We start from the raw sequence: 72,089 nt of genomic DNA on the forward strand, positions 1-72,089 counted from the left end.
TACTAAATTACTCACGATAAACGTTCACAAAAAGCATAACAATTATTTTAAGAATTATAGATACATTACTCCTCTATGCACTCGATGTCCGATTTTAAAATAGCTTTTCGGATTAAGCACATTTTGCAATATTCTAAGTACATAGCCCAGCCATCAAGGGCTAGCTATTTAGACACCCAGCACGTTTAGCCTTCACCAATATCAGATTTACTATTATAAAAGTTTGATTACCTTTTGTTGTCTTCGTCAGAATGCACTCCCAGGACTTCTACTTCAATAACAAATGTAGGTTTGGTCCCAAATAATCCATCTTTATATCCAAATAGCGTCGTTTTGTTCGTGCGTTCTAGACACTATCAGAATGGTAATCCACGGTCGCCCGCATGGCGCAGAACGTGACAAAAATTCTAAATATTCCACTACCGTACTTCGAAGCATGTCAACCGCTGTTTAAAATACATTTTTATGCAATTTATCTCGTAGAAAAGCGATAATATTCCGACCGGGAATCTGCAATAAGCTAAACAGCCTAATGAATATACTCCACGGGGGCTAATCGCGCACGCGCCTCATTCAATGGTCCTCTGATCGGCCACTTGGATAAAGTGATAATCTGTTTCAGCCTGAGGCTGCCTCGTCATCCTTCAGGATTTTCCCGGCTTCTGAGAGCCTATTGGAGCCCTGGGAATTGTCACGTTACAGCCAAGATCCTTACTCTTCAATAAACAGATGCAAGACGCACGACTCCTTGTCAGACAGGCCACTTCCTGCATGAAACCTTGTCAGGTTTTTGACTGCCATATGAGTTCTGTTATACTCAGACACCATTCAAACAGTTTTAGAAACTTTAGGGTGTTTTCTATCCACAAGTATTAATTATATGCATTTCCTAGCTTCTGAGTTTGAGTAGGAGGCCGTTAAAATGGGCACGATTTTTTTTCAAAAATCGCTGTAGCGGTTCTATCCTAGGCGACCGTCAAGAGGTTAACACAATACGTCAGCTACACCTCAACTAAATATTGTAATGTGGAAATTGAGCAAGTTGAGGAGACTAAACTGGTTGTAGAAACCCTGGATTGTAACTGTCATGGTGAAAACACTGATACAACAGGAGCTAGGATGGGGAGAAGTCTGTCAATAATAAAGAGCTGATTTTGCATTCCTAACAGTGCTATCAACAAAGCAAGTCATACAGGCCTTAGTTTTGTCGCACCTGGACTACTGTTCAGTCTTGTGGTCAGGACTTAGGAAAATTGCATGTGGCTCATAACAGGGCAGCACGGCTGGCCGTTGGATGTCTACAGAGAGCTAACATTAATAAAATGTATGTCAATCTCTCCTGGCTCAAAGTGGAGGAGAGTGACTTCATCACTACTTGTATTTGTGAGAGGTACTGACATGTTGAATGCATAACCCACAAGACAAGCTACAAGATGTCTCTTCACATTCCTGAAGTTCAGAACAGACTATGGGAGGCACACAGTACTATAGAGCTACGACTACATGGAATTCTATTCCACATCAAGAAATTCACAATTCTTTGACATTTAATCATAGTAAAACATCCCTCTCTTAGGTCAGTTAGGATCAACACTTTATTTTAAGAATGTGAAATGTCAGAATAATAGTAGAGAGAATGATTTATTTCAGCTTTTATTTCTTTTATAACATTCCCAGTGGGTCAGTTTACATGCACTCAATTAGTATTTGGTAGCATTGCCTTTAAATTGTTTAACTTGGGTCAAATGTTTTGGGTAGCCTTCCACAAGCTTCCCAGAATAAGTTGGGTGAATTTTGGCCCATTCCTCCTGACAGAGCTTGTCTATCTGAGTCAGCTTTGTAGGCCTCCTTGCTCGCACACGCTTCTTCAGTTCTGCCCACAAATCTTCTATGGGATTGAGGTCAGGGCTTTGTGATGGCCACTCCAATACCTTGACTTTGTCCTTAACCTCTCTGGGGTATGTGGGACGTTAGCGTGGGACACACTATTCAACAGCCAGTGAAATAGCAGGGCGGCAAATTCAAAACAGCAAAAATCTCATTAAATTTCTCAAACACACAACTATTATATCCCATTTTTAAAGATCCACTACTCGTTAATCCAACCACATTGTCCGATTTCATAAAGTTAGATTATGTTAGGACAGCGCTGAGACAAGGAAAACCACACAGCCGTTTTCCAAGCAAGGAGAGGCGTCACAAAAAAACAGAAATACAGCTAAAATGAATCACTACCCTTTGATCTTCATCAGATGGCACTCATAGGACTTCATGTTACACATGTATGTTTTGCTCGGTAAAGTTCATATTTATATCCAAAAACCCTATTTTACATTGGCGTGTAATGTTAAATGTTTTGCATCCAGAAACTTCTGGTGAATGAGCACATCAATTTACAAAAATACTCAAACGTTGCTAAAATATTCAACAGTTATTCAAAGAATAATAGATACACTTCTCCTTAATGCAACCGCTGTGTCAGATTTCAAAAAAAGCTTTATGGCGATAGCAGATTTTGCAATCTGAGTACAGCGCTCCGATATGAAAACAAGCCATACCCGCCATTTTGGAGTCAAAAGAAATTACTTAAATATTCACTTACCTTTGATCTTCATCAGAATGCACTCGCAGGATTCCCAGTACCACAAATGTTTGTTGTTCGATAACGTCCATCACTTATGTCCAAATGCCTCCTTTTTGTTCGTGTGCTTAGTACACTACTCAAAATGTCACGACAAAGTCAAAGTTAAATTTACGTTCGTGGAAACATGTCAAACGATGTATAGCATCAGTCTATAGGGTATTTTTATCAGAAATCTTCAGTAATATTCCAACCGGACAATTCCAATGTCTTCAAAAATGAAATGGAACAGCGCTAACTCTCACGTGAGTGTGTGCCACTGAACTCATGTCATTCTGTCATCTGACTCCAGGACCTCTTGTTCTCTCAATATTCACAGTAGAAGCATGAAACAACATTTTAAAGACTGTTGACATCTAGTGGAAGCCATAGGAAGTGCAAAATGAAACCTAAGTCACTGGATAGGGAATCACTTGAAAAAGATTTCCACACTTCCTGGTTGTATTTTTCTCAGGTTTTTGCCTGCAATATGAGTTCTGTTGTACTCACAAACATCATTCAAACAGTCTTAGAAACTTTGGAATGTCTTCTATCCAAATCTACTAATAGTATGCATATCCTACCTTCTGAGCCTGAGTAGCAGGCAGTTTACTACGGGCACGCCTTTCATCCGGACGTCAAAATACTGCCCCCTACCCTAGAGAAGTTAAACGTGGTACCTTCAGCCATTTGGAAATTGCTCCCAAGGATGAACCAGACTTGTGGAGGTCTTGGCTGATTTCTTTTGATTTTCCCATAATGTCAAACAAAGAGACAATGAGTTTGAAGGTAGGCCTTGAAATACATCCACAGGTACACCTCCAATTGACTCAAATGATGTCAATTAGCCCATCAGAAGCTTCTAAAGCCATGACATAATTTTCTGGAATTTTTCAAGCTGTTTAAAGGCACAGTCAAGGCACACTAAATACTTAGTGTATTTAACCTCTATGGGCTAGGTGGGACGCTTGCGTCCCACCTAAGTAACAGCCACTGGCAGCCTGTGGCGCGATTTTCAAAACCTTAAAAATCCTATTACTTCAATTTCTTAAATGGCTGTAAAATAGTCATATGTTTAAAGACAAGACTCTCGTTAATCTAACCACACTGTCCGATTTCAAAAAGGCTTTACAGCGAAAGCAAAACAATAGATTATGTCAGCAGAGTACCAACTAAGAAATAATCAGACACCCATTTTTCAAGCTAGCATATAATGTCACCAAAACCCAGAAGACAGCTAAATGCAGCACTCACCTTTGATGATCTTCATCAGATGACAACCCTAGGACATTATGTTATACAATACATGCATGTTTTGTTCAATCAAGTTCATATTTATATCAAAAACCAGCTTTTTACATTAGCATGAGACGTTCAGAACTAGCATACCCCCCGCAAACTTCCGGGGAATTCGCTAACATTTTACTAAATTACTCACGATAAACGTTCACAAAAAGCATAACAATTATTTTAAGAATTGTAGATACAGACCTCCTCTATGCACTCGATATGTCCGATTTTAAAATAGCTTTTTGGTGAAAGCACATTTTGCAAAATGTGCTAAGTACATAGCCCAGGCATCACGGGCTCGCTATTTAGACACCCGGCAAGTTTAGCACTCACCATAATCATATTTACTATTATAAAAGTTTGATTACCTTTTGTTGTCTTCGTCAGAATGCACACCCAGGACTGCTACTTCAATAACAAATGTTGGTTTGGTCCAAAATAATCCATCGTTATATCCGAATAGCGGCGTTTTGTTCGTGCGTTCCAGACACTATCCGAAATAGTAAAGAAGTGTCGCGCGCATGGCGCAATTCGTGACAATAAAATTCTAAATATTACAAATTCGAATTACAAATTCCTATCATTGGATATTGGAGCAGGTGTTCCGCTAGCGGAACGTCTACAGGTGCTCCTCACTTTTGATTCTCATCAACATTTTCAGCACTACCACTTTGAGGTCAATGAGGAGCTGAAAAAGGATCAATGAAAATTGTACAACCTGTCTACTCAGCAGGCTAGGCTAGGGTATCCATAGAAAATCGACTGAGAATGGAATGTATTCGCTGTGTTTTTACCAAAGAACCAAACTTTTTTATTTTTCATTTTTGTTTTCTGTTTCACAAATCCTTGCACAACTTTGAGGAGTTTAATGGGCAGTGAACACAGACACATCTGCATCTCATCCTCACAATGCAACAACTGGGTGACGCAAAGGCCATACTGGGGGCATTTGCAAATTACGTCAAACCAGCCAGGAATGTCATTTACAAGCGGTTCATTTTTGAAAGCTGTAAACTAGATGAGGTTGAGTCGGTGCACAATTTTGTAACCGGATTGAGAGAAAGATCCACAACTTGTGAATGAGGGGATTGAAAAGTGAACTATTTGTGACAAAATAGTACTGGGAATTGCAAATGAGGACATGCACCAGATTGGCTTAACATGAACTACAATTGAAATGTGCCACACTGCCGAAGTCACTGACATGAGCATTGGAAACCCCAGGCCCTGACACTGTTGCCCAGCAACCATTCAAAACAAGCAAACTAGGCAGAGTAATTCACCATGAATAGTGTCTTCTGATCCCTCCTGTCTCATCCTCCAGTATTTATGCTGCAGTAGTTTGTGTCGGGGGGCTAGGGTCAGTCTGTTACATCTGGAGTATTTTTCTTGTCTTATCCGGTGTCCTGTGTGAATTTAAATATGCTCTCTCTAATTCTCTCTTTCTCTTTCTTTCTCTCGGAGGACCTGAGCCCTAGGACCATGCCTCAGGACTACCTGGTATGATGACTCCTTGCTGTCCCCAGTCCACCTGGCCGTGCTGCTGCTCCAGTTTCAACTGTTCTGCCTGCGGCTATGGAACCCTGACCTGTTCACCGGACGTGCTTGTTGCACCCTCGACAACTACTATGATTATTATTATTTGACCATGCTGGTCATTTATGAACATTTTAACATCTTGACCATGTTCTGTTATAATATCCACCCTGCACAGCCAGAAGAGGACTGGCCACCCCTCATAGCCTGGTTCCTCTCTAGGTTTCTTCCTAGGTTTTTGGCCTTTCTAGGGAGTTTTTCCTAGGGAGTTTTTCCTAGCCACCGTGCTTCTTTCACATGCTTTGCTTGCTGTTTTGGGTTTTAGGCTGGGTTTCTGTACAGCACTTTGAGATATCAGCTGATGTACGAAGGGCTATATAAAAATAAATTTGATTGAAATTTGATTGATTGTTACAGTCAACAATGGTATAGGCCCTCATGTGAACCATTTTAACGTTGAGCCTGTTTCTTATACTGAGGTCTATAAAGCACTAAAAGGCTATAGACACTAAACAGGCTGCAGGTCCAGACAACCTGGACCCCCTACTTCTTAAAGATAGCACCCAGTCAAAAGCATAGACACTAAAAAGGCTGCAGGTCCAGACAACCTGGACCCCCTACCTCTTAAAGATAGCACCCAGTCAAAAGAATAGACACTATAAAGGCTGCAGGTCTAGACAACCTGGACCCTCTACCTCTTAAAGATAGCAGCTGATATTATTACTGAACCTGTGGTTCACATTTTCAACTTGTGTCTCTTGACCAATTCCATAACCAGCATTTTGGAAATCAGCTTATGTCCTCCCACTGCTAAAGGGTTGAGATCCCTCAGATGCTAATAACTATCCTCCTATCTCCAAACTCCCTATCCTGGCCAAAGTCTATGAACCCCTAGTGAACTCCCTATCTTGGACAAAGTCTATGAATCCCTAGTGAACTCCCTATCCTGGCCAAAGTCTATGAACCCCTAGTGAACTCCCTATCCTAGCCAAAGTCTATGAACCCCTAGTTAACTCCCTATCCTGGCCAAAGTCTATGAATCCCTAGTAAACTCCCTATCCTGGCCAAAGTCTATGAACCCCTAGTAAACTCCCTATCCTGGCCAAAGTCTATGAATCCCTGGTGAACTCCCTATCCTGGCCAAAGTCTATGAACCCCTCGTGAAAACATAGTTAAATATGTTAATTGAAAATAACATACTGAGCGGGGTTCAGTCTGGCTTTAGATTGGGGCACAGCACCACAACTAGAGCCATGGCAGTGGCAAACAACATCATCAATGCACTTGTTAAAAAGCAACATTGTGCTGCTCTGTTTGTTGATTTATCAAAGACATTTGATTCAGTTGACCATGAATTGTTTCTAGCTAGACTCAGTAACATTTGGTCTCAGTGAAGGGGGCAGTAAATTGGTTTAGGAACTATCTTTCTGACAGAACACAGTGTGTACATACTGACAGTCACAAGTCTAGCTTTCTAGAGATTAATAGAGGTGTCCCCCAGGGTTCCATTTTATCTCCAGTGTTGTTCTCCATTTTTGTTAATGATTTGGGAAAGGGGATGCAACCAGCAAAGCTACATCGAAACTCAGCAAAAAAAAGAAATAACTTCACAGATCTTCATTGTAAAGGGTTTAACCTGTTAGGGCTAGGGGGCAGTATTTACACGGCCGGATAAAAAAACGTACCCGATTTAATCTGGTTACTACTCCTACCCAGTAACTAGAATATGCATATAATTATTGGCTTTGGATAGAAAACACCCTAAAGTTTCTAAAACTGTTTGAATGGTGTCTGTGAGTATAACAGAACTCATATGGCAGGCAAAAACCTGAGAAGATTCCATACAGGAAGTGACCTGTCTGACAATTTCTTGTTGTTCTTGTTTATTGAAGACTGAGGATCTTTGCTGTAACGTGACACTTCCTACGGCTCCCATAGGCTCTCAGAGCCCGGGAAAAAGCTGAATGATGTCATTCCAGCCCCAGGCTGAAACACATTTGCGCTTTTGGCAAGTGGCCGATAAGAGGATAATGGGCTTAGGCGCGTGCACGAGTCGATCCCGTGTTTTATTTTCTGTCGTCTATTTACCTAAACGCAGATTCCCGGTCGGAATATTATCGCTTTTTTACGAGAAAAATGGCATAAAAATTGATTTTAAACAGCGGTTGACATGCTTCGAAGTACGGTAATGGAATATTTAGAATTTTTTTGTCACGAAATGCGCCGTGCTCGTAACCCTTATTTACCATTCGGATAGTGTCTTGAACGCACAAACAAAACGCCGCTGTTTGAACATAACTATGGATTATTTGGGACCAAACCAACATTTGCTATTGAAGTAGAAGTCCTGGGAGTGCATTCTGACGAAGAACACCAAAGGTAATCAAACTTTTCTAATAGTAAATCGGAGTTTGGTGAAGGCTAAACTTGCTGGGTGTCTAAATAGCTAGCCGTGATGGCCGGGCTATCTACTTAGAATATTGCAAAATGTGCTTTCACCAAAAAGCTATTTTAAAATCGGACATATCGAGTGCATAGAGGAGTTCTGTATCTATAATTCTTAAAATAATTGTTATGGTTTTTGTGAACGTTTATCGTGAGTAATTTAGTAAATTGTTAGTAAATTCGCCGGAAGTTTGCGGGGGGTATGCTAGTTCTGAACGTCACATGCTAATGTAAAAAGCTGGTTTTTGATATAAATATGAACTTGATTGAACAAAACATGCATGTATTGTATAACATAATGTCCTAGGTGTGTCATCTGATGAAGATCATCAAAGGTTAGTGCTGCATTTAGCTGTCTTCTGGGTTTTTGTGACATTATATGCTAGCTTGAAGAATGGGTGTCTGATTATTTCTGGTTGGGTACTCTGCTGACATAATCTAATGTTTTGCTTTCGTTGTAAAGCCTTTTTGAAATCGGACAGTGTGGTTAGATTAACGAGAGTCTTGTCTTTAAAATGCTGTAAAATAGTCATATGTTTGAGAAATTGAAGTAATAGCATTTCTAAGGTATTTGAATAACGCGCCATAGGATTACGCTGCAAAGAGGCAGATGTGGCCAGGGCAATAAATTGCCATGTCCGTACTGTGAGACACCTAAGACAGGGCTACAGGGAGACAGGACGGACAGCTGATCGTCCTCACAGTGTCAGACCACGTGTAACAACACCTGCACAGGATTGGTACATCTGAACATCACACCTGCGGGACAGGTACAGGATGGCAACAACAACTGCCCGAGTTACACCAAGAACGCACAATCCCTCCATCAGTGCTCAGACTGTCCGCAATAGGCTGAGAGAGGCTGGACTGAGGGCTTGTAGGCCTGTTGTAAGGCAGGTCCTCACCAGACATAACCGGCAACAACGTCGCCTATGGGCACAAACCCACCATCGCTGGACCAGACAGGACTGGCAAAAAGTGCTCTTCACTGACGAGTCGCAGTTTTGTCTCACCAGGGGTGATGGTCGGATTCGCTTTTATTGTCGAAGGAATGAGCGTTTCACCGAGGCCTGTACTCTGGAGCAGGATTGATTTGGAGGTGGAGGGTTACAGGGAAGACATCTTCCTCCCACATGTGGTACCCTTCCTGCAGGCTTATCCTGACATGACCCTCCAGAAGGACAATGCCACCAGCCATACTCCCCGTTCTGTGCGTGATTTTCTGCAAAACAGGAATGTCAGTGTTCTGCCATGGCCAGCGAAGAGCCCGTATCTCAATCCCATTGAGCACGTCTGGGACCTGTTGGACCGGAGGGTGAGGGCTAGAGCCATTCCCCCCTGAAATGTCCGGGAACTTGCAGGTGCCTTGGTGGAAGAGTGGGGTAACATCTCCCAGCAAGAACTGGCAAATCTGGTGCAGTCCATGAGGAGGAGATGCACTGCAGTACTTAATGCAGCTGGTGGCCACACCAAATACTGACTGTTACTTTTGACCCCCCCCTTTGTTCAGGTACACATTATTCAATTTCTGTTAGTCACATGTCTGTGGAACTTGTTCAGTTTATGTCTTAGTTGTTGAATCTTGTTATGTTCATACCAATATTTACACATGTTTAGTTTGCTGAAAATAAACGCAGTTGACAGTGAGAGGACGTTTATTTTTTTGCTGAGTTTATATGCAGACGATACAGTCATATATTCATATGCTCCTTCTCTGGTTCAGGCTGCTGAAGAAGCTTTTCAGTCACTGCAGACCTCCCTTTATGGTCTCAAACTGGTCTTGAATGTACAAAAAACAAAATGAATGACCTTTACCAGAGCTCAAACTCTGCCAGAAAAGGTTAGCATTGTCATATCTGGTGGCTTATCCATTGAAAAGTGTCATCCTACAATTAGTGTACCTAGGTATATGTTTGGATGACAAGTTGTCCTTTAAAGTTCATGTGGATAATCTTGTGAGGAAGCTTACATTTTAAATTTGGTTTTTATTTTCGTAATATGGCTTGCTTATGCTTATGGCTAGAAAGAAGCTTGTTCAGGCAAATTTTCTCTCTGTAATTGATTACGGTGACTTGTTGAATATTCATGCAGCCTCCTCCATCTTACAGAGACTGGACTCTGTTTATCATGCATCCTTGGGCTTTATTACAAATGCCAAGTCACGCACCCACCATTGCACATTGTACCAAATGGTAGATTGGACCTCACTTTATATGTGTTCTTCTACATAGCCCTTTTGGGTAAACTCCCTCTTTACCGCTGTAGTCTGGTCTCCTTCACCACCAGCAGTTCCCATAACCGGTCTGCTAGGTGGTTGCTACTTAAAGTCCCCAGGACATACACAGTATTAGGCAAGACTGCCTTCTCTTCTTGTGCACCAGAGGCATGGAATAGTCTATAACCCATGCTTCATCTAGATATGTTAGTGCCACTGAATGAATTTAAAATATTGATGGGAGACTCTGTTACAGAGGAGTGTAAATGCTTTTTTAAATCTGGATCATGTTGTATTGTATTGTTGTATGTATTAAATCTGTAATGTATTGATTGTTGCTACCTTCTTGGCCAGGTCTCCCTTGAAAAAGAGGCTCTGGGTCTCAATGGTTAAATAAAGGATAAATAAATAAACATTCCATAACATCAACATGATAGGGTTTAACATGTTTAGAGACGATACAGTGTTTGTTTACATGTTTTGTTTTATACGTTGGTTTCCGTGGGGTATGACAGTTGAACTAGCCTACTCTTCAAGAACCAATGGGTTTATATCATTCATTTATAAATCCAAAAATGTATGTAGTAACTGCAGATTTCCCCTTTAATGAGAACACTTGTTCAGGAGCACCAGAAACACGTGTACTTGTGCTTGTATTTCTAAGGTTGAGATACAGCCTACATTTATGAATCCAGCTACATTTACAGCTCATAAAGAAGCTCTCTATATTCCTTTCTCTCTTTCTTTCTCTGTCTATTTCTTTCTCTCTCTTTCTTTCTTTCTCTCTTTCTCTCTTTCTCTCTTTCTTTCTTTCCCTCTTTCTTTCTCTCTTTCTCTCTTGCTGTCACGTCCTGACCAGTAAAGAGGTTATTTGTTATTGTAGTTTGGTCAGGACGTGGCAGGGGGTGTTTGTTTAATGTGTTTCGGGGTTTGTTGGGCAATGTTCTATGTTAGTCTATATATATGTCTGTGTCTAGTTTATCTATTTCTATGCTTAGTTTATTGGTTTGACCTTCAATTGGAGGCAGCTGTTTCTCGTTGCCTGTAATTGAAGGTCCTATTTAGTAGGGGTGTTTTTTTCATGGGTTTTTGTGGGTAGTTGTTCCTTGTGTAGTTGTGTTCCTTACAGGACTGTTTCTCGTCGTCGTTTTGATTAAGTGTTTTGTTTCGTTTTCGTCTCATTAAATAAAGAAGATGAGCAGACACATTCCCGCTGCGCCTTGGTCTCATCTTTACGACGAGCATGACACTTTCTTTCTCTCCTTCTTTCTCGTTTTATTTCTCTCTTTCTTTCTTTCTTTCCTTCTCTCTCTCTCTGTCTTTCTTTCTCTCTGTGCCACCACATGCATACTGCTGAGGCTGCGGGACAGCAAAGAAATCATTACAACCACTATTACCTGGGGGATTACTTTTCTAGGGGCGCTGGTGCTCCTAAATTAGAAGTCCAGGCAGCACAGCAAAATATTTTAGGAGAATATTCCCCCCGAAAACGGTAGCATTGTAGAGACATGTCGGTCTGTGTGTGTATGTGAACAGTTCTCTGTTGAAACACATATCGCCTGCTGAGAAGTTCTCATCAGGATCATCGAAGAACCTCGACTGTTCAACTTCCCATGTCACACACACACACCACACACACACACACACACACACACACACACACACACACACACACACACACACACACACACACACACACACACACACACACACACACACACACACACACACACACACACCAGTGGCGGTCGGTGCAGTTTCAGATGAGGAATGAGGATTGGCCTTATTTCTATTACAGCATAATGGATGACTGTCATTCATATTCCATTCACCCAGTTCAATGTAACAGTGATGGGTTTAGGATACTGTCATTCATATTCACCCAGTTCAATGTAACAGTGATGGGTTTATGATACTGTCATTTATATTCACCCAGTTCAATGTAACAGTGATGGGTTTAGGATACTGTCCTTCATATTCACCCAGTTCAATGTAACAGTGATGGGTTTAGGATACTGTCATTCATATTCACCCAGTTCAATGTAACAGTGATGGGTTCAGGTTACTGTCATTCATATTCACCCAGTTCAATGTAACAGTGATGGGTTTAGGATACTGTCATTCATATTCACCCAGTTCAATGTAACAGTGATGGGTTTAGGATACTGTCCTTCATATTCACCCAGTTCAATGTAACAGTGATGGGTTTAGGTTACTACATGATACTAGAATGTTCCCTGTACCCATCGTGAGGTTGCTACAGCCTGGCCTATGAATGAAAGGTTACAACGTAGGTGTTAGTAATCAAGCGTTGTGTGGTACAGAGGGGAGACGGCTCCCCCTTCTGGATAGAACATGCAACTACAGCAAGGTGAGACCAGTTGTTCTCCAGTTGATCAAAACCTGACTGTCTTCGATGTTTGACTGGTTTTTTAATCCTCTTTGGTACATTTTCACAACTCATAACTGGTCACGCTTGTAGAACAGCCAGTCTTTCATTCAAAACCTGTCATTCTGCATCATTTGGATTGTAAACATCTCTCACCACATAACCATTGATTCAATATATAAGTTTATTGTGAAATGTAATGAGAACATTGATTTAATCACCAAAACACAGCATAATAATATATTTTTTCTTTTGTCGTTTTAACTACCAGTTTAATCAAATAGCAAACAATACAAGATACGTGTTTCAAATCGTGTACTGTCTGTAATGAAATGTAAGAAAGTAAATGAAACAAACGAAATGAATGAAATGACAGAAACATAATGTTTAGTAGGCATTCATTAGCATCAAGCCTGTCTTGAGCATTTAGCTGTAAATTCTCATCCACATCACAGTGAATGTCCTCATTGTTCATGAATCCAAGCTTGACATTAGTCTGCATTGATGTTGTCGCATGCCTCATCCATGGCCAGAAGGTGGTCGACACGCCGATCGTACACCTTCCACCTCCATGCTGAAAAACAAATCCTCAATAGTGTGGAGGGGAAGGAGAGTATGGGGGCAGGTGTAGAGTCACGAATCAGGGCTGGTCCCGAAAACTATGCCTGAACCACCTCTGCAGGGTGGAAAATGACATTGTCCCACACAATGACATATGTGACCCCTTGACCTTGACAGGCCTGCTCAATTTCACTGAGAAACACAATGAGGTGTGTGACCCCTTGACCTTGACAGGCCTGCTCAAATTCACTGAGAAACACAATGAGGTGTGTGACCCCTTGACCTTGACAGGCCTGCTCAATTTCACTGAGAAACACAATGAGGTGTGTGACCCCTTTCACCTTGACAGGCCTGCTCAATTTCACTGAGAAACACAATGAGGTGTGTGACCCCTTTCACCTTGACAGGCCTGCTCAATTTCACTGAGAAACACAATGATGTGTGCAGCGTTGTAGGATCCAAGTAATGGTCTACGTCCTACCACACCATCTTCATCTTCAGAGATAGCAGCGCACATGGAGATGTTTCCTCTCCGTTGTCCAGGCACCTGGACGGACGCCCGTTGGCCGATGAGGTTCTGACCCACGGCGCTGAGTTTTGGCCAGATTGAAGAACCACTTCATCAACAAAGATATAGTTGTGATGGTTCACAGCAGCATCAAGCACCATCACTCTATAACAATATATTGTGGCTAGTTATTTTTACAGTATAGTTCCAGTATGATATTGTGAAGTATCATGTGCATTAATAGTAACAGTAAAACAGTATATAGTATCGTACAGTAAAACAGTATATAGTACTGTACAGTTAAACAGTATATAGTACTGTACAGTAAAACAGTATATTAGTGCTGTACAGTAAAACAGTATATAGTACTGTACAGTAAAACAGTATATTAGTGCTGTACAGTAAAACAGTATATAGTACTGTACAGTTAAACAGTATATAGTACTGTACAGTAAAACAGTATATAGTACTGTACAGTAAAACAGTATATAGTACTGTACAGTAAAACAGTATATTAGTACTGTACAGTAAAACAGTATATAGTACTGTACAGTAAAACAGTATATAGTACTGTACAGTAAAACAGTATATAGTGCTGTACAGTAAAACATTATATAGTACTGTACAGTAAAACAGTATATTAGTACTGTACAGTAAAACAGTATATAGTACTGTACAGTAAAACAGTATATAGTACTGTACAGTAAAACAGTATATAGTACTGTACAGTAAAACAGTATATTAGTACTGTACAGTAAAACAGTATATAGTGCTGTACAGTAAAACAGTATATTAGTACTGTACAGTAAAACAGTATATTAGTGCTGTACAGTAAAACAGTATATTAGTGAAGTACAGTAAAACAGTATATAGTACTGTACAGTTAAACAGTATATAGTACTGTACAGTAAAACAGTATATTAGTACTGTACAGTAAAACAGTATATAGTACTGTACAGTAAAACAGTATATAGTACTGTACAGTAAAACAGTATATTAGTACTGTACAGTAAAACAGTATATAGTACTGTACAGTAAAACAGTATATAGTACTGTACAGTAAAACAGTATATAGTACTGTACAGTAAAACAGTATATAGTACTGTACAGTAAAACAGTATATTAGTGCTGTACAGTAAAACAGTATATTAGTACTGTACAGTAAAACAGTATATAGTGCTGTACAGTAAAACAGTATATTAGTACTGTACAGTAAAACAGTATATAGTACTGTACAGTAAAACAGTATATAGTGCTGTACAGTAAAACAGTATATAGTACTGTACAGTAAAACAGTATATAGTACTGTACAGTAAAACAGTATATAGTACTGTACAGTAAAACAGTATATTAGTACTGTACAGTAAAACAGTATATAGTGCTGTACAGTAAAACAGTATATTAGTACTGTACAGTAAAACAGTATATAGTACTGTACAGTAAAACAGTATATTAGTACTGTACAGTAAAACAGTATATAGTGCTGTACAGTAAAACAGTATATAGTACTGTACAGTAAAACAGTATATAGTACTGTACAGTAAAACAGTATATAGTGCTGTACAGTAAAACAGTATATAGTACTGTACAGTAAAACAGTATATAGTACTGTACAGTAAAACAGTATATAGTTCTGTACCTGAACAAAACTCAGCCTGTAGTTGTTTCACCTGGTCGTTGTTTCTCTCAAAAGGCACCAGGTAAATGTGTTTCATAAACACCTGGTGACTCTTCTAAAAGCAGGGTGATTGATGGTAGGCTGATGGATATCACATTGGCAAAGGCGTCATCGTTCTCCTCAATGGCCTGCTTTATTTCAGACAGCCGTATGTCATTCCCTGGCCCTCACCATTTCCTCCACGGCCCACTCCTACTGGTCGGTCAGCACACGACCACGCCCACCACCATGGGGTCTTCTGTCTATTCTGAGGGTAGAACAGAGTCCACTGTCAATAGATCAAACTGTAAGAATACTGTAACGTTTTGTGAATTTACATGCATTACAATATGTAATTTACTGTAAATGTAATGGTAAGGCATAGTGCATATCCTGCAGACTTGCCGCTTTTCTTGCCAAAATATTCTAATGATGGAATTTTTCAGATTGGACTGAACTAATGTGTCAGCCTCTGCCATGCTAAGGCAGTTTACAGTAGTGATGTTCTGGTGCCGCTCAGGCAGTTTACAGTAGTGATGTTCTGGTGCCGCTCAGGCAGTTTACAGCAGTGATGTTCTGGTGCCGCTCAGGCAGTTTACAGTAGTGATGTTCTGGTGCCGCTCAGGCAGTTTACAGTAGTGATGTTCTGGTGCTGCTCAGACAGTTTACAGTAGTGATGTTCTGGTGCCGCTCAGGTAGTTTACAGTAGTGATGTTCTGGTGCTGCTCAGGCAGTTTACAGTAGTGATGTTCTGGTGCCGCTCAGGCAGTTTACAGTAGTGATGTTCTGGTACCCCTCAGGCAGTTTACAGTAGTGATGTTCTGGTACCGCTCAGGCAGTTTACAGTAGTGATTTTCTGGTGCCGCTCAGGCAGTTTACAGTAGTGATGTTCTGGTGCCGCTCAGGCAGTTTACAGTAGTGATGTTCTGGTACCCCTCAGGCAGTTTACAGTAGTGATGTTCTGGTGCCGCTCAGGCAGTTTACAGTATTGATGTTCTGGTACCGCTCAGGCAGTTTACAGTAGTGATTTTCTGGTGCCGCTCAGGCAGTTTACAGTAGTGCAGTTCTGGTACCGCTCAGGCAGTTTACAGTTTACAGTCTCCTGACCCCTCCTGTCTCAGCCTCCAGTATTTATGCTGCAGTAGTTTATGTGTCGGGGGGCTAGGGTCAGTCTGTTACATCTGGAGTATTTCTCTTGTCTTATCCGGTGTCCTGTGTGAATTTAAATATGCTCTCTCTAATTCTCTCTTTCTCTCTTTCTTTCTTTCTTTCTCTCGGAGGACCTGAGAGAAAGAAAGTACAACAGTAGTGATGTTCTGGTCTCTGCACCACGTGCTCTCACCACTGCTGTCCCCCAGGGCTCTATTCTAGGCCCTCTCCTATTCTCGCTATACACCAAGTCACTTGGCTCTGTCATATCCTCACATGGTCTCTCATATCATTGCTACGCAGATGACACACAATTAATCTTCTCCTTTCCCCCTTCTGACAACCAGGTGGCGAATCGCATCTCTGCATGTCTGGCAGACATATCAGTTTGGATGACGGATCACCACCTCAAGCTGAACCTCGGCAAGACGGAGCTGCTCTTCCTCCCGGGGAAGGACTGCCCGTTCCATGATCTCGCCATCACGGTTGACAACTCCCTTGTGTCCTCCTCCCAGAGTGCTAAGAGCCTCGGCGTGACCCTGGACAACACCCTGTCGTTCTCCGCTAACATCAAGGCGGTGACCCGATCCTGTAGGTTCATGCTCTACAACATTCGCAGAGTACGACCCTGCCTCACACAGGAAGCGGCGCAGGTCCTAATCCAGGCACTTGTCATCTCCCGTCTGGATTACTGCAACTCGTTGTTGGCTGGGCTCCCTGCCTGTGCCATTAAACCCCTACAACTCATCCAGAACGCCGCAGCCCGTCTGGTGTTCAACCTTCCCAAGTTCTCTCACGTCACCCCGCTCCTCCGCTCTCTCCACTGGCTTCCAGTCGAAGCTCGCATCCGCTACAAGACCATGGTGCTTGCCTATGGAGCTGTGAGGGGAACGGCACCTCCGTACCTTCAGGCTCTGATCAGCCCCTACACCCAAACAAGGGCACTGCGTTCATCCACCTCTGGCCTGCTCGCCTCCCTACCTCTGAGGAAGCACAGTTCCCGCTCAGCCCAGTCAAAACTGTTCGCTGCTCTGGCACCCCAATGGTGGAACAAGCTCCCTCACGACGCCAGGACAGCGGAGTCAATCACCACCTTCCGGAGACACCTGAAACCCCACCTCTTTAAGGAATACCTGGGATAGGATAAAGTAATCCTTCTAACCCCCCCTTAAAAGATTTAGATGCACTATTGTAAAGTGGTTGTTCCACTGGATATTATAAGGTGAATGCACCAATTTGTAAGTCGCTCTGGATAAGAGCGTCTGCTAAATGACTTAAATGTAAAATGTAAATGTCTAGGACCATGCCTCAGGACTACCTGGCATGATGACTCCTTGCTGTCCCCAGTCCACCTGGCCGTGCTGCTGCTCCAGTTTCAACTGTTCTGCCTGCGGCTATGGAACCCTGACCTGTTCACCGGACGTGCTTGTTGCACCCTCGACAACTACTATGATTATTATTATTTGACCACGCTGGTCATTTATGAACATTTTAACATCTTGACCATGTTCTGTTATAATATCCACCCGGCACAGCCAGAAGAGGACTGGCCACCCCTCATAGCCTGGTTCCTCTCTAGGTTTCTTCCTAGGTTTTTGGCCTTTCTAGGGAGTTTTTCCTAGCCACCGTGCTTCTTTCACATGAATTGCTTGCTGTTTGGGGTTTTAGGCTGGGTTTCTGTACAGCACTTTGAGATATCAGCTGATGTACGAAGGGCTATATAAATACATTTGATTTGAACAAACAGCCCCCATAGCATGCAAATACTGTGGAAATGCACGAGCAAAGGGCACTGCCCTGATTACGGCAAAGCTTGTGGAACTACACTGAACAAAAAAATGTGAATGCAACATGTAAAGTGTTGGTCCCATGTTTCCATGAGCTGAAGTAAAATATCCCAGAAATGTTCCATACGCACAATAAGCCTTTGTTATTTTGTGCACAAATTAGTTTACATCCCTTTTAGTAAGCCTTTCTCCATTGCCAAGATGATATGCCACACCTGTCAGGTGGATGGATTAAGAAGCTGATTAAACATTATGATCATTACACAGGTGCACCTTGTGCTGCAGACAATAAAAGGTCACTCTAAAATGTGCAGTTTTGCCACGCAACACAGTACACACAGAGGCCTAAAGTTTTGAGGGAGCATTTAATTAGCATGCTGAATGCAGGACTGTCCACCCGAGCTGTTGCCAGAGAATTTAATGTTAAGTTCTCTACCATAAACTGCCGCCAATTTTGTTTTAGAGAATTCGAGCTGAGCAAATTTCAGGTCTGCTGAGCGCAAACTTGAATGCTGTGAAAATGATGTGCAACTTCCAGAGCGCGTTTACTGTGAACACAGGCTGTACCCGCTTTAAGTTAGTTTTAACGGTGGCAAGTAGGCTACAGTGGCTATTTGATCATAATGTAGGCCTATCAGTGGGCTACCATCAAAAACAATGGAGAAAATGCATCCCATAACATTTTAACATGGAAATAGCTTTTTTATCATTCAACCTACAGTAGAAGCCAATGTGTGGTGTTCAATGTAGGCCTACATTCCATCAGACTTTGGGGGAAAAAAACATGCAGGTCTTGACATTAACCTGTTGATCCACTTGTTCTTGAGACAAGGTGGTGACTGAAAATGTTGTTTGATGCAAGAAACCAATTTACAAAATAAAATGCATTATTATTCCAATACTATTATTACAGAGAATCAGACAAATTATACTACCCTCTGCCTACCTAGCTTATTCAAGCCTGCCTCAAAATACAACACTGCCCCTTTAAAGACAAAAGCTCTTTACCTGACTCGCTTTTCAAAGATGTCTAGAAATATACACGTTTTGTGCTCTTAACTCCAGGTGGTGTTGCTCCAGAGCTCTGTCCCTCCGCTAGCCAACTCCCAGCGGTGTTGCTCCAGAGCTCTGTCCCTTCGCTAGTCGACTCCAGGTGGTGTTGCTCCAGTGCTCTGCCCCTCCGCTAGTCGACTCCCGGTGGTGTTGCTCCAGCGCTCTGTCCCTCCGCTAGTCGGCTCCCGGCGGTGTTGCTCCCTGTGGAGTATACCACCATCTTTTTCTATTCCTCTACTTCTCATCTATGCTTCGTCGCTGGTTCTGTTAGATTAGCAACTAGCTGGCCATGGCTGTTGTGGTATCGAATGGTTTCGGTGTGGCTGTGCCAGAGCGTGGAGCTGGAGCGCTGGGCTAGGTTTCCCAAAAGCATCGTAGCACTGATCATCTTTAGTCCATTTAGTTTCAATGGAATTAAAATTATCTCAGTGCTCCGATGCTTTTGGGAAACCCAGCCCTGGTAGTGAATGTGGGAAGAGAGAGAAAGGTGCATCTATCCCTCATTATGAGGAGAGAGAAAGGTGCATCCATCCCTCATTATGAGGAGAGAGAGAGAGAAAGGTGCATTAATCCCTCATTATAAGGAGGAGAGAGAGAGAAAGGTGCATTCATCCTTCATTATGAGGAGGAGAGAAAGGTGCATTAATCCCTCATTATAAGGAGAGCCAAGCACGTGCGCCCCTTCAGGTAATTGGAGTCAACCTAACATGATTTTTGCTCACACACATAAAGGGGTGGGTTAATAACATGATTGACACATCGTATACATTTTAGTCATTTAGCAGACACCTTTATCCAGAGCGACTTACAGGAGCAATTAGGGTTAAGTGCCTTGCTCAAGGGCACATCAACAGATTCTTCACCAAGTCGGCTCTGGGATTCGAACAAGCAACCTTTTGTTAACCTCTCTGGGACAGTGGGACGCTTGCGTCCCACCTACTCAACAGCCAGTGTAATCCCGTGGCGCGATTTTCAAATACCTTAGAAATGCTATTACTTCAATTTCTCAAACATATGACTATTTTACACCATTTTAAAGCTAGCATATAATGTCACAAAAACCCAGAAGACAGCTAAATGCAGCACTCACCTTTGATGATCTTCATCAGATGACAATCCTAGGATATTATGTTATACAATACATGCATGTTTTGTTCAATCAAGTTCATATTTATATCAAAAACCAGCTTTTTACATTAGCATGTGACTAGCATTCCCACCGAACACTTCCGGTGAATTTACTAAATTACTCACGATAAACGTTCACAAAAAACATAATTATTTTAAGAATTATAGATACAGAACTCCTTTATGCACTCTCTATGTCCGATTTTAAAATAGCTTTTCGGTGAAAGCACATTTTGCAATATTCTGAGTAGATAGCCCGTTATCACAGGGCTAGCTATTTTGACACCCACCTAGTGTGGTACTCACCAAACTCCGATTTACTATTAGAAAAGTTTGATTACCTTTGCTGGTCTTCGTCAGAATGCACTCCCAGGACTTCTATTTCAATAACAAATGTTGGTTTGGTTCCAAATAATCCATAGTTATATCCAAATAGCGGCGTTTGGTTCATGCGTTCAAGACACTATCCGAAGGGTAAAGAAGGGTGACGCGCCCGACGCGTTTCGTGACAAAAAAATTCAAAATATTCCATTACCGTACTTCGAAGCATGTCAAACGCTGTTTAAAATCAATTTTTATGCTTTTTTTTCTCGTAAAAAAGCGATAATATTCCGACCGGGAGTCGTTGTTTTCGTTCAAAGAGAGAGAAAGTAAACATGGTGTCGGCTCGTGCACGCGCCTCCAGTCTCATTGTCCTCAGATCGACCATTATCCAAATGCGCTAATGTTTTTCAGCCAGGGCCTGCAAAGCCACCATTCATCGTTCTGGCGCATTCTGAGAGCCTATGGGAGTGTTAGAAAATGTCACGTTATGCCAGAGATCCGCTGTTTTGGTTAGAGATGATCAAGAAGGCCAAGATATAGTCAGAGAGAGCGCTTCCTGTTTGGAATCTTCTCAGGTTTTGGCCTGCCAAATGAGTTCTGTTATACTCACAGACACCATTCAAACAGTTTTAGAAACTTTAGGGTGTTTTCTATCCAAATCAAACAATTATATGCATATTCTAGTTACTGGGCAGGAGTAGTAACCAGATTAAATCGGGTACGTTTTTTATCCGGCCGTGCAAATACTGCCCCCTATCCCCAACAGGTTAACTGGCCCAATGCTGTTAACCACTAGGCTACCTGTACACAAATTACAGTAACTATTATTGCCACATATGACAGAGAGAAAGAGAGGGAGATGGAAGACAGACAGAGAAAGAAACTGTGGTGATTGCCTACGGAGCTGTGAAGGGAACGGCACCTCCATACCTTCAGGCTCTGATCAGGCCCTACACCCAAACAAGGGCACTGCGTTCATCCACCTCTGGCCTGCTGGCCCCCCTACCTCTGAGGAAGCACAGTTCCCGCTCAGCCCAGTCAAAACTGTTCGCTGCTCTGGCACCCCAATGGTGGAACAAGCTCCCTCACGACGCCAGGACAGCGGAGTCAATCACCACCTTCCGGAGACACCTGAAACCCCACCTCTTTAAGGAATACCTAGGATAGGATAAAGTAATCCTTCTAACCCCCCCCCCCCTTAAAAGATTTAGATGCACTATTGTAAAGTGGTTGTTCCACTGGATATCATAAGGTGAATGCACCAATTTGTAAGTCGCTCTGGATAAGAGCGTCTGCTAAATGACTTAAATGTAATGTAAATGAAACAGAGAGAGAGGGAGAGAGAGAGCACTTGAGAGAGACTAAGTGAGCTCATTAACCAACCAATGAGCTGCCTCTGTCCTCTCTTTTATTTCTGAATGGCTGCTGCCCCTGTAGCCAGCCCCTAGTCCCATCCCCCTCTGTTTTCTACTGCAGCTCAGTTTCATCTCTCCGTCTCTGTTGCCGTAGCAATCTCCTCTCTCTCCCTCAGACCGAGCAGCATAACCCCCTGGATAACACACGGACGGATAGACCTGGCCTTTATCGCTATAAAGATGGATCCACCGTGGAATATCCAGAGGTACTGTTGTCACTACAACAACCAGGCAACACAGTAAGTCTACAGGAGATGGAGAGGAGAGGGGGATGGAAAGAGAGTAGAGAGAGAGAGGAGGGATGATGACAGCAGCATCTGTGTCACAGTGTGTTTTCCTGAGAAAGGGGGGGATGGGGAAGTGGAGAGAGCGATGGAGAAGGGTATGAGGGAAGAAGGGAGGGAGAGAGGGATGTGATGGGAAAAGGAGAGAAGAGGGGAGGGAGAGAAGGAGGGAAGAAGGGAAGGAGAAAGAGGGATGTGATGGGAAAAGGAGGGAGAGAGGGACGGAGAAGGGTAGGAGGGAAGAAGCGATGGAGAGAGGGATGTGATGGGAAAAGGAGAGAAGGGTTGATGGGGAAGTGGGGATGGAGAAGGGTAGGAGGGAAGAAGGGAGGGAGAGAGGGATGTGATGGGAAAAGGAGAGAAGGGTTGATGGGGAAGTGGAGATGGGGATGGAGAAGGGTAGGAGGGAAGAAGGGAGGGAGACAGGGATGTGATGGGAAAAGGAGAGAAGAGGGGAATGAGAGAAGGAGGGAAGAAGGGAAGGAGAAAGAGGGATGTGATGGGAAAAGGAGAGAAGAGGGGAGGGAGGGGAGGGATGGAGAAGGGTAGGAGGGAAGAAGGGAGGGGAGAGGGATGTGATGGGAAAAGGAGAGAAGAGGGGAGGGAGAGAAGAAGGGAAGGAGAAAGAGAGGGATGTGATGGGAAAAGGAGGGAGAGAGGGATGGAGAAGGGTAGGAGGGAAGAAGTGAGGGAGAGAGGGATGTGATGGGAAAAGGAGAGAAGAGGGGAGGGAGGGAAGAAGGCAAGGAGAAAAGAGGGGAGGAAGAGAGGGATGGAGAAGGGTAGGAGGGAAGAAGGGAGGGAGAGAGGGATGGAGAAGGGTAGGAGGGAAGAAGGCAGGGAGAGAGGGATGTGATGGGAAAAGGAGAGAAGATGGGAAGAGGGGAGGGAGAGAAGGAGGGAAGAGGGGAAGGAGAAAGAGAGGGATGTGATGGGAAAAGGAGAGAAGAGGGGAAGAGGGGAGGGAGAAAGAGAGGGATGTGAATAGCGAGGGAGGGACGGATGGAGTTCTGTTCTGGCTCAGGCCTTACAGAGCGGTCTGTGGTTCTCTCTGTGTGCGTGGCAGGCCTGTGCCAGCGATCTTTACAAGGCGGTGACTGCAGCTCGGAGGTGGAATGTGCGTCATTTTCTTAGATAGTAATCAGCGATGTGTCACAAGTGCAGCAGGTCTCTGGTCAAAATGGTGCGCTATAAAGGGAATATAATGCCATTTGGCCCTGGTCAAAGTAGTGCACTATATAGGGAATAGGGTGCCATTTGGCCCTGGTCAATAGTAGTGCACTATAAAGGGAATAGGGTGCCATTTGGCCCTGGTCAATAGTAGTGCACTATAAAGGGAATAGGGTGCCATTTGGCCATGGTCAATAGTAGTGTGCTATGAAGGGAATAGGGTGCCATTTGGCCCTGATAAATAATAATGAACTATATAGGGAATAGGGTGCCATTTGGGATGTAGATAAGTTTACTGTACATGCCCTGAATATTTGTGGGTCACAAGTGGCATCCTATTCCCTATATAAGGCACTATTTTGACCAGGACCAAATGGCATCATATTCCCTACATAGTGCACTACTTTGACCAAGCCCAAATGGCATTATATTCCCTTTATAGTGCACTACTTTTGACCGGGGCCAAATGGCATTATATTCCCTTTATAGTGCACTACTTTTGACCAGGACCCATAAGGAATAGAGTACCATTCCAGTGTTTTGCTGTAGACAGTGTTAGAGAGATGTGCACTACATTGGTCAACAGGTTATTTAGAGCAGGGTTTTCTCAAACTCGATCCTGGGGCCCCCCGTTTTTATTTTTTTGCCCCCTCATCATCAAGCTTGGATTATTTTAATCAGCTGTGTAGTGCTAGTGCAAATAACACACCATATAACACACACACTCACATGCACACACATATGTACACACACACACAAATTACCTCAATAGAAGTCTTGGCCTCTAGTCTAAGAGAGAGAGATGGAGAGAGAGATTGTCCATCTGTCAGTGATAGACACAGACACACTCAGCCAAGTCATTGCTCGACAATAACAAGACAGCCTCACTGCTACCCAGAATGCACTGCACGATTTACTGCAGAGAATGCAGGGAGAGGGCTTGAGAAAAATAGAGGGAGGGAGGGAGGGGAAAAAAGAGACAGAGAAAGAGAAGCAGAAAGAAACATTACATTACCATAATCTCCCCTCTTTAGGAAATGTGTTTTAGCCTATTTCACTCATATTCACTCATATTCACTGGAATTGGGGCAGAGAGTAGAAAGCACGTGATTGGAAGACTTTAGATTTGTGTGGGCGTTTCCCTTTCCTTTCCTCCCTGTGTTACCATAGGAACCAGAGCCACTCTATTGACAGACATTTTGGGACCTATATATTATTTTTCCTATATGTGTACATGGAAAGACCGCTTAATTTTCCTCATTTTGTTACATTACAGCCTTATTCTAAAATGTATTAAATTGCCCCCCCCCCCCCCCCTCAATCTACACACAATACCCCATAATGACAAAGCAAAAACAGGTTTTTTGAAATTGTTGCAAATGTATTAATAAAAAAAAGAAAAAGAAATATCACATTTGCATAAGTATTCAGACCCTTTACTCAGTACTTTGTTGAAGCACTTTTGGCAGCGATTACAGCCTCGAGTCTTCATGGGTATGATGCTATAAGCTTGGCACACCTACAGTGAGGGAAAAAAGTTTTTGATCCCCTGCTGATTTTGTACGTTTGCCCACTGACAAAGAAATGATCAGTCTATAATTTTAATGGTAGGTTTATTTGAACAGTGAGAGACAGAATAACAACAACAAAAAATCCAGAAAAACGCATGTCAAAAATGTTAATAATTTATTTGTATTTTAATGAGGGAAATAAGTATTTGACCCCCTCTCAATCAGAAAGATATCTGGCTCCCAGGTGTCTTTTATACAGGTAACGAGCTGAGATTAGGAGCACACTCTTAAACGGAGTGCTCCTAATCTCAGTTTTTTACCTGTATAAAAGACACCTGTCCACAGAAGCAATCAATCAATCAGATTCCAAACTCTCCACCATGGCCAAGACCAAAGAGCTCTCCAAGGATGTCAGGGACAAGATTGTAGACCTACACAAGGCTGGAATGGGCTACAAGACCATCGCCATGCAGCTTGGTGAGAAGGTGACAACAGTTGGTGCGATTATTCGCAAATGGAAGAAACACAAAAGAACTGTCAATCTCCCTCGGCATGGAGCTCCATACAAGATCTCACCTCGTGGAGATGCAATGATCATGAGAACGGTGAGAAATCAGCCCAGAACTACACGGGAGGATCTTGTCAATGATTTCAAGGCAGCTGGGACCATAGTCACCAAGAAAACAATTGGTAACACACTACGCCATGAATGACTGAAATCCTGCAGCGCCCACAAGGTCCCCCTGCTCAAGAAAGCACATATACATGCCCGTCTGAAGTTTGCCAATGAACATCTGAATGATTCAGAGGACAACTGGGTGAAAGTGTTGTGGTCAGATGAGACCAAAATGGAGCTCTTTGGCATCAACTCAACTCGCCGTGTTTGGAGGAGGAGGAATGCTGCCTATGACCCCAAGAACACCATCCCCACCGTCAAACATGGAGGTGGAAACATTATGCTTTGGGGGTGTTTTTCTGCTAAGCGGACAGGACAACTTCACCGCATCAAAGGGACGATGGACGGGGCCATGTACCGTCAAATCTTGGGTGAGAACCTCCTTCCCTCAGCCAGGGCATTGAAAATGGGTCGTGGATGGGTATTCCAGTATGACAATGACCCAAAACACACGGCCAAGGCAACAAAGGAGTGGCTCAAGAAGAAGCACATTAAGGTCCTGGAGTGGCCTAGCCAGTCTCCAGACCTTAATCCCATAGACAATCTGTGGAGGGAGCTGAAGGTTCGAGTTGCCAAACATCAGCCTCGAAACCTTAACCTCTCTGGGCTAGGTGGGACGCTTGCGCTTGCGTCCCACCTACTCAACAGCCAGTGTAATCCCGTGGCGCGATATTCAAATACCTCAAAAATGCAAAAACTGAAATTTTTCAAACATATGACTATTTTACACCATTTAAAAAAAATTCTAAATATTCCATTACCGTACTTCGAAGCATGTCAACCGCTGTTTAAAATCAATTTTTATGCCATTTTTCTCGTAAAAAAGCGATAATATTCCGACCGGGAAAGCGTGTATACGTACAAAGAGAGAGAAAATAAAAACATCTTGTGCCCTCGTGCACGAGCCTGAGTCTCAGAGTACTCTGACCGGCCACTATCCAAACGCGATAATGTGTTTCAGCCTGGGGCTGCCTCGACATCATTCAGCTTTTTCCCGGGTTCTGAGAGCCAATGGGAGCCGTAGGAAGTGTCACGTTACAGCAAAGATCCTGAGTCTTCAATAAAAAGAGCCAAGATGAACAACAACTTGTCAGACAGGCCACTTCCTGGTCAGAATCTTCTCAGGTTTTTGCCTGCCATATGAGTTCTGTTATACTCACAGACACCATTCAAACAGTTTTAGAAACTTTAGGGTGTTTTCTATCCAAAGCCAATAATTATATGCATATTCTAGTTACTGGGCAGGAGTAGTAACCAGATTAAATCGGGTACGTTTTTTATCCGGCCGTGTAAATACTGCCTCCTATCCCCAACAGGTTAATGACTTGGAGAAGAACTGCAAAGAGGAGTGGGACAAAATCCCTCCTGAGATGTGTGCAAACCTGGTGGCCAACTGCAAGAAACATCTGACCTCTGTGATTGCCAACAAGTGTTTTGCCACCAAGTACTAAGTCGTGTTTTGCAGAGGGGTCAAATACTTATTTCCCTCATTAAATATCAAATCAATTATTAACATTTTTGACATGCGTTTTTCTGGATTTTTTGATGTTGTTATTCTGTCTCTCACTGTTCAAATAAACCTACCATTAAAATTATAGACTGATCGTTTCTTTGTCAGTGAGCAAACGTACAAAATCAGCAGGGGATCAAATACTTTTTTCCCTCACTGTATATTTGGGGAGTTCCTCCCATTCTTCTCTGCAGATCCTCTCAAGCTCTGTCAGGTTGGATGGGGAGCGTTGCTGCACAGCTATTTTCAGGTCTCTCCAGAGATGTTCGATCGGGTTCAAGTCCTGGCTCTGGCTGGGACACTCAAGGATATTCAGAGACTTGTCTCAAAGCCACTCCTGTTGTCTTAGCTGTGTGCTTAGGGTCGATGTCACCATAGGGATTGTGCCATGTTTCCTCCAGACGTGACACTTGGCAAAAAATGGGAGAATGGGAGAACCTCCCAAATACAGATGTGCCAAACTTGTAGTGTCATACCCAAGAAGACTCGAGGCTGTAATCGCTGTCAAAGGTGCTTCAACAAAGTACTGAGTAAAGGTGATATAAAAAAATGAAATAAGTTTAACAATTTCAAAAAACTTGTTTTTGCTTTGTCATTATGGGATATAGTGTATATATATTGTTGAGGGGAAAAACAATTGAATCCAATTTTAGAATAAGGCTGTAACATAACAAAATGTGAAAAATTCAAGGGGTCTGAATACTTTCCAAATAGCTATGTGTATAGCTATGTGATTTTCTCTCATACCAGTCAAGTGGAGGGGGGATTATAATCAGTAGAAGAGACTGGAGAACCCCTTCAACATAAATAATGAATCATGTTTGTCTGTTTTTGTCTCATGGTTAATCATATTTGGTTAACTTGGCCATAAGATATAAAGCTTCTTAATAGAAAGACATTTTAAAACTGCGTCTCCGCTCCTCGTCAGCTGTTTATCGGGACCTCAGAAGTATCTCTCTAACCCATGTCTCCCATTTCTCTCCTTGTAGGACAATGAGTTACCATTCCTGAGGTGAATCCGTGCAGAGTTACTGCGGTACTGAGGTGAACCCGTCCAGATTTACTGCGGTCCTGAGAAAGGAAGAAAGGGTTTGTCCATCTGCCCAGTCCCCCCCCTTCCCCTAGCTGCAGTAAAAGGGGTGTGTCTGTTTGTCTGGCCCCTCCCCCTGGTTGCAGAAAGGGGTGTGTCTGTGCATCGGTGTACAGAAAGGGGTGTGGACTGGCCTGATGGAGGCGGGACATCCATCACCTGACAGCAGTAGTGAGGAGTGTACAGTACTGGAGGCTCTATCGGGCAAGGGACTGGACTGTCACACACACACTGGCAAGGTAGGACACACACACACTCATCCTCCTTCCCTCCCCCAACCCTCCACCCCCCCCCCCCCCCACACTCCTCCACACACACACAACCCTTCACACCCTCCCTCCACACACACCCTCCTCCACAGACACGTTAACGATGTGTGTGTGTGTGTGTGTGTGTGTGTGTGTGTGTGTGTGTGTGTGTGTGTGTGTGTGTGTGTGTGTGTGTGTGTGTGTGTTGCCTCCAGGTGACCGCGCTGTACTGTTCAGGGTGTGAGGTGTGTGTGTGTGAGGAGTGTGCGTCGGGGGAGCATGCAGACCACCCCACGGGACCGTTATTAGCAGCTCTGGAGACACACAGAGACGGCCTGCAGGAGAGACTGACTGCTGCACAGAACAGGTACACACACACACACAGAGACAGGCACAGGAGAGACTGATTGCTGCACAGAACAGGTACACACACAGAGACAGGCACAGGAGAGACTGACTGCTGCACAGAACAGGTACACACACACAGAGACAGGCACAGGAGAGACTGATTGCTGCACAGAACAGGTATTGTTCAGTTTTATTGTCAAGTTTCATTCCCCCACCCCATCGTTCTCTCTCTTCTCTCTCTCTTCTCTCTCTTCCTCTCTGTCTCTCCCCCCCCACCCTCTCTGATCTGTGTGTGTGTGTGTCCTCTGATCTGTGTGTGTGCTTACGTCAAGACTGCCTCAGATCTCGGAGGCCCTGGTGTCTCTGAGAGAGATCCTACAGCAGCTGACCAATCAGAGAGCTTTGATCGAGGAGGACATCCACGTCAGCTTCGAAGAGCTCCACAAGACCCTGGACGTCAGGAAGAGTGTTCTACTGATGGAGCTAGAGGTCACCTATGGACTGAAACAGAAGGTAGGGAGGAGAGAGAGAGAGTGGGGAGGGAGGGAGGGAGAAAAAAAGAGTCCTACATCTGTGTCTCTGTGTCTCTGTCTGTCTGTCTGTCTGTCTGTCTGTCTGTCTGTCTGTCTGTCTGTCTGTCTGTCTGTCTGTCTGTCTGTCTGTCTGTCTGTCTGTCTGTCTGTCTGTCTGTCTGTCTGTCTCTCCCTCTCTCCCCCCTCCCCCCAGGTCTTGCAGGCCCAGCTGGACACCCTACTCCATGGCCAGAGGGGTATCGTTGACACATGTACCCAGACAGAGAAGGCCCTGAGCGGGGAGGCCAGTGCCGCGAGCCTGCAGGCTGAGAGAGGCCTTGGAGAGAGGCTGGGGGAGCTGGCCAGCCAAGGTCTGTAAATTCTAACATGTTCCATTCCATGGCATGTGAAATTAGGCTAACACTTTTAAAGTCCTCCTGTCTTCAGAGTCTGGAAAGGACGTTTGATGTTGTTGGCACAATGTGCTGATAATGAAGGGAGCTGTGTTTTTACTGGTTGGCTCTCCTCTGTGTCTTTCTCACTCAAACACCCACAGCCTCTGAGCCCCGCCCACTTCTATTACAATGGCTGGATTTTCAAATCCAAACAACGAGAGAACCAATCAAACCTGTCACGCAATCTCTGAGCGAATATTGCATTAGCAAATGGTCTCCTTTCCAGACCAGTATGGTCAAAGCTCTCCCTGCGCTGTGATTCACATGGGTTGCGTCAGCCAGGCTAATGTGAAATAACTTGATAACCTGGGCTACTGTTTTTAAACATGTTTATTTCCTGTATGGCTACTGTTTTTAAACATATTTATTTCCTGTATGGCTTCTGTTTTTAAACATGTTTATTTCCTGTATGGCTTCTGTTTTTAAACATGTTTATTTCCTGTATGGCTTCTGTTTTTAAACATGTTTATTTCCTGTATGGCTACTGTTTTTAAACATGTTTATTTCCTGTATGGCTACTGTTTTTAAACATGTTTATTTCCTGTATGGCTTCTGTTTTTAAACATGTTTATTTCCTGTTTGCCTACTGTTTTAAACATGATTACTGAATAAAAATATAAACAAAACATGCAACAACTTCAAATATTTTACTGAGTTACAGTTCATATAAGGAATTCCCTCAATTGCATTACGTTCATTATACCCTTATCTATGGATTTCACGACTGGGCAGTGGTGCAGCCATGGGTGGTCATTAGAGGGAAAAGGTCCAGCCAACCAGAATGAGTTCCCCCCCCCCCCCCCCCCATTATATTGACAAAGGAGAACTGCTCACTAACAAGGATGTAAACACATTTCTCCACAAAATTTGAGAGAATAAGATTTTTGTGCATATGGAAAATTTCTGAGATTTATTTTCTTTGCTCTTGAAACAAACAACACTTTACATGTTACGTTTATATTTTTGTTCAGTCTGGTAGGGCTACCGTTTTTAACATGTACATTTCCGGTAGGGCTACCGTTTTTAACGTATATATTTCCGGTAGGGCTACCGTTCCAGGCTGAGGAGAATGATCAACTGGATTTACTGATGGAGGCAGAGGGGTTGAGAAAGTCTATCCACAAACTGGGAACTATCATCACTACCAGGTCAGTCTATATCAGCTGGGGACTTTCATCACGACCAGGTCAGTCTATATCAGCTGGGGACTTTCATCACGACCAGGTCAGTCTATATCAGCTGGGGACTTTCATCACGACCAGGTCAGTCTATATCAGCTGGGGACTTTCATCACTACCAGATCAGTCTATATCAGCTGGGGACTTTCATCACGACCAGGTCAGTCTATATCAGCTGGGGACTTTCATCACGACCAGGTCAGTCTATATCAGCTGGGGACTTTCCTCACGACCAGGTCAGTCTATATCAGCTGGGGACTTTCCTCACGACCAGGTCAGTCTATATCAGCTGGGGACTTTCATCACGACCAGGTCAGTCTATATCAGCTGGGGACTTTCATCACGACCAGGTCAGTCTATATCAGCTGGGGACTTTCATCACTACCAGGTCAATGTAGTCAGGTGGACCAGTATCCGAAAGGTTGCTGATTCAAGTCCCGGGATGTGCGATGGAAGGGTGGGACGTGAACTGGCTGCTGGTATCAGAGATAAAATATGTTAGTTAGATAAAAATATGAATAAACAAATAAATAAAAGATGAATAAACTAAATAATATTTTTTTACCAAAATGAAATGAAACAATTAATATAAATGAAATAAAAATAATGACATCATGATTGATTGTCGTCCCAAGCGCGGTGGCGAGCCAGAGTGAGGCGTCGGGTGTGGGACTGGAGCAGTGCATTGTGGGTCTCCCAGCCTGCGTAACCATAACGACCAGAGACAAGGCCGGCGGACCCTGCCGGAGCGGCAATGCCATCCTGTCTGCTGAGGTGGGGGACGGACACGCACAAGCACGTTAAGCTAAACTAAGATAAAATAAACTAAGCTAATGCATGCTACGCTATGCTATGTTACGCTAAACTAAGATAAAATAAATTAATGTATGCTATGCTATGCTAAGCTATGCTACGTTACGCTAAGATAAAATAAATTAATGTATGCTACGCTATGCTAAGCTATGCTACGCTATGCTACGTTACACTAAACTAATTGCCATACATGGATAAATAGTGTTGTTATATTTCCTTATAGGTGTGTACTCCAGATGGTAGCGTGGCGGACGGGGAGATACTCGACTACAAGAACGGAACATATGATTTTGTTTACACCGTAAACAAGGAAGGAGAGTTTTCATTAGCTCTCCGGCTCTATGACCAACACATCAAAGGAAGTCCCTTCAGACTCAGAGTTACCAGATCCCCTGACCCTGAGGTAATGGAGAGAGAGAGAGAGAGAGAGAGAGACCCCACAGAGCCCCAGGACAGCAACACAATTAGACCCAACCAAATCATGAGAAAACAAAAAGATAACTACTTGACACATTGGAGAGACTCAACAAAAAAAACTGAGCAAACTAGAAATACTATTTGGCCCTAAACAGAAAGTACACAGTGGCAGAATACCTGATCACTGTGACTGATCCAAACTTAAGGAAAGCTTTGACAATGTACAGACTCAGTGAGCATTGCCTTGCTATTGAGAAAGGTCGCTGTAGGCAGAACGGGCTCTCAAGAGAAGACAGGCTATGTGCAACACTGCCCACAAAATGAGGTGGAAACTGAGCTGCACTTCCTAACCTCCTGCCAAATGTATGACCATATTAGAGACACATAGTTCCCTCAGATTACACAGATCCACAAAGAACTCGAAAACAAATCCAATTTTGATAAACTCCCATATCTACTGGGTGAAATACCACAGTGTGCCATCACAGCAGCAATATTTGTGACATGTTGCTACAAGAAAAGGGCAACCAGTGAAGAACAAACACCATTGTAAATACAAACAATATTTATGTTTAGTTGTTTTCCATTTACAATTTGCACATCGTTACAACACTGTATATAGACATAATGACATTTGAAATGTCTCTATTCTTTTGGAACTTTTGTGAGTGTAATGTTTACTGTTGACTTTTTTATTGTTTATTTCACTTTTGTTTATTATCTATTTCACTTGCTTTGGCAATGTTAACATATGTTTCCCATGCCAATAAAGCCCTTTTGAATTGAGAGAGAGAGAGAGAGAGAGAGAGGTAAGGAGAGTAGGGTTTTTTGGAGGACTGTCTACCGTCCCTCCCTCCCTCTAACTCCATGTTAAATGTATTTTCCAGGAGTCTCCTCCCACCACCACAGCCACCTCTCTGACGGCCACCGCCACCACGTCTACAGGCTCCTCTGAGGGGGCTAAGCGGAGAGGAAAGTCCCCTGGGTCTGGGAGTAAGAAGAAGGGGTCCAGGAGGACAGGCAGTGCCCTGGGGACACCCAGACGCAAAGAGAACCCCATCGAAGATGATCTTATCTTCAGGATCGGTGAGAGAGGGAGCTCTGTCCATTTTTATCTATTTCTTTCTCTCTATTTGTTTCTCTTTCTGCCTGTTTCTCTTTCTGTCTGTTTCTCTTTCTGTCTGTTTCTCTTTCTGCCTGTTTCTCTTTCTGCCTGTTTCTCTTTCTGCCTGTTTCTCTTTCTGTCTGTTTCTCTTTCTGCCTGTTTCTCTTTCTGTCTGTTTCTCTTTCTGCCTGTTTCTCTTTCTGCCTGTTTCTCTTTCTGCCTGTTTCTCTTTCTGTCTGTTTCTCTTTCTGTCTGTTTCTCTTTCTGTCTGTTTCTCTTTCTGTCTGTTTCTCTTTCTGCCTGTTTCTCTTTCTGCCTGTTTCTCTTTCTGTCTGTTTCTCTCTCTCTCTCTCTTTATTTCTCTCTTTATTTCTCTCTCTCTCTCTCTTTATTTCTCTCTCTCTCTTTATTTCTCTCTCTACCTCTAGTTTCTCCATTAATAATGTTTTCACTCTGTGTGCGTGCGCGCACTGCAGGTACTAAGGGGAGAAATAAAGGAGAGTTTACTAACCTGCAGGGTGTGTCAGCGTCCTCTAGTGGCAGGATTCTAATAGCAGACAGCAATAACCAGTGTGTCCAGGTAAATACACACACAGACACACGCACGCACACACGCACACCGTGGCAGAATTTTGATCGTATGTGGTTTGTGTGTCCGTCCCCCCCCCCCGGACAGATCTTCTCTAATGAGGGGGAGTTTAACAGTCGTTTTGGGGTGAGGGGTCGGTCACCAGGTCAACTCCAACGACCAACGGGTGTGGCTGTTCACCCCAACGGTGACATCATCATCGCCGACTACGACAACAAGTGGGTCAGCATCTTCTCCAGCGAGGGCAAATACAAGGTGAACATACAGGAGACATACAGGTGAACATACAGGAGACATACAGGTGACATACAGGAGACATACAGTTGACATACAGGAGACATATAGGCAGGCACGTGCACAGATAGAGGTCTATGGGTACCTGAGCACCTGCCCTACAGAAAGAAAAGCAAACTTTCAGATTGGTGTTGTTTTTTTATTTTAACATTTTAATTTCACTTTAAGTCTATTTTCTCGTGTTTTTGGCCGCCCCATAACATCACATGGCGATCTTATTATAATGGACAAATGATCGTTTATTCATCTAGTACGTCCATATGTAACCTCCTACTTTAGAACAACAGAGGGGCTTCTTCTGTCAAACACATACGTTAGCTAGCTAATGTTCCGTGTGGACACTTGAATATTGACAAGTCTTTGGATTAAACACATTTTCAACATTTTAATGCAACGCTACACAGCTTTCAATAATGTGTTACCATGAACTAATCTGGTACCATCGACGACACAGCGCTCAGTGAAGAAAGTCAGAAAGAAAGTTAATGCCCGAGTGAGAATGATGTTTAATTTTCAGTCTTCTGCCGTGAATCATTCATCCATACACAGGTAAGAGACTAATGTTATGTCACAGTGGCTAGCTACGTGTGCATACACCAGAGGCGGACAGTGCCTTTCAAGATGAGGGAGGACCATAATTATTTTCATGAGCATGACCTTATTTCTATTACAGCATATTGGATGACCGTCATTCATATTCCATTCACCCAGTTCAATGTAACAGTGATGGGTTTAGGTTACTGTCATTCATATTCACCCAGTTCAATGTAACAGTGATGGGTTTAGGTTACTGTCATTCATATTCCATTCACCCAGTTCAATGTAACATCGATAGGTTTAGGCTACTACAAATGTTCCCTATCATGAGGTTGCTACAATCTAGCTTAGGAATGAAAGTTTACAACATAGGTGCACAGGTAGAGAGAATTGAGTAATAGGTGCACAGGTAGAGAGAATTGAATAATCAAGGTGACAGAAAGTGACACATTCAATACTGCCTTGAACACTATTGCCTGTATCTACCTGATATAGATTATAATCATTAGTCCAACAGTTTCAAGCGAGAGTTTCTATTGGACAAATTCAGGTATGTTTATCCTTTGCTTCCATTTAAGAAATATTTTTAAACAGAATTGGCGGAATGAATACACCCCTGTTCACACGCAAACACAGTTCACTTTAAAAGCAGCCTCATACAAACAGCATGATCCCTTTCATAGCAGCCACATACAAACAGCATGATCCCTTTGATAGTTTTATAATTCCTTCTCCCATCTACGCGCTCTCCTCCACTCAACTTTTCCCTTTGCTTGTGGACTTCACTGCACAACACATCAGCTCTCTGTGACCAGGTGAAAAAACACATTTCCAAGCCAAACCTTCATACCATAACCGCTATCCGCTACACACAGCCTACATCGTTGTCACCATTATTAGCTAACGCCATAGTCAAAATATCTACTAAAGCATTAGTAAACCCGCTACGATCATGCAGTACAGTGTACAGTCAGCAAACAGTTTAGCAGTTACACCGGCAGGACCCGGTGGCAATACATTCATAAAACCAAAACCTTACCTTGACTTAGAAGAGTTCCAGTGTTGGATAGCCATAGTCAGCTTGCTAACATAGCATCCCTCTCTGTTTGAGCCGGGTGTTTGAGCAGGCTAAACTAGCTAGCTGCATTCGCTAGCTAAGTAAGTGAAGGTGAAAAAGAAATACACTACCGTTCAAGAATTTGGGGTCACTTAGAAATGTCCTTGTTTTTGAAAGAAAAGCAAATTTTTTTGGCCCGTTAACATAACATAACAAAATGATCAGAAATAAAGTGTAGACATTGTAAATGTCTATTGAAGCTGGAAACGTCAGATGTTTTTTTAATGGAATATTTACACAGGCGTACAGAGGCCCATTATCAGCAACCATCACTCCTGTGTTCCAATGGCACGTTGTGTTAGCTAATCCAAGAGTATCATTTTAAAAGGCTAATTGATCATTAGAAAACCCTTTGGCAATTATGTTAGCACAGCTGAAAACTGTTGTTCTGATTAAAGAAGCATTACAACTGGCCTTCTTTAGACTACTTGAGTATCTGGAGCATCAGTATTTGTGGGTTTGATTACAGGCTCAAAATGGCCAGAAACAAATAACTTTCTTCAGAAACTCGTCAGTATATTCTTGTTCTGAGAAATGAAGGCTATTCCATGCGAGGAATTGCCAAGAAACTGAAGATCTCGTACAACGCTGTGTACTTCTCCCTTCACAGAACAGAGCAAACTGGCTCTAACCAGAATAGAAAGAGGAGTGGGAGGCCCCAGTGCACATCTGAGCAAGAGGACAAGTACACTAGAGTGTCTAGTTTTAGAAACAGACACCTCACAAGTCCTCAGCTGGCAGCTTCATTAAATAGTATCCGCAAAACACCAGTCTCAACGTCAACAGTGAAGAGGCGACTCCGGGATGCTGGCCTTTTAGGCAGAGTTCTTCTGTACAGTGTCTGTTTCTTTTGCCTATCTTAATTAAAAAAAATGATTGGCCAGTCTGAGATATGGCTTTCTTTGCAACTCTGCCTAGAAGGCCAGCATCCCAGAGTCACCTTTTCACTGTTGAAGTTAACCTAAAAAAAAAATGAAATTCACTGAGGAGGATGGTGCTCCCCTTCCTCCTCCACGGGCATACATTTTTAGTTAAAATGTATTAAGTTGTTTCCTTTGTTAGCTATATTATTAACTAGCTAGCTAGCCAGCTGCATATTACTGGTTAGCTAGATAGCTGACCGGAAGCTGCATAATATTACTAGCTAGCCAGCTCCACATTATTGGTTTGCCAGATAGCTGACCGGCAGCTGCATAACGTTTCTAGCTAGCAAGCTGACCGGCAGCTGCATAACGTTTCTAGCTAGCAAGCTGACCGGCAGCTGCATAACGTTTCTAGCTAGCTAGCTGACCGGAAGCTGCATAATGTTACTAGCTAGCTAGCTGACCAGAAGCTGCATAACGTTACTAGCTAGCTGACCGGCAGCTGCATAATGCTATTAGCTAGCTAGCTGACTGGAAGCTGCATAACGTTATTAGCTGCTACTGCCCTGTAGAGAATAATGGTATTCTGCCTGTAGTCTGTCCTGTACAGAATAATGGTATCCAGACCCCTTGACTTTTACCACATTTTGTTACTTTACAGCCTTATCCCAAAATGAATTAAATATTTTTTTCCCCTCATCAATCTACACACAATATCCCATAATGACAAGCAAAAACAGTAAATTTTTTATAAATGTGCAAAAACATAAAAATGAACAACTGAAATATCACATTTACGTAACTATTCAGACCCTTTACTCAGTACTTTGTTGAAGCACCTTTGGCAGCGATTACAGCCTCGAGTCTTCTTGGGTATGACGCTACAAACTTGGCACACTTTTATTTGGGGAGTTTCTCCCATTCTTCTCGGCAGATCCTCTCAAGCTCTGTCTGGTTGGATGGGAAGAGTCGCTGCACAGCTATTTTCAGGTCTTTCCAAATGTTTGATCGGGTTCAAGTCCAGGCTCTGGCTAGGCCACTTAAGGACATTCAGAGAATTGTCCCGAAGCCACTCCTGCATTGTCTTGGCTGTGTGCTTAGGGTTGTTGTTCTAATGGAAGGTGAACCTTCACCCCAGTCTTGAGGTCCTGAGCGCTCTGGAGCAGGTTTTCATTAAGGATCTCTCTGTACTTTGCTCTGTTCATCTTTCCCTTGATCTTGACTAGTCTCTCAGTCCCTGCCACTGAAAAACATCCCCCTCGCATGATGCTGCCACCACCATGCTTCACCTTAGGGATGGTGCCAGGTTTCTCCAGATGTTCAATCTTGGTTGTCCTTCTGGAAGGTTCTCCCATCTCCACAGAGGATCTCTAGAGCTCTGTCACAGGGTTTCTTGGTCACCTCCCTGACCAAGGCCCTTCTCCCCCGATTGCTCAGTTTTGCAGGCAGCCAGCTCTAGGAAGAGTCTTGGTAGTTCCAAACTTCTTCCATTTAAGAATGATGGAGGCCACTGTGTTCTTAGAGACTTTCAATGCTTCATAAATGTTGTGGTACATTTCCCCAGATCTGTGCCTCGACACAATCCTGTCTCGGGGCTCTAAGGACATGCACTTTCAACTGTGGGACCTTATATTGACAGGTGTGTGCCTTTCTAAATCATGTCCAATCAATTGAATTTACCACAGGTGGACTCCAATCAAGTTGATCAATGGAAACCGGTTGCACCTGCGCACATTTACGAGTTTCATAGCAAAGGGTCTGAAAACTTACGCAAATAAGTTATTTCTGGTTTCTATTTTTTATAAATTCACAATCTTCGGAAAACCTGTTTCCGCTTTGTCATTATAGGATACTGTGTTTAGATTGCTGAGGACATTCTTTTATTTAATCCATTTTAGAATAAGGCTATAACGTAACAAAATGGCGCTGTTGTTAATTAAGGTGATTTTGTTTTTTGGGGGGGTACTTTGAGCATCTGCCCCTTCAAATGTCTGAGCACAACGATCTACAGGTGACATAAAAGTGACATACAGGTAACCTTATTCTATTTTTAGGCCAAGCTGTCCTCTGATTGGTTGTGTTAGCTTTATGTCAGGCTAACCTCTCCTCTGATTGGTTATGCTGTCTGTCTGTCAGGCTTACCTGTCCTCTGATTGGTTGTGTCATCTGTCTGTCTGTCAGGCCAAGCTGGGCTCTGGTAGGCTAATGGGACCGAAGGGCGTGTCAGTGGATCAGAACGGTCATGTGATCGTCGTTGACAACAAGGCATGCACCGTCTTCATCTTCCAGCCAACCGGCAAGCTCGTTTCTAAATTTGGTAGCCGCGGCAATGGAGACAAACAGTTTGCAGGTGTGTTGATGATGATGGTGAGGGTCATGATGGTGATGATGATGGGAATGATAATGATGGTGATGATCATGATCCATCTTTCCACCTCCTCTCCTCCTCTCTCCACCTCATCTCTCAACCTCTCCTCCTCTCTCCACCTCCTCTCCTCCTCTCCACCACCTCTTCATTTCTCCTCTCTCCACTTCCTCTCCTCCTCTCTCCACCTCCTGTTCATTTCTCCTCTCTCCACCTCCTTCTCTCTCCACCTCTCCTCTTCTCCACCTCTTTTCCTCCTCTCTCCTCTCTTCTGACCAGGTCCTCATTTTGCAGCCGTCAACAACAACAATGAGATCATAGTGACAGACTTTCACAACCACTCAGTCAAGGTAAGCAACTAACTTATCAGGACACTTCCACCCAATGTTCACTAGGTCTGGTGGATCAACTAAACATGACCTTCGTTACAGTTTTTCTCAATTGCTAAAACACAATTTCTGAAACCTTGCTCCATTTCCTGAAAATATTAAACACAAAATCTTCAAGCACTATTTACATAACCTCTGACTCCTCTCGCAAAATGAAACATTCGCCTCAAAACAGTTTGACCTGTGTTCAAAATCAAACACTGCTCTCAAATCATAAACAAAGTGATCAAAATGATATGCACTCTCAAGCAGTCAGTAAACAATACACTGAAAAATAGAAAACACATTGTTAAAAACATACAATTCTCAGGGAGAAGTACATTTTTAATCTAAAAAAAAATATTCATATTTTTCCGTCCTTGTCTTTTGATGAACAAAAACATGTTCTATCATAGTAGCTCAAAATTGATCAGAAATTACTACTCTGCTTTGCTCTTTGCAATTTTGTTTTTTGTTCTTCCTCCTCCTTGTACCCCTATTTTTACAGTACTGTACCCTGCATCTCACAAACTTGTCCTTTATCTCTGTGATACTGTAATTCTTGTTCTTTGTTGATATGAACCTGCAACCAGTCAAAATCTATTGAGCAGTCAGTAAGTACTGTTAATAAATGGAAAGCACAATGTTCAGGGCCATACAATTTGTCCATTGTACAGTATACAACCTACAATGCACTGTACTACAGTATACAATACTAAAAGGGACAAAAATCAAAGGAGTAAACGTGATCAATGTGCTTCTTCTTGTCTTTGGGCTGGGTCAGGCCAGAGCACTTCGTCGATATCACAAGCAATATTGTCCCTCCTGAGGCAACGGGGGAAGAAGCCTCTTGTGTGCCGTATCCAGCCCTGACATGATTCCTCCCCTATATCACCACAGGCTAAATCCATGACTTGCAGCAGATTTACTCTGGTGTAAGGTTGTCTATCATACACTTTCCATCTCCAGGAGGAGAAAAACTCCGCAATCGGATTCAGGAAAGGCGAGTATGGAGGGAGGTACACGTTCATAAACTGCCCATTGATGTTAAACCATTCCCTTACCTGAGCAGCTCGGTGGAAACTGACATTGTCCCACATTATCACATAGGTGGGAATGGGATTCTCATTTAGCTCTTGAACCTGCTGCTCAAATAAAATATCTCTTAGTTTGGCAATAAATGTTAGAAGGTGCTGGGTGTTATATGGCCCGAGTGTAACATGGTGATGTAGAACACCATGGTTGCTGATAGCAGCACAGATTGTGACATTGCCACCTCGTCGACCAGGGACTTCAACAATGGCCCGCTGTCCAATCATGTTTCGGCCTCTCCTTCTCCTCTTTGTTAGATTGAAGCCTGCTTCATCGACAAAGATGAACTCATGGGGTCTGTCCAAGGATTCCAAGTCAAATATTGTCTGTGTAGAAATACAATATACTGTATGTAGGATTTAGTAAGTCGTACAGAGACAGTGCTATACTGTAGAGTACAATTAGGCCTACTGTGTGCACTTCTGATTCACATTCATTGTATGTACTGAAGAGTAATGTCATTCACATAGTATGTGTTAGTACTGTAGACAATCTGGATTACAGTAAATGTTTCTGAATGTACACTTACTTGCACATACTGAGCTCGCAGTTCTTTCACCCTTGGTGAGTTGCGCTCAAAAGGTACTCTGTATACTTGTTTCATTCGCATCCTGTTACGATGGAGGATACGGTCAATTGTGGAAATGCTCACACTCTCGATTCCCTGGAAGTGTGTGTTGTCTTGTATCACTCGTTCCTGGATTTCTCTGAGTCGTATTGCATTATCTTGAAGGACCATGCCAACTATACCGGCCTCTTGCTCCTGAGTGAATATAGCTGTCCTTCCACCTGAATGTGGCAGCCTTGCAATTCTACAAAAAGTAGTTGTGCAGTTACAAAACATATTCATGCAGTACAATACATACAGTGATTAACTTTACACATGTCTATTGAAACAGCTGCATATAGTGTAGTACAGTAAATTGGTAATTACAAAAATACAGTAGTATACTGTACCTGTTCTCTTCTCTGAATGTCCTTACTATGGCGGACACAGAAAATCAGCTCAAATTGGGTTGCACTCTAAGTCCTGCTTCCCTTATTGTCAGTCCATGGACAAGAACATGGTCTATAACTGTTGCTCGAATTTCATCAGATATTTCCACTCTTTGTCTTCCTCTTCCTCCTCCTCTTCTTCTTCTTTCTTGCCCTCCTCCCCCTCGTCGCCCACCTCGCATACGCACTCGTCCTTGTCCTCGTCCTCTCACATTGTTTCTTCTATCCATTCTCAGATTTTCTCCTTCCCACCTTCAACAACCTGTTTGCTCTCTGAACTGGCTTATATTGGTTGTGTCGCATCATTTGAAAACAGGTTAAATCAATTTTGAGTGGTTGTGTTCAATCAATGACACGTGTTCTCTATTTGTATTTGATTGTTGCCACTTGTGTTTACCAGTATGGATGACATGTGCATTAGAGTGCAGAATGTGTTTTGAGAATGAGAATGTGTTTAGAGTTTTGCTGAAAAGTCTAAGTGAGATCTGCAAATTGTGTTTTACCATGTGAAATGGTTTAAGGTATTGACAACAGACTGCATAATTAGCTAAATGAGTCCAGGCAACTGAGAACTTTGTTCAGCCAATGGGTTTTAGTGTTTTAGCAATTGAGAAAAACTCTAATTAAACCAATAGAATGAATGGGAAAAAGTCCTGGTTCAATTTAAAAGTCCCCATTTCCCTTTCTCCCTCCATTCCTCCCTCCAGGTGTTCACCCCAGAGGGAGAGCTGCTGTTGAAGTTTGGATCTAACGGAGAGGGCAATGGTCAATTTAACGCTCCTACAGGCGTGGCCGTCGATGTGAACGGGAACATCATTGTAGCCGACTGGGGCAACAGCCGCATACAGGTATAGTTTTATATAAAGATGTACAGTACCAGTGAAAAGTTTGGACACACCCACTCATTCAATGGTTTTTCTTTTTACTCGTTTCTACATTGTAGAATAATAGCAAAGACATCAAAACTATGCAAAAACACATACCGAATAATGTAGTAATCAAAAAAGTGTTTAACAAATCAGTATATAGTTTAGATTTTAGATTCTTCAAAGTAGCCACCCTTTGCCTTGATGACAGCTTTGCACACTCTTGGCATTCTCTCAACCAGCTTCATGAGGTAAACACCTGGAATGCATTTAAATTAACAGGTGTGCCTTTGCTGCAAAGGAACCATTACTAAAGGACACCAATAAGAAGAAGAGACTTGCTTGGGCCAAGAAACACGAGCAATGGACATTAGACCGGTGAAATTCTGTCCTTTGGTCTGATGAGTCCAAATTTGAGATTTTTGATTCCAAACCCGCTGTGTCTGTGAGACGCAGAGTAGTTGAACGGATGATCTCCGCATGTGTGGTGTTCCCACCGTGAAGCATGGAGGAGGAGGTGTGATGGTGTGGGGGTGTTTGCTGGTGACACTGTCAGTGATATTTTTTTTTAATTCAAGGCACACTTGGCTACCACAGCATTCTGGACTGATACGCCCTTCCATCTGGATTGTGCTTAGTGGAACTATCATTTGTTTTTCAACAGGACAATAACCCAACACACCTCCAGGCTGTGTAAGGGCTATTTGCCCAAAAAGGAGAGTGATGGAGTGCTGCAACAGATGACCTGGCCTCCACAATCACCAAACCTCAACACTCAACCCAATTGAGATGGTTTGGGATGAGTTAGACCACAGAGTGATGGAAAAGCAGCCAACAAGTGCTCAGAATATGTGGGAACTCCTTCAATACTGTTGGAAAAGCATTCCAGGTGAAGCTGGTTGAGAGAATGGCACATCAACAACAGCCACATATATAAAATAGGTAATGTATTTAACCAGGCAAGTCAGTTAAGAACAAATTCTTATTTACAATGATGGCCTACCCCGGACAATTGTGCGCCTCCCTATTGGACTCCAAATCACGGCTGGATGTGATACAGCCTGGATTCGAACCAGGGACTGTAGTGACTTCTCTTGCATTGAGATGCAGTGCCTTAGACCGCAGCACCACTCGGGGCATTCAGAAAGTGTTCATATCCTTTGAATTATTCCATAAATATATGTTTTTCCTCACCCATCTAAACACAATACCCCATAATGACAAAGTGAAAACAGTTTTAGAAATGTTTGCAAATTTACTGAAAATGAAGTACAGAAATACTTTATTTACATAAGTATTCACACCCCTGAGTCAATACTTTGTAGAATAACTTTTGGCAGCGGTTACAGCTGTGAGTCTTTCTGGGTAAGTCTCTAAGAGCTTTCCACACCTGGATTATTTTTAAAGTTCTTCAAACTTTGTCAAAGTGGTTGTTGATCATTGCTAGACAACCATTTAAGTCTTGCCATAGATTTTCACTCAGATTTAAGTCAAAGCTGTAACTCGGAACATTCACTGTCCTCTTGGTAAGCAACTCCATTGTAGATGTGGCCTTGTGTTTTAGGTTATGGTCCTGCTGGAAGGTGATTTAGTCTCCCAGTGTCTGATGGAAAGCAGACTGAACCAGGTTTTCCTCTAGGATTTTGCCTCTGCTTATCTCCATTTTGTAAAAAAAATCCCCAAAACTCCACAGTCCTAAATGAATACAAGCATACCCATAACATGATGCAGCCACCACCATGCTTGTACATATGGAGAGTCGTACTAAGTGATGTGTTGTGTTAGATTTGCTCCAAACATAACACTGTATTCAGAACAAAAAGTTAATTTCTTTACCACATTTTTTGCCGTATTACTTTAGTGCCTTATTGCAAACAGGATGCATGTTTTGGAATATTTGTATTCTATACAGGCTTCTTTCTGTTCACTCTGTCATTTAGGTTAGTATTGTGGAGAAACTACAATGTTGTTGATCCATCCTAAATTTTCTCATATCACAGCCATGAAACTCTGTAAGTGTTTTAAAGTCACCATAGACCTCATGGTGAAATCCCTGAACAGTTTCCTTCCTCTTCGCCAACTGAGTTAGGAAGGACACCTGTATCTTTGTAGTGACTGGGTGTACTGATACACCATCCAAAGTGTAATTAATAACTTCACCATGCTCAAAGGGATATTCAATTTCTGCTTTTTATATTTTTACCTATCTACCAATTGGTGCCCTTCTTTGCGAGGCATTGGAAAACCTCCATGTTTTTTTGTGGTTTAATCTGTGTTTGAAATGCACTTCTCGACTGAGGGACCTTACAATTAGCTGTATGTGTGGGATACAGAGATGACATAGTCATTCAAAAATCTTGTTAAATATGATTATTGCACACAGAGTGAGTCCATATAACATATGATGTTACTCCTGAACTTATTTATGCTTGCCATAAAAAAAGGGGTTGAATACTTATTGACTCATTTAAGCTTTTCATTGTTAATGAATTTGTGAAAAACATCCACTTTGAAATTATGGGGTATTGTGTGTAGGCCAGTGACAAAAATGTAATCCATTTTAAATTCAGGCTGAAACACAACAAAATGTGGGAAAAGTCAAATGTGTGAATACTTTCTGAAGACACTGTATACAGGTACAAAAGTATTCAAATACAGGTACAAAAGTATTCAAATACAGGTACAAACTATTGTTTTCAGTTACTTTAGAAAAAATATAATTCATTCAGAATACTTTAAAAAAAATACTTTGAGAATACTTTATCTTCATCATTCTTACACAGGTACCGACATTCAAAAAGTAATTTCATCATCCTATCCCCCCCCTCCTCTCCAGGTGTTTGACAGTAGTGGCTCCTTCCTGTCCTATATCAACACATCAGCTGACCCTCTCTACGGACCTCAGGGTCTGGCTCTCACCTCTGATGGACACGTGGTGGTGGCCGACTCTGGGAACCACTGTTTCAAGGTCTACAGATACCTACAGTAATAGAGGGAGGGAGGTATGGAAGAATGAATGGAGGGAGAAGAGAGATGGAGAGATGGACAGACAGAATCACTGTTTCAAGGTCTACAGATACCTACAGTAATAGAGGAGGGAGGTATGGGAGAATGAATGGAGGGAGAAGAGAGATGGAGAGATGGATGGACAGAATCATTGTTTCAAGGTCTACAGATACCTACAGTAATAGAGGGAGGGAGGTATGGGAGAATGAATGGAGGGAGAAGAGAGATGGAGAGATGGATGGACAGAATCACTGTTTCAAGATCTACCACTTCCTGGTGTGAACTTAAATAACGACCAGTCAAATCAGCACCTCTCTTTGCACTGACGACACGTCACTCATTTGCCTTACTATTAGCCAGAGCTGCAGAGTGAGAGCATTGGTCCTGGGACCCAACAGACCTGAGACCTAGCTCTCGGCTTGCCAAAATGATGTCACAGCTCCCCATCCCACCGTGGAAACCTGCTTATCCGACTCAATATCAAACCAATCTCAACCTGTTTATCCGACTCAATATCAAACCAATCTCAACCTGTTTATCCGACTCAATATCAAACCAATCTCAACCTGTTTATCTGCTCTTAAACCTATGGAGTCTACAGAACAATATATAGATTGTTCGTATGGGTTCTAGAGAACGATACAGATTGTTCATATGGGATATAGATAAATGTACGTTCTATAGAATAATAATATTGATGGTTCGTTTGAGGATTGTTGTCTGCAAAATCAATAAGGAATGCTCAGTACTGTTCAACAACGTGGCTATGTGTCACGGTTGTGTGGAGAGATGGACCAAGGCGCAGCGTGCTCTGAGTTCCACATCTTTATTTTTGTGAAACTTCGAAAAACAAACAACGAACCGTAACAGAAGAGGTGCAGCATGCACTAACTCAAAATAAGATCCCACAAAACACAGTGGGGAAATGGCTGACTAAATATGATCCCCAATCAGAGACAATGATGTACAGCTGTCTCTGATTGGGAACCATACCAGGCCAACATAGAAATAGAACAACCTAGATAACCCACCCTAGTCACACCCCAACCTAACCAACATAGAGAATAAAAGGCTCTCTATGGTCAGGGTGTGACACTATGGTTATTCTAATACTCCACAGATATATCAATAAATCAATCAATCCATTCATTATTGATGATTGGTTGATTTGATTGATTGAGCTAAAAGGCAACTTGAGACTTTACACTTGGATGAGGTATTTATTCAACCATCCAATTTTTCTGAAGAAAAATAATACTGGGTGCTTTCCAAATTGCTCCCTATGCGCCCAGGGCAATAGTAGTGCACTACGTAGGGAACAGAGTGCTATTTCGGAGACGACCACAGTTGCAAGATAACATGGAAGAGTATATATATTTGGGAATTCACTTTATTATTAATACTGATCAATAACCTTTTGCAAACTAACTAATCGGTGCTGTTTTCACACCCTCATTCGAAAAAAACTAAAAAATATGACATTTTAGAAGTAGGGCTCAGCACGATTTAAATTCAAAGGTAATTTCCGATTGAGAACGTTTACCGTGAAGGCAGCGTTTACCGTGAAGGCAGTGTTTACCGTGAATGCAGCGTTTACCGTGAATGCAGCGTTTACCGTGAAGGCAGCGTTTACCGTGAAGGCAGCGTTTACCGTGAAGGCAGCGTTTACCGTGAAGGCAGCGTTTACCGTGAAGGCAGCGTTTACCGTGAAGACAGTCTTCAGGAACGCGGGAACATTGCCTTTAAATTTCTATTATTACGCTGTAGCGTAGGTCTTCATGAATCGAGCCTTTAATATTTGATTAATAATTTTCTTGTTAAGGATTCCAAATGAGTTTCTTTATTATTAAGTTTGCTGTTGCTTGTCACTACAATGACATATCACTCATAATGGAATACCAGAGTATTCTAGAACAATTCCAGTGTTTTCTAGAAGAAAAAGAAAAAGAAGAAGAAAAAACATAGGATTCTAGAAGATCTCAACGGAACTCAACCAAAACAATGGAATTGCCATGGAAATGCTTGGGGGAAACGGCCATGGGGGAAAGATCCCGAATCTCTTCATTTCCCCCCAGCAAAATTAGTTTACATTTAGGCTATTGTTAATATTTGCATTTCACACTATGTTGAGGTAAAAATCAGAGAATAATGCTTGTATGGATGTCAACCCCAACACGTCATCATTACCAATCAACTGCATTACAGTTAAAAAACTTCCACCACCAATTTCTGTATGCTAATGATGCTAACCAGTTATACGAATGGGAGTTCGTTTAGCAGTCATTTAGCAGTCATTTCTTAAATCTGAAAAGGGACAACTTCTACATGTCATGCAGCGAAAACAGCCAAATATATCCAAATCGGACTTAAGTAACCACATTGTGGGCCTCTTACAATACATAAATCATGACGGATTTGATGAATATCCACTCTGTTACATCAGATTTGTTGAATGTGAGCCAATCTGGTCAACGGAACATATGTGTTCCATTGACTCCTTTACCGCATCTGTCTGTTAGGATCCAACAAACAGGGTTCTGTTAGAATCATATTTAGAGTTCCAAAATTACGGGAAGTTCCCTAAAAAATCAACACAGGTTTTCCAGAAATCCTGGTTGTAAGATTCCCGGAATCAGGAGTGAATATGCAGGAAATCCTAGAATTTTATAACTTGGATTTCTGGAAAGTCTGCATGGAAATATGGGAAAATTAAAAGCACTTTTCAAACCTGTATCCATACCATGTGGCGGCGGGTAGCCTAGTGGTTAGAGCGTTGGACAAGTAACCGAAAGGTTGCAAGATTGAATCCCTGAGCTGACAAGGTAAAAATCTGTCATTCTGCCCTGAACAAGGCAGTTCCTAGGCCGTCATTGAAAATAAGAATTTGTTCTTAACCTCTTGGGGCTAGGTGGGACGCTAGCGTGCCACCTGTGGTGCACTCCATCAACAGCAGGTGCATTTCAAGAGCGGCAAATTTGAATCCAAATAAATGTCAAAATTCAAATTTTTCAAAAATACAACTATGTTACACCATTTGAAAGATAAACATCTCCTTAATCTAACCACGTTTTACGATTTCAAAAAGGTTTTACGGCGAAAGCATAAATTTAGAGTATGTTAGGACAGTACATTTACAAGAGTTGTGTGTAATGTTTTGTCAAGTCAAAGACAGGGTCACCAAAACCATAAAACCAGCTAAAATGATACACTAACCTTTTACAATCTCCATCAGATGACACTCCTAGGACATTATGTTAGACAATGCATGCATTTTTAGTTCTATCAAGTTCATATTTATATACAAAAACAGCGTTTTACTATGGCATTGATGTTGAGGAAATCGTTTCCCTCCAATAACCGGCAGTCAAGTCAGCGTCACAAATTAAATAATTAAAATTAGAAAACATTGGTAAAATATTATATTGTCATTTAAAGAATTATAGATTTACATCTTTTGAACGCAATCAACTTGCCAGATTTAAAAATAACCTTACTGGGAAATCACACTTTGCAATAATCTGAGCACTGTGCCCAGAAAAATACGCGTTGCGATACAGACTAGACGTCATGTTGGGGAGATCTAAAATCGAAAATACTATGTAAATAATCCATTACCTTTGATTCTCTTCATCAGATCTCACTTCCAGGTATCACAGGTCCATAACGAATGTAGTTTTGTTCAAAAAAGCTCATCATTTATGTCCAAAAATCTCCGTCTCGTTAGCACATGATGTAAGCCAGCCGGACTTCTCGTCATGAACGAGGGGAAAAAATATATTTCCGTTCGTTCAAACATGTCAAACGTTGTATAGCATAAATCATTAGGGCCTTTTTTAACCAGAACATGAATAATATTCAAGGTGGACGAATGCATAGCCTTTTATAACGTATTGGAACGAGGGTACCCAACATGAAGTAGCGCGCCAGGTGTCTAATGGGACATCACCGTTCCATGGCTCTTGTTCGGTCAGATCTCCCTCCAGAAGACTCAAAACACTTTGTAAAGGCTGGTGACATCTAGTGGAAGCAATAGGAAGTGCCAAAATATTCCTAAACCCCTGTGTTTTTCAATGGGATAGGTTTAAAGTCAATACAACACATCAGGTATCCACTTCCTGTCAGAAAATGTCTCAGGGTTTTGCCTGCCAAATGAGTTCTGTTATACTCACAGACACCATTCAAACAGTTTTGGAAACTTTAGAGTGTTTTCTATCCATATATAATAAGTATATGCATATTCTAGTTACTGGGTAGGATTAGTAACCAGATTAAATCGGGTACATTTTTTTTATCCAGACGTGCAAATGCTGCCCCCTAGACCCAACAGGTTAACTGACTTGCCTAGTTAAATAACGGTAAAAAAATATAAACTGCTCAAAAAAATAAAGGGAACACTTAAACAACACATCCTAGATCTGAATGAAAGAAATAAGCTTATTAAATAGTTTTTTCTTTACATAGTTGAATGTGCTGACAACAAAATCACACAAAAATAATCAATGGAAATCCAATTTATCAACCCATGGAGGTTTGGATTTGGAGTCACACTCAAAACTAAAGTGGAAAACCACACTACAGGCTGATCCAACTTTGATGTAATGTCCTTAAAACAAGTCAAAATGAGGCTCAGTAGCTCCTGATGAGGTGGCGGATGGTCTCCTGAGGGATCTCCTCCCAGACCTGGACTAAAGCATCCGCCAACTCCTGGACAGTCTGTGGTGCAACGTGGCGGTTGGTGGATGGAGCAAGACATGATGTCCCAGATGTGCTCAATTGGATTCAGGTCTGGGGAACGGGTGGGCTAGTCCATAGCATCAATGCCTTCCTCTTGCAGGAACTGCTGACACACTCCAGCCGCATGAGGTCTAGCATTGTCTTGCATTAGGAGGAACCCAGGGCCAACCGCACCAGCATATGGTCTCACAAGGGGTCTAAGGATCTCATCTCGGTACCTAATGGCAGTCAGGCTACCTCTGGCGAGAACATGGAGGGCTGTGCGGCCCCCCAAAGAAATGCCACCCCACACCATGACTGACCCACCGCCAAACCGGTCATGCTGGAGGATGTTGCAGGCAGCAGAACGTTCTCCACGGCGTCTCCAGGCTCTGTCACGTCTGTCACGTGCTCAGTGTGAACCTGCTTTCATCTGTGAAGAGCACAGGGCGCCAGTGGCGAATTTGCCAATCTTGGTGTTCTCTGGCAAATGCCAAACGTCCTGCACGGTGTTGGGCTGTAAGCACAACCCCCACCTGTGGACGTCGGGCCCTCATACCACCCTCATGGAGTCTGTTTCTGACCGTTTGAGCAGACACATGCACATTTGTGGCCTGCTGGAGGTCATTTTGCAGGGCTCTGGCAGTGCTTCTCCTGCTCCTCCTTGCACAAAGGCGGAGGTAGAGGTCCTGCTGCTGGGTTGTTGCCCTCCTACGGCCTCCTCCACGTCTCCTGATGTACTGGCCTGTCTCCTGGTAGCGCCTCCATGCTCTGGACACTACGCTGACAGACACAGCAAACCTTCTTGCCACAGCTCGCAATTGATGTGCCATCCTGGATGAGCTGCACTACCTGAGCTACTTGTGTGGGTTGTAGACTCCGTCTCATGCTACCACTAGAGTGAAAGCACCGCCAGCATTCAAAAGTGACCAAAACATCAGCCAGGAAGCATAGGAACTGAGAAGTGGTCTGTGGTTACCACCTGCAGAACCACTCCTTTATTGGGGGTGTCTTTCTTATTGCCTATAATTTCCACCTGTTGTCTATTCCAATTGCACAACAGCATGTGAAATTTATTGTCAATCAGTGTTGCTTCCTAAGTGGACAGTTTGATTTCACAGAAGTGTGATTGACTTGGAGTTACATTGTGTTGTTTAAGTGTTCCCTTTATTTTTTTGAGCAGTGTATAATACTGTAACATCTGTAGGCTAATGGGAAGGCTTGGATGAGGAATCAGGGGTTGTTTACCAAATGGAACCCTGTTTCCCAGAGCCCTATGGACCTTGGTTGAAGATATGCACTACATTGGGAAAAGGGTGCTATGTAGGATGCTGACTTTCAAACAAATGTCTACCCCATATTTCCAACACTGTAGGAAGTGATCCCAACAATACTGAAGAACATTTCGCTTCACCTTCTGAATGTATTTCTGTTATTATTTATTATTTGGGGTTATTTATCCCAGGGGCGGACCCTGTAAAACAACACCTATCTTACTGCTACGGCTGACCCTGTAAAACAACACCTATCGTGCTGCTATGGGCTGACCCTGTAAAACAACACCTATCGTACTGCTATGGCTGACCCTGTAAAACAACACCTATCGTACTGCTATGGCTGACCCTGTAAAACAACACATTACACTGCACCTATCATCCTGCTATGGCTGACCCTGTAAAACAACACCTATCATACTACTATGGCTGACCCTGTAAAACAACACATTACACTGCACCTATCGTACTGCTATGGTGTATGTAACAATAAAACATAAATTAAAAATAATAATTTGGGGGTGTTCAGAATGCTAATTTTTTATTTAAGGAATAATGTATGTATATATGTATTTATGTTTTTATGTAAATCATCTGAATACTACTATAGTACATGTTGTTTTCATTTAAATCATCTGAATACTACTATGGTACTCATTGTACATGTTGTTCTATTTATAGCCTAAATTCATTATCAAGTTTTTTTATATTTATATTCATTATCAGTTCATGTTCAAATCAAAGTTGCTCATCTGCGATGGACGACGTTTGTACAGATTGTTTTTCGATTGTCTTTCGTGATGATAATTTGTTTAGAGAACAGAATGCACAGACGAACGAATGAACCAACTTCTTCATCTCATTATTTGACACACACAGCCTTTCATTCATTCATTCATTCATTCATTCATTCATTCATTCATTCAACAGGAATGTTATTTTCCCATAGTTGTCATGTTATTTCCAATTGTTTTAATGATATAGTAGGTCACTTTCTCAGTTTAGGTCTTTAGGTTCTACTCTGTATCTCACTCTGTCTGCCCCTTAGATAGCCTCCCTATCACCTACGTAGTGCGCTAGTGTTGACCTATCCCATCCATAGTGCACTAGTGTTGACCAAAGCCCTATGTAGTGCACTACTGTTGACCTATCCCCTACGTAGTGCACTAGTGTTGACCTATCCCCTATGTAGTGCATTAGTGTTGACCTATCCCCTCCATAGTGCACTAGTGTTGACCAAAGCCCTATGTAGTGCACTACTGTTGACCTATCCCCTCCGTAGTGCACTACTGTTGACCAGAACCCTATGTCAAAAGTTGTGCACTATATAGGGAATAGGGTGCCATTTGGGAGACAAGCCTATGTTATTTATTTATTTATACACACACACACACACACACACACACACAATGGTTACGATCACTGTTCTTAATCCTGGTCCATGGAACCCACAGGGGGTGCAGGGATTAGTTCCAACCCAGCACTAACACACCCGTTAACATCTATAGTAAAGGTTTGATGATTAGTTGATCAGCTGTAGCCAGTCTGCTGGGATTGCACTAGACTCTGCACAGGACCAGGGTCGTCCAACACTAATGACATCACTTCCTTGTGGACCTTCAACCCTTGTTTTCCTGGTACTAACATGGCACAGAAATAAAGCATTGATTCAAGACTTTGTGTGTATGAGTGTCTGTGTGTGTGATTTGATTGTTTTTTCACAAACCACGCTGTTCACAACAACCACTAGATGGAAGCAGAGAAAAGGTAAAGAACCCTGAAACCTTGACATGACTGGGAAAGGGAAAGGGGGATACCTAGTCAGTTGAACAACCTAGTCATTCAACTGAAATGTGTCTTCCTGCATCAGAGAGGTGCGGGGGGGGACTGCCATAATCGATATCCACGTCTCCACTTCTTCGGAGCGCAGGGAAGAGTGAAAAGACAGGCGGTATATAGTGACGTTACGCATAGACGCTGATCTGGGGTCAGTTTTGCATTTCCCCCACTAATGGTTAAGGTTAGGATTGGGGGAGAGGAAGCTGATTCTAGATCTGTACGTTGGGGGGGGGGGGGGGAACTTCACCATGGAAAAGATGTATAGTATAAGAATTTAATCAGATTTCTGTATGTTCTACCTAGAACTTGTCAAATACAAATGGCAGCAAATACACTATCAAGAATCATACAAGATTCTTTTAATATCTGACTTATATGAGTGGGTCACATTTAGACTTAACAGAAGTGTTGCATGTATTGTATAAAAATAAAAAAAACACATGAGACTTATCAGCTCAGCCTTCCAAGGTGTCAGGTACAGACCGTGCTCAGACCTTTTCAGGTGGTAGGTGCTCTGATTTTTACCCCTCGTATTACATCACAAATTGTCAGTAAGCCTTCTAAAGACGTGATTGACACGGGGAAAAGAGGGTGAGCTATCAAATCAAATTTGGTCACATACATGTGTTTAGCAGATGGAGTGAAATGCTTTTGTTTCTTGCTCCGACATCACAGTAATACCTATATCAGCTGATCATTGATAACATTCGTTTTACTAGGCAAGTCAGTAAAAACTTCTTTGGGATAGGGGGCGGTATTTTGACGTCCGGATGAAAAGCATGCCCAAAGTAAACTGCCTGCTACTCAGGCCCAGAAGCTAGGATATCCATATAATTGGGAGAGTTGGATAGAAAACACTCTAAAGTTTCTAAAACTGTTACAATAATGTCTGTGAGTATAACAGAATTGAAATGGCAGGCAAAACCCTGAGGACAAACCATCCCCCCCCAAAAAAATCATCCTACCACTGATTTCAATGGCTGGCACTTTTATAATAGGGCGAAATCATGCCCGATTGCAGTTCCTAGGGCTTCCACTAGATGTCAACAGTCTTTAGAAAGAGTATTTGTATTGAATGTGAGTCAGCTCCCACAATAAAGACAACTGTCAAAGTATTACCAATGTTTTTTCAAAGTATTTTCATCGCCTTTCATCTGCGAGCACCACTACAATCAGAGAAAGACTTTAACCTGTTGGGTCTAGGGGGCAGCATTTGCACGTCTGGATAAAAAAAATGTACCCGATTTAATCTGGTTACTAATCCTACCCAGTAACTAGAATATGCATATACTTATTATATATGGATAGAAAACACTCTAAAGTTTCCAAAACTGTTTGAATGGTGTCTGTGAGTATAACAGAACTCATTTGGCAGGCAAAACCCTGAGACATTTTCTGACAGGAAGTGGATACCTGATGTGTTGTATTGACTTTAAACCTATCCCATTGAAAAACACAGGGGTTTAGGAATATTTTGGCACTTCCTATTGCTTCCACTAGATGTCACCAGCCTTTACAAAGTGTTTTGAGTCTTCTGGAGGGAGATCTGACCGAACAAGAGCCATGGAACGGTGATGTCCCATTAGACACCTGGCGCGCTACTTCATGTTGGGTACCCTCGTTCCAATACGTTATAAAAGGCTATGCATTCGTCCACCTTGAATATTATTCATGTTCTGGTTAAAAAAGGCCCTAATGATTTATGCTATACAACGTTTGACATGTTTGAACGAACGGAAATATATTTTTTCCCCTCGTTCATGACGAGAAGTCCGGCTGGCTTACATCATGTGCTAACGAGACGGAGATTTTTGGACATAAATGATGAGCTTTTTTGAACAAAACTACATTCGTTATGGACCTGTGATACCTGGAAGTGACATCTGATGAAGAGAATCAAAGGTAATGGATTATTTACATAGTATTTTCGATTTTAGATCTCCCCAACATGACGTCTAGTCTGTATCGCAACGCGTATTTTTCTGGGCACAGTGCTCAGATTATTGCAAAGTGTGATTTCCCAGTAAGGTTATTTTTAAATCTGGCAAGTTGATTGCGTTCAAAAGATGTAAATCTATAATTCTTTAAATGACAATATAATATTTTACCAATGTTTTCTAATTTTAATTATTTAATTTGTGACGCTGACTTGACTGCCGGTTATTGGAGGGAAACGATTTCCTCAACATCAATGCCATAGTAAAACGCTGTTTTTGTATATAAATATGAACTTGATAGAACTAAAAATGCATGCATTGTCTAACATAATGTCCTAGGAGTGTCATCTGATGGAGATTGTAAAAGGTTAGTGTATCATTTTAGCTGGTTTTATGGTTTTGGTGACCCTGTCTTTGACTTGACAAAACATTACACACAACTCTTGTAAATGTACTGTCCTAACATACTCTAAATTTATGCTTTCGCCGTAAAACCTTTTTGAAATCGTAAAACGTGGTTAGATTAAGGAGATGTTTATCTTTCAAATGGTGTAACATAGTTGTATTTTTGAAAAATTTGAATTTTGACATTTATTTGGATTCAAATTTGCCGCTCTTGAAATGCACCTGCTGTTGATGGAGTGCACCACAGGTGGCACGCTAGCGTCCCACCTAGCCCCAAGAGGTTAACAACATGCAGAACAAGCTGCAAAGACTTTAAGTTGAGTGAATAAGAGTGTGTTCCTGCTTGCACATCTGATTTCATGGATCTTCTTTCCATTTCTGCGACACCAAGTGGAACCTACCGGAAGTGAATATGTTAACCTGTTAGGGCTAGGGGGCAGTATTGACACGGCTGGATAAAAAACGTACCCGATTTAATCTGGTTACTACTCCTGCCTATTAACTACAATATGCATATAATTATTGGCTTTTGGATAGAAAACACCCTAAAGTTTCTAAAACTGTTTGAATGGTGTCTGTGAGTATAACAGAACTCATATGGCAGGCCAAAACCTGAGAAGATTCCATGCAGGAAGTGGCCTGTCTGACAATTTCTTGCCCTTCTTGATTATCTCTATCCATTACAAAGGATCTCTGCTGTTACTTGACACTTCCTACGGCTCCCATGGGCTCTCAGAAGGCGGCAAAAAGCTGAATCGTGGCTTTGCAGGCTCTGGCTGAAAAAAAGTAGCGCGTTTGGGTAGTGGCTGGTTACAGTACTGTGAGACTCAGGCGCGTGCCCGCGACGACCGAATGCTTTGTTTTCTTTCCTCTGTTTACCTAAACGCAGATTCCCGGTCGGAATATTATCGCTTTTTTACGAGAAAAATGGCCTAAAAATGGATTTTAAACAGCGGTTGACATGCTTCGAAGTACGGTAATGGAATATTTAGACATTTTTTGTCACGAATTGCGCCATGCTCGTGACCCTTATTTACACTTCGGATAGTGTCTTGAACGCACGAACAAAACACCGCTATTTGGATATAACAATGGATTATTTTGGACCAAACCAACATTTGTTATTGAAGTAGCAGTCCTGGGAGTGGATTCTGATGAAGACAACAAAGGTAATCAAACTTTTGTAATAGTAAATCGGAGTTTGGTCAGGGCTAAACTTGGTGGGTGTCTAAATAGCTAGCCGTGATGGCTGGGCTATGTACTCCAAATATTGCAAAATGTGCTTTCACCGAAAAGCTATTTTAAAATCGGACACCTCGATTGCACAAAGGAGTTCTGTATCTATAATTCTTAAAATAATTGTTATGTTTTTTGTGAACGTTTATCGTGAGTAATTTAGTAAATTCACCGGAGGTTTGCGGGGGGTATGCTAGTTCTGAACGTCACATGCTAATGTAAAAAGCTGGTTTTTGATATAAATATGAACTTGATTGAACAAAACATGCATGTATTGTATAACATAATGTCCTAGGGTTGTCATCTGATGAAGATCATCAAAGGTTAGTGCTGCATTTAGCTGTGGTTTTGTTTTTTGTGACATTATATGCTAGCTTGAAAAATGGGTGTCTGATTATTTCTGGCTGGGTACTCTGCTGACATAATCTAATGTTTTGCTTTCGTTGTAAAGCCTTTTTGAAATCGGACAGTGTGGTTAGATTAACGAGAGTCTTGTTTTTAAAATGGTGTAAAATAGCCATATGTTTGAGAAATTGTAGTAATAGCATTTCTAAGGTATTTGAAAATCGCGCCACGGGATTACACTGGCTGTTGCGTAGGTGGGACGATTTCGTCCCGCCTAGCCCAGAGAGGTTAAAAACCTGCTTCAAATACAATATTGACATAAATACAAAATTTACTGTAATACAAAATGAATTGTCACATTCAATTTGGTGATGCAACAGCTGTGCTGGAATGAGAACAATATGGCTGTCAGTTCTGACGGTATGGAGCGGAAAGATGAGGGTTAACCTCTATGGGCTAGGTGGGACGCAAGCGTCCCACCCGTGGTGCACTCCATCAACAGCAGGTGCATTTCAAGAGCGGCAAATTTGAATCCAAATAAATGTCAAAATTCAAATTTTTCAAACATACAACTATTTTACACCCTTTGAAAGATAAACATCTCCTTAATCTAACCACGTTTTATGATTTCAAAAAGGTTTTACGGCGAAAGCATAAATTTAGAGTATGTTAGGACAGTACATTTACAAGAGTTGTGTGTAATGTTTTGTCAATTCAAAGACAGGGTCACCAAAACCATAAAACCAGCTAAAATGATGCACTAACCTTTTACAATCTCCATCAGATGACACTCCTAGGACATTATGTTAGACAATGCATGCATTTTTAGTTCTATCAAGTTCATATTTATATCCAAAAACAGCGTTTTACTATGGCATTGATGTTGAGGAAATCATTTCCCTCCAATAACCGGCAGTCAAGTCAGCACCACAAATTAAATAATTAAAATTAGAAAACATCGGTAAAATATTATATTGTCATTTAAAGAATTATAGATTTACATCTCTTGAACGCAATCAACTTGCCAGATTTAAAAATAACCTTACTGGGAAATCACACTTTGCAATAATCTGAGCACTGCGCCCAGAAAAATACGCGTTGCGATACAGACTAGCCGTCATGTTGGGGAGATCTAAAATCGAAAATACTATGTAAATAATCCATTACCTTTGATTCTCTTCATCAGATGTCACTTCCAGGTATCACAGGTCCATAACGAATGTAGTTTTGTTCAAAAAAGCTCATAATTTATGTCCAAAAATTTCCGTCTTGTTAGCACATGATCTAAGCCCGCCGGACTTCACTTCATGAACGAGGGGAAAAAATATATTTCCGTTTGTTCAAACATGTCAAACGTTGTATAGCATAAATCATTAGGGCCTTTTTTAACCAGAACATGAATAATATTCAAGGTGGACGAATGCATACTCTTTTATAACGTATTGGAACGAGGGTACCCAACATGAACTAGCGCACCAGGTGTCTAATGGGACATCACCGTTCCATGGCTCTTGTTCGGTCAGATCTCCCTCCAGAAGACTCAAAACACTTTGTAAAGGCTGGTGACATCTAGTGGAAGCAATAGGAAGTGCCAAAATATTCCTAAACCCCTGTGTTTTTCAATGGGATAGGTTTAAAGTCAATACAACACATCAGGTATCCACTTCCTGTCAGAAAATGTCTCAGGGTTTTGCCTGCCAAATGAGTTCTGTTATACTCACAGACACCATTCAAACAGTTTTGGAAACTTTAGAGTGTTTTCTATCCATATATAATAAGTATATGCATATTCTAGTTACTGGGTAGGATTAGTAACCAGATTAAATCGGGTACATTTTTTTTATCCAGACGTGCAAATGCTGCCCCCTAGCCCCAACAGGTTAATGGAGCTTTTTTGACTTTTCGTCTGGACTTTGTTCCTGCGCTTTGTGCATTTGGATTACTGGACTAAAACGCGCAAACAAAAAAGGAGGTATTTGGACATAAAGATTAACTCTATCAAACAAAATGTACATTTATTGTATAAGATGGAGACTTGGGAGTGCCATCAGATGAAGATCATCGAAGGTAAGTGATTAATTTTAACGCTATTTCTGACTTTTGTGACTCCACTCCTTGGTGGAAAATGGCTGAATGGTTGTCTGTGACTAGGTGCTGACCTAACATAATTGCGTGGTGTGCTTTTGCCGTAAAGCCTTTTTGAAATCGGACACTGTGGCTGGATTAACAAGAAGTTTATCTTTAAAATAGTACATAATACTTGTATGTTTGAGGAATTTTAATTATGAGATTTCTGTTGGTTTGAATTTGGCGCCCTGCAATTTCACTGGCTGTTGTAGAGGTAGGACGCTAACGTCCCGAACGATTCCAGAGAGGTTAAAGTGGTGATGGTATTGGATGAGACCACAGAGCCTCACTTACACTGGGTGGCACAGTTGATACTAGGCGTTCCTGGTGGAGTCTCAGTATCCGGGATCTCCTGTCCAGTACTGTTCACACACCAACAGTAACCTACCAGAATTGGACATGTGAAAAACCTGTTAAATATATAATATTTACACATTTTACTGTAACACATTGAATTGGAGCATTTATTGTGTGTGTGAGTGTTAACCTGTAGAGCCCCAACATTGTTCAGGGGTGTATTGTCCATCTTTGTCACACTTGGAGATGTAGCCTCCAATTGGGCCATTTATCGAGGCATCTCTAGCAATCTCACAGGGGGTCATGGGTCGTATCATAGCATCTGGACACACAGGTACCATGCATTGTAATGTGGACAAAACATAACAATGATGGACATACATTCTGGAATCGTGAACTGCATCCTATATGGGACCCTGTTCCCCTATGAGCCCTGGTCAGGAGACTGCATCCTATATGGGACCCTGCTCCCCTATTGGCCCTGGTCAGGAGACTGCATCCTATATGGGACCCTGTTCCCCTATGAGCCCTGGTCAGAAGACTGCATCCTATATGGGACCCTGCTCCCCTATGAGCCCTGGTCAGAAGACTACATCCTATATGGGACCCTGTTCCCCTATGAGCCCTGGTCAGAAGACTGCATCCTATATGGGACCCTGCTCCCCTATTGGCCCTGGTCAGGAGACTGCATCCTATATGGGACCCTGTTCCACTATGGGCCCTGGTCAGGAGACTGCATCCTATATGGGACCCTGTTCCCCTATGGGCCCTGGTTAGGAGACTGCATCCTATATGGGACCCTGTTCCCCTATGAGCCCTGGTCAGGAGACTGCATCCTATATGGGACCCTGTTCCACTATGGGCCCTGGTCAGGAGACTGCATCCTATATGGGACCCTGTTCCCCTATGAGCCCTGGTCAGGAGACTGCATCCTATATGGGACCCTGTTCCACTATGGGCCCTGGTTAGGAGACTGCATCCTATATGGGACCCTGTTCCCCTATGAGCCCTGGTCAGGAGACTGCATCCTATATGGGACCCTGCTCCCCTATGGGCCCTGGTCAGGAGACTGCATCCTATATGGGACCCTGCTCCCCTATGAGCCCTGGTCAGAAGACTGCATCCTATATGGGACCCTGTTCCACTATGGGCCCTGGTCAGGAGACTGCATCCTATATGGGACCCTGTTCCCCTATGGGCCCTGGTTAGGAGACTGCATCCTATATGGGACCCTGTTCCCCTATGAGCCCTGGTCAGGAGACTGCATCCTATATGGGACCCTGTTCCACTATGGGCCCTGGTCAGGAGACTGCATCCTATATGGGACCCTGTTCCCCTATGAGCCCTGGTCAGGAGACTGCATCCTATATGGGACCCTGTTCCACTATGGGCCCTGGTCAGGAGACTGCATCCTATATGGGACCCTGTTCCCCTATGAGCCCTGGTCAGGAGACTGCATCCTATATGGGACCCTGCTCCCCTATGGGCCCTGGTCAGGAGACTGCATCCTATATGGGACCCTGCTCCCCTATGAGCCCTGGTCAGAAGACTGCATCCTATATGGGACCCTGTTCCACTATGGGCCCTGGTCAGAAGTAGTGCCCCATACGGAATAGAAAGCCATTTCAGATGTATATTTCTGAAATCTTCAGATGTTGCTTCACTGGGTCTCTCTTACTCTCTCGCTCTCTTACTCTCTCGCTCTCTCTGTCCTGCCTGTGAGTTGAGTTCTACCTCTTCCTCCTCTCCTTTTTAAGGACCCATCCTGTCAGACCCCTCCCTCTGGAACCCTGCCCGGAGGGTTGGAGGTGAGAAATGGCGGCGAGTAGTGCGGACAAAATTTAGGAAATGAAAGAGTTGGTGAAGCAACAGCTGTGCTGGAATGAGAACAACATGGCTGTCAGTTCTGATGGTTTGTAGCGGGAGGATGAGGGTTAATGACCTGAATGGTCAGTATTGGAAAGACACAAGAAGAAGAGAGATCATGATACTGAAAGACACAGGAAGAAGAGAGATCATGATACAGAAAGACACATGAAGAAGAGTGATCATGATACTGAAAGACACAGGAAGAAGAGAGATCATGATACAGAAAGACACAGGAAGAAGAGAGATCATGATACAGAAAGAAGAGAGATCATGATACAGAAAGACACAGGAAGAAGAGAGATCATGATACTGAAATCAGCGGAGTGTCTCGTAAAGAAAGCATAAAGAGGTCCAAGGTAGGAAGCAAGAGAAGTGATGTGTTGGAGTTTATAGTGGTGATGGTGTTGGATGAGACCACAGGACCTCACTTACACTGGCTGGAACAGTTGAGAGCAGTTCCTAGTGAAGTCTCAGTACCCTGGATCTTCTTTCCAGTACTGGTCACACACCAACAATAACCTACCAGAAATAGACCTGTTAAAAACCTGTTACATAGACAATATTTACACATTTTGCTGTAACACATTGAATGGTCACCTTCAACTGAATTGGAGCATTTATGTGTGTGTGTGTGTGTGTGTGTGTGTGTGTGTGTGTGTGTGTGTGTGTGTGTGTGTGTGTGTGTGTGTGTGTGTGTGTGTGTGTGTGTGTTAACCTGCAGAGCCCCAACATTGCTCAGGGGTGTATCGTCCAGCATCGTCACACGTGGTGATGTAGGCTCCAATTGTGCCATTTATAGCGGCATCTCTAGCATCCTCACAGCGGGTCATGGGTCGTATCATAGCATCTGGACACAGGTAACACAAATTGTAACGTGGACAAAACATAACAATATGGACATACATTCTGGAATCGTGGACTGCATCCTATATGGGACCCTGTTCCCCTATGAGCCCTGGTCAGGAGACTGCATCCTATATGGGACCCTGTTCCCCTATGGGCCCTGGTCAGGAGACTGCATCCTATATGGGACCCTGTTCCCCTATTGGCCCTGGTTAGGAGACTGCATCCTATATGGGACCCTGCTCCCCTATGGGCCCTGGTTAGGAGACTGCATCCTATATGGGACCCTGCTCCCCTATGGGCCCTGGTCAGAAGACTGCATCCTATATGGGACCCTGCTCCCCTATGGGCCCTGGTCAGGAGACTGCATCCTATATGGGACCCTGTTCCCCTATGGGCCCTGGTTAGGAGACTGCATCCTATATGGGACCCTGATCCCCTACGGGCCATGGTCAGGAGACTGCATCCTATATGGGACCCTGCTCCCCTATGAGCCCTGGTCAGGAGACTGCATCCTATATGGGACCCTGTTCCCCTATTGGCCCTGGTCAGGAGACTGCATCCTATATGGGACCCTGCTCCCCTATGGGCCCTGGTCAGGAGACTGCATCCTATATGGGACCCTGCTCCCCTATGAGCCCTGGTCAGGAGACTGCATCCTATATGGGACCCTGTTCCCCTATGAGCCCTGGTTAGGAGACTGCATCCTATATGGGACCCTGATCCCCTACGGGCCCTGGTCAGGAGACTACATCCTATATGGGACCCTGCTCCCCTATGAGCCCTGGTCAGGAGACTGCATCCTATATGGGACCCTGATCCCCTATGAGCCCTGGTCAGGAGACTGCATCCTATATGGGACCCTGTTCCCCTATGGGCTCTGGTCAGAAGTAGTGCCCTATACGGAATAGATCTATATTTCTGAAATCTTCAGTTGTTGCTTCACTCCTTCAGAGATCTTCAAAGGTCTTCACTCTCTCTTTCTCTCACTGTCCTGAATGTGAGTTCAATGTGAGTTTTTAAGGACCCATCCAGTCAGACCCCTCCCTCTGGAACCCCACCCAGAGGGTTGGAGGTATGAAATGGCGGCGAGTAGTGCAGACAAAATGCAGGAAATGAAGATGGAGTTGGTGAAGCAACAGCTGTCCTGGAATGAGAACAATATGGCTGTCAGTTCCGATGGTATGTAGCGGGAACGGGGGCAGTATTGAGTAGCTCGGATGAATAAGGTGCCCTATGTAAACTGCCTGTTACTCAGGCCCAGAAGCTAGGGTATGCATATCCATGGTAGTATTGGATAGAAAACACACACGTTTCCAAAAACTGTTAACCTGTTATGGCTAGGGGGTAGTATTTTCACGGCTGGATAAAAAACGTACCCGATTTAATCTGGTTACTACTCCTGCCCAGTAACTAGAATATGCATATAATTATTGGCTTTGGATAGAAAACACTCCAAGGTTTCTAAAACTGTTTGAATGGTGTCTGTGAGTATAACAGAACTCAAATGGCAGGTCAAAACCTGAGAGATTCCTTTACAGGAAGTGGCCTGTCTGACCATTTCTGGAACTTCTTTGCCATCTCTATCTTTTACAAAGGATCTCTGCTCTAACGTGACACTTCCTACGTCTTCCATGGGCGCTCAGAGCCCGGGAAAAACCTGAATGTCGTCATCCCAGCCCCAGGCTGAAACACATTATCGCCTTTCTCAATTGGCCGATCAAGGGACTGTGGGCTTAGGCGCGTGCCCTGGCCGCCCCCGTCTTTGTGATTTTTCCTCTGTTTGCCGAAAAGGAGATTCCCGGTCGGAATATTATCGCTTTTTTACGAGATAAATTGCATAAAAATTGATTTTAAACAGCGGTTGACATGCTTCGAAGTACGGTAATGGAATATTTAGATTTTTTTTGTCACGAATTGCGCCATGCGGGCGACCCTGATCTACCATTTCGGATAGTGTCTGGGACGCACGAACAAAACGCCGCTATTCGGATATAACGATGGATTATTTTGGACCAAACCAACATTTGTTATTGAAGTAGCAGTCCTGGGAGTGCATTCTGACGAAGACAACAAAAGGTAATGAAACTTTTATAATAGTAAATCTGTTTTTGGTGAAGGCTAAACTTGCCGGGTGTCTAAATAGCTAGCCCGTGATGGCTGGGCTATGTACTTAGAATATTGCAAAATGTGCTTTCACCAAAAAGCTATTTTAAAATCGGACATATCGAGTGCATAGAGGAGTTCTGTATCTATAATTCTTAAAATAATTGTTATGCTTTTTGTGAACGTTTATCGTGAGTAATTTAGTAAATTGGTAGCGAATTCCCCGGAAGTTTGCGGGGGGTATGCTAGTTCTGAACGTCACATGCTAATGTAAAAAGCTGTTTTTTGATATAAATATGACCTTGATTGATCAAAACATGCATGTATTGTATAACATAATGTCCTAGGGTTGTCATCTGATGAAGATCATCAAAGGTTAGTGCTGCATTTAGCTGTCTTCTGGGTTTTTGTGACATTATATGCTAGCTTGAAAAATGGGTGTCTGATTATTTCTGGCTTGGTACTCTGCTGACATAATCTAATGTTTTGCTTTCGCTGTAAAGCCTTTTTGAAATCGGACAGTGTGGTTAGATAAAGGAGAGTCTTGCCTTTAAAATGCTGTGAAATAGTCATATGTTTGAAAAATGGAAGTTTTTGTATTTTTGAGGAATTTGTAATTCGCGCCACGCCCTATCATTGGATATTGGAGCAGGTGTTCCGCTAGCGGAAAGTCTAGATGTAAGAGGTTAAATAAAGGTGAAATAAAATAAATAAATAAATAAAATACACCCGAAGTAGGTGGCCAACAGAGATAGATGGGATGGGCTGAGGGAAGCTGAGGGTTGGTATGTGGAACTGGAGACAAGTGGGAGTAGAGTTGCTGTGTGAGAGATAGAATGATGGTCAATGAAACAAGTAAAACATTTTTTTTTTTTAAAGTCCAGATAAAACATCATAAAAAGTACATTTGAATGACACTAAGTGGCAGTGTTTTTCCAACTAATGCCTGTTTGCTGAGGCTGACGCCGTGCAGGTGTTTGTACACATGCATATACACACACTCTCATTCAAATAAACACATATAAGAACACACACATAGATGTAATAGTGCCAGACATGCACACAAACATATACAGTTGGAATTGCTGTTATAATTTTAGTTGTCCTTGATGTCCTTTGTTTTATATTTGCATTGTTTTTTGCTGTTTTCTTCTGTCTTCCTTTTTTCTCTTTCATTCTCTTGGTTTTTGGTGCATTGGGGGTCCTTGGGGCTGGTGAATGGAATTAATTGTATTTTTTATTTTTCATCCTTGGGGGGACTGTGGGAGGGGTCTCGAATGGTTGAGGGACAGCTATTGGGGGACTGTGGGGGGATCTTGGAGGGTTCGGGTTCACGTTTTTTGGCCTGGTGGTAGATCGGTCAACATGCCCTTGAACAGGTAATTGACCCTGGATGCTTCTGTGTGTCGCTCTGAATGGGAATCTGTTGGATGACTGGTATGATGTAGTTGTTGAGCGGCTTCACTGCAAGTATATTGTATGTTTCGAATATTCAATAAAAAAAAATCTAATAAAAAAAAGAAGATGATGACGACAGATGACAGAATCACAACTAGCTCTTAGAAAACTTTGCAGTATTTTGTTTCTTTGTGTACTATTTTTTACATTATTAGTTCAGGAAATGTTTTGTGTCATTACATACAGCCGGGAAGAACTATTGGATATTAGAGTGGCGGTAACTCAGCAGAACTAGCAACATTACGACCAGGAAAATGACTTCCCTGGAGCAGATCCTTTGTTCACTCTCCCCAGAGCAATTTAATTTATTCCAGAGGCCGACCGAAAACGTCACCGGCGGAGGAGAGGCACTCGAGGCGGCCTGCTGGTTCGATTTAGGAGGCGGACACACCACCCACCACTTCCGAGTATATTACTCGCCAATGTTCAGTCTTTGGTTAAGAAAGTTGATGAGCTTAGAGCAAGGATTTCTTTACAGCGAGAAATCGGGGCCTGTAACATACTTTGTTTCACGGAAACATGCCTCTCGGGATACTCTGTCGGAGTCAGTAAAGCCAGCAGGATTCTCAGTACATTGCACAGACAGGAATAAATATCTCTCGGGGAAGCAGAAGGGGGTGTTTCATGATTAACCTGTTAGGGCTAGGGGGCAGCATTTGCACAGTCTGGATAAAAAAATGTACCCGATTTAATCTGGTTACTAATCCTACCCAGTAACTAGAATATGCATATACTTATTATATATGGATAGAAAACACTCTAAAGTTTCTAAAACTGTTTGAATGGTGTCTGTGAGTATAACAGAACTCATTTGGCAGGCAAAACCCTGAGACATTTTCTGACAGGAAGTGGATACCTGATGTGTTGTATTACCTTTAAACCTATCCCATTGAAAAACACAGGGGCTGAGGAATATTTTGGCACTTCCTATTGCTTCCACTAAATGTCACCAGCCTTTACAAAGTGTTTTGAGTCTTCTGGAGGGAGATCTGACCGAACAAGAGCCATGGAACGATGATGTCCCATTAGACACCTGGCGCGCGAGTTCATGTTGGGTACCCTCGTTCCAATACGTTATAAAAGAGTATGCATTCGTCCACCTTGAATATTATTCATGTTCTGGTTAAAAAAGGCCCTAATGATTTATGCTATACAACGTTTGACATGTTTGAACGAACGTAAATATATTTTTTCCCCTCGTTCATGACGAGAAGTCCGGCTGGCTTAGATCATGTGCTAACAAGACGGAGATTTTTGGACATAAATGATGAGCTTTTTTGAACAAAACTACATTCGTTATGGACCTGTGATACCTGGAAGTGACATCTGATGAAGAGAATCAAAGGTAATGGATTATTTACATAGTATTTTCGATTTTAGATCTCCCCAACATGACGTCTAGTCTGTATCGCAACGCGTATTTTTCTGGGCGCAGTGCTCAGATTATTGCAAAGTGTGATTTCCCAGTAAGGTTATTTTTAAATCTGGCAAGTTGATTGCGTTCAAGAGATGTAAATCTATAATTCTTTAAATGACAATATAATATTTTACCAATGTTTTCTAATTTTAATTATTTAATTTGTGACGCTGACTTGACTGCCGGTTATTGGAGGGAAACGATTTCCTCAACATCAATGCCATAGTAAAACGCTGTTTTTGGATATAAATATGAACTTGATAGAACTAAAAATGCATGCATTGTCTAACATAATGTCCTAGGAGTGTCATCTGATGGAGATTGTAAAAGGTTAGTGCATCATTTTAGCTGGTTTTATGGTTTTGGTGACCCTGTCTTTGACTTGACAAAACATTACACACAACTCTTGTAAATGTACTGTCCTAACATACTCTAAATTTATGCTTTCGCCGTAAAACCTTTTTGAAATCGTAAAACGTGGTTAGATTAAGGAGATGTTTATCTTTCAAAGGGTGTAAAATAGTTGTATGTTTGAAAAATTTGAATTTTGACATTTATTTGGATTCAAATTTGCCGCTCTTGAAATGCACCTGCTGTTGATGGAGTGCACCACGGGTGGCACGCTAGCGTCCCACCTAGCCCATAGAGGTTAAGTAGGAATGAATTAAGACTATAAACCTATGGAAGAAGTTACAGTATATACATATGAGATGAGGAATGGCAGATCTGTAAATACTTTTGACGTGGCCAGTGATTCCTAGCCGCTTCCTATAGGCAGCAGCCTCTAAAGTGCTAGTGATGGCCTTGCGAGAGTAGCTATTAAGTCTCTCGGTTCTGGCTTTGATGCACCTGTACTGACTGCCTTCTAGATGATAGCGGGGTGAACAGGCAGTGGCTCGGGAGGTTGTCCTTGATCTTTTTGGCCTGCCGGTGACATTGGGTGTTGTAAGTTTCCTGGAGGGGGGATAATTTGTAATTCCTTGGCCAGACCGCACCACCCTCTGACGAGCGTTGGCGGCAATACAGCCTGACAGGATGCTTTCAACTGCATCTGCAATGTGTGGGTTTTAGGTGACAAGCCAAATTTCTTTAGCCACAAGGTTGACGAGGCTCCGTTGTGCATTCACCACACTGTGTGGGTGGTTCATTTGTCTGTCAGTGAGGTGTACGCCAAGGAACTTGAAGCTTTCCACCTTCTCCACTGTGGTCCCATCAATGTAGATAAGGCGGTGCACCCTCTGCTGTTTCCTGAAGTGCACGATCATCTCCTTTTGTTGACATTGAGTGAGAGGTTGTTTCCCAGGCACTACACTCCCAGAGCCGCCCTCCCTGTAGGCTGTCTCATCGTTGGTAATCAAGCCTTTTAGTGTTGTCTGCAAACTTGTGTTGGAGGCGTGCTTGGCCACGCGGTCATGGGTGAAAAGGGAGTACAGGAGGGGATGAGCACTCACCCTTGTGGGACCGCAGTGTTGAGAATCAGCGGAGTGGAGGTGATGTTTCATACCTTCACCACCTGGGGGCGGCCTGTAAGTAAGTCCAAGACCCAGTTGCACAGGGTGAGGTTCAGGGCCTCGAGCTTAATGATTATTAAATGCGGTGGTTGGTGCGACTGCTACCATCTATCCACGGTTTCTGGTTAGGGTATTGAATAGTACGAAGCACAGGCACTTCCTGTTTGAGTTTCTGTCTATAGGACAGGAGGAGCAAGATGGAGTCGTGGTCAGATTTGCCGAAAGGAGGGCGGGGGAGGGCCTTGTAAGCATCCCGGAAGTTTAAATAGCAATGGTCGACTGTATTAGCAGCGCCAGTAGGACAGTCAATATGTTGATAGAATTTCGGCAGCGTAGTCTCTAGATTTGCTTTGTTAAAGTCCCCACCTACAATAAATGCAGCCTCAGGATATGTGGTTTCCAGTTTGCATAAAGTCCAATCAAGTTCTTTTGAGGGCCGTCGAGGTTTCGGCTTGAGGGGGGATGGAAACGGCCGTGGCGATGACGGAGGAGAATTCTCTTGGGAGATAATATGGTTGGCAATTAATTGTGATGTATTCTAGGTCGGGTGAACAAAATGACTTGAGTTCCTGTATGTTCTTAGAATTACACCATGAGTCATTAATCATCAAACACGCCCTTCTGCTTCCCCGAGAGTTGTTTATTCCTGTCTGCGCGATGTACTGAGAATCCTGCTGGCTTTACTGACTCCGACAGAGTATCGCGAGAGAGCCATGTTTCCGTGAAACAAAGTATGTTACAGGCCCCGATGTTTCTCTGGAAAGAAATCCTTGCTCTAAGCTCATCAACTTTGTTAAAATATTTTATTAATTAATTTTTTTTACTTTATTGAATAATCGAAACATATAATATACTTGCAGTGAAGCCGCTCAATAACTACATCATCCCAGTCGTCCAACAGATTCCCATTCAGAGCGACACACAGAAGCATCCAGGGTCAATTCTCTGCTCAAGGGCATGTTGAGCCCTCCCTGTGGCTCAGTTGGTAGAGCATGGTGTGTGCAACGCCAGGGTTGTGGGTTCGATTCCCAGTACAAAAAAAAAATGCATGAAATGAAATGTATGTATTCACTACTGTAAGTCGCTCTGGATAAGAGTGTCTGCTAAATGACTCAAATGTAAATGTAATGTTGGCCGATCTACCACCAGGCCAAAAACTTGATCCCGAACCCTCCAAGATCCCCCCCACAGTTCCCCAATAGCTGTCCCTCAACCATTCGAGACCCCTCCCACAGCCCCCCCAGGAAAAAAAATAATAAAAAATAAAAAATGCAATTAATTCCATTCCCCACCCCCAAGAACCCCCCAATGCACCAACAACCATGAGAATGAACTAAAGAGAGAAAAAAGGAAAAGACAGAAGAAAACAGCAAACAACAACGCAATTTAAAACAAAGGATATCAAGGACAATTAAATCATAACAGCAACGCCAACTGTAAATGTTTGTGTGCATGTCTGGCACTATTACATGTATGTGTTTATTTGAATGAGAGTGTGTGTATATGCATGTTCACAAACACTTGCACGGCATCAGCCTCAGGCAAACCGGCATTTGTTGTAAAAACACTGCCACTTAGTGTCATTCAAATGTACTTTTTTAAATGTTTTATTTGGACTTTTATCTTTGACCATCATTCTATCTCCCACACAGCAACTCCACTCCCACTTGTCTCCAATTCCACATACCAACCCTCAGCTTCCCTCAGCCCATCCCATGTATCTCTGCTGGCCACCCACTTCGGGTTTCCACGCAACACATATCTTTCAACTATGCTGTGATGTTTAACGTACAATATCAATCTATGTAATCGAATAGAATCCACAGATTGCGAGTTGAAGATAAATACTTTTACTAAGAGTTTTAGTATATTAGTAATTGACTGCATTTTCAGCCATTCCTGAACCTGAGACCAGAAACAGGCTACCTGAGGGCAATACCAAAACAAATGGTCTATTGATTCTGTATCCTCACAACAAAATCTGCAGAGCTTCGATGATTCTATTACCCAAATATTCAGCATTTTGTTGGTAGCAAGAATTCTATATAATCATTTTAGCGGAAAAGCACGAAGTCTTGAATCTTGCGTTTTATATATCAACTCAAATCTCGTCCCAACTATTTTGCAATCTGTATGGCGCAGTTGTCAACATCCTGGTCCTCAAATGAAACTGGTATACTTTCCTATTTATGCTATTTTTATTCCTCCGTAAGTTTTGATCCTTTATGTTGGGCAGACAGACCAGTTCCCTACCTCCTCCCGCTGCCACTTGCCTCCTCCATTTTTGGGGTAATGCTGTAATCAATTGGTTGTACTCTTGGATTGAGCAGACCTTTCCTTACAATTCTGATAACTCCATGAAGTCCATAATTCTACCATTCCAATTTACAATATCATTTATGAACAAAATACCCTGTTCAAACATATTTCCCATAAATACAGGTATTTTATCAACCAGCACATTTGACTTCAGCCATAATATGTGTTGTAATATTTGTTTTATCTTTTCAGGGGGGTGACATAGAAATTGTAGCCAGCTCTGCAATGCTTGTTTGAAAAAGAGAGATACTTTGAAAAAAGTATCATTTTCAATTAATCGAAAATGAGACATGGCAATCTGCACAAAGGCAAAATGGCCATTTTTAACCTCTATGGGCTAGGTGGGACGCTAGCGTGCCACCCGTGGTGCACTCCTTCAACAGCAGGTGCATTTCAAGAGCGGCAAATTTGAATCCAAATAAATGTCAAAATTCAAATTTTTCAAACATACAACTATTTTACACCCTTTGAAAGATAAACATCTCCTTAATCTAACCACGTTTTACGATTTCAAAAAGGTTTTACGGCGAAAGCATAAATTTAGAGTATGTTAGGACAGTACATTTACAAGAGTTGTGTGTAATGTTTTGTCAGGTCAAAGACAGGGTCACCAAAACCATAAAACCAGCTAAAATGATGCACTAACCTTTTACAATCTCCATCAGATGACACTCCTAGGACATTATGTTAGACAATGCATGCATTTTTAGTTCTATCAAGTTCATATTTATATCCAAAAACAGCGTTTTACTATGGCATTGATGTTGAGGAAATCGTTTCCCTCCAATAACCGACAGTCAAGTCAGCGTCACAAATTAAATAATTAAAATTAGAAAACATTGGTAAAATATTATATTGTCATTTAAAGAATTATAGATTTACATCTCTTGAACGCAATCAACTTGC

The 72,089-nt window shown here is 42.6% G+C and overlaps 1 protein-coding gene across 1 annotated transcript; it reads left to right on the forward strand.

Moving 5' to 3' along the window:
• The first annotated feature begins 22,128 nt into the window (after positions 1-22,128).
• Positions 22,129-53,147, forward strand: LOC106578174 (tripartite motif-containing protein 2). Its single transcript, XM_014156806.3, has 15 exons — positions 22,129-22,316; positions 28,218-28,557; positions 28,782-28,933; positions 29,247-29,427; positions 29,641-29,797; positions 30,927-31,029; positions 31,695-31,833; positions 32,096-32,275; positions 33,177-33,375; positions 33,871-33,974; positions 34,071-34,238; positions 38,976-39,144; positions 39,439-39,509; positions 42,323-42,463; positions 45,318-53,147. Exons 2-15 carry the CDS (start codon positions 28,456-28,458, stop codon positions 45,468-45,470), a joined length of 2,019 nt encoding a protein of 672 aa, XP_014012281.2. The 5' UTR covers positions 22,129-22,316; positions 28,218-28,455; the 3' UTR covers positions 45,471-53,147.
• Positions 53,148-72,089: the final 18,942 nt, after the last annotated feature.

The sequence above is a fragment of the Salmo salar genome, chromosome 18 (assembly GCF_965601325.2).
Source record: "Salmo salar chromosome 18, fSalSal1, whole genome shotgun sequence".
In the NCBI taxonomy this organism is placed as follows: Eukaryota; Metazoa; Chordata; class Actinopteri; order Salmoniformes; family Salmonidae; genus Salmo; species Salmo salar.

Coding starts and splice junctions, on each gene's coding strand:
- LOC106578174 (XM_014156806.3), top strand. CDS start 28,456: ATGGAGGCGGGACATCCATCACCTGACAGCAGTAGTGAGGAGTGTACA. Junction 31,030..31,694: donor GGAACTATCATCACTACCAG/GTCAGTCTATAT, acceptor TGTCGTCCCAAG/CGCGGTGGCGAGCCAGAGTG. Junction 39,510..42,322: donor TTCACAACCACTCAGTCAAG/GTAAGCAACTAA, acceptor TCCTCCCTCCAG/GTGTTCACCCCAGAGGGAGA.